The 71,919-nt window shown below is 44.9% G+C and overlaps 1 protein-coding gene across 3 annotated transcripts; it reads left to right on the plus strand.

Moving 5' to 3' along the window:
• The first annotated feature begins 21,694 nt into the window (after positions 1 to 21,694).
• SLC25A37 (solute carrier family 25 member 37) lies at positions 21,695 to 49,421 on the plus strand. 3 transcript variants are annotated; one of them, XM_065398530.1, is made up of 5 exons: positions 21,695 to 21,889; positions 26,532 to 26,604; positions 39,194 to 39,422; positions 41,974 to 42,030; positions 44,105 to 49,421. In XM_065398530.1, exons 1-5 carry the CDS (start codon positions 21,714 to 21,716, stop codon positions 44,623 to 44,625), a joined length of 1,056 nt encoding a protein of 351 aa, XP_065254602.1. In that variant the 5' UTR covers positions 21,695 to 21,713; the 3' UTR covers positions 44,626 to 49,421. The 3 variants fall into 3 exon arrangements, with proteins under 3 accessions (XP_065254602.1, XP_065254600.1, XP_065254601.1); XM_065398528.1 differs by lacking the exon at positions 26,532 to 26,604 and having other exon boundaries at positions 21,696 to 21,887; XM_065398529.1 differs by lacking the exons at positions 21,695 to 21,889; positions 26,532 to 26,604 and adding an exon at positions 22,482 to 22,777.
• The last annotated feature ends 22,498 nt before the right edge of the window (positions 49,422 to 71,919 follow it).

Here is a 71,919-nt window from a genome sequence, read left to right on the forward strand (position 1 = left end):
TCTCCATCCGAGAGGTCTTCCGCGAGGCCTCTCCGAGCTGCCGGTCTTCTACCAGGACCTCCTCCGGACCTGGAAACTGTTTTCAGTGACCAGGTCCGTGGCGGCCACCGTGGGGGCAGATCTCCTCGCGGAGCCCCTGCTACACAACCCCCAGCTTCGTGTGCAGGTGGCGGAGTCCCCCATGGTGCGCCAGAGGTTGGTCCTGGCAGAAGTCACCAAAGTCGGAGACCTCCTGGACTACGACCGGGGAGACTGGCTGGATCCCCTGACGCTCGCTCAGCGCATGGGGCTCTCCAGACCTCGTACTCCCCGGCGCGTACTTCAGGAGGTGAGGGCCGCTTTGCCGCCCGCTGCTCGGGACTATCTCGACCGGGTCCTGCGAGAGGGCACGCCCCGCCCACCCTCCACTCCGAGCCCTCCAGACTTTTTCATCGGGCCCCTACCCCGTGGACCCAACCAGCCCCCTCCCCGTCCATTTACCATGAGCCGGCTGCACCATCTGCACCCGGTTCTGTTCCGGACCGCGCCAAGGAAACATCTATACACGCTCGTGCTCCATGTTCTTCATGTCCTCACCCTCGCGTCCCGCCCCGATACGAAGTGGCGGGACCTTCTGCCACCTCTGGAGGGTGAGGAGCCCCGGTGGGCCAGCCTTTATTCTGCTCTGATCCCGAAGCCCACCGGGGACATCAGTTGGCGGCTCCTTCATGGAGCCGTGAGCACTGACGTGTACTTGGCGCGGTTTACCCCTATCCCAGACACCTGCCCCTTTTGCGGCGTGAGGGAGACCCTGGCGCATGTTTACCTGGAGTGCGCCAGGCTGCAGCCCCTATTCCGGCTCCTCACGGATATTTTGTTAAGATTTTGGTTGCACTTTTCTCCTCACCTTTTTATTTATGCACTCCCTATCCGTCGCCCACAAAGTCGCGGGACCTCCTGGTCAACCTCCTTCTGGCCCTAGCGAAACTGGCCATCTATAAAACCAGAGTGAGGAGGTTGGCCGATGGAGTTTCCTGTGACTGTGGGGCGTATTTCAGGTCCTCCGTTCTTTCACGTATCCGGGCAGAGTTCCTCTGGGCGGCGTCCACTGGCTCCCTTGACGCCTTTGAGGAGCAGTGGGCGCTGTCCGGGGTTCTCTGCTCGGTGTCCCCGTCTGGTTCGCTTCGTTTGACCCTTTGACCTCACTCCTGTCCCTGTTCTTTTATTAGTTGTCCCCTGTAATTTTTTGGTCTCCAGGTCCTGTGGACCCCCCCTTAGGTTGGGGGGGATCCTTTAGCAGTGGGCGGGCTTTGCCCGCCCACTTCCTGGATCCCAATAGGTCTGGTCACTCAGGGAACAGAAAACTACTCATCCAGTGACCAGTAGATTTGCCCTCTACCAGACTCCTGTACCCCACTGGTCTGGGTCTGTCACAATACACACACACACACAGTCTCGCTCTCTGTATCTCTCTCATACACACTTTGGCTGTGTCTTCTCTGCTAAGAAAAGGGGTGTTTTTACTATGATGTAACTAACGCACATTAGCTATCCCACAGTAACAACACACTGGTGAGAAGTCACGTTAGATTCACCACGAGGGAAACTAGGCGAGGCCGGCACCGTACCTCCTGCCTGGGGTGACCTCACCTAGTTTACCTTGCAGTAAAACTAAAGTCCCTTATCTTCACTAGCTAATTCGTGCTAACTACCCCATGGTAAAAACACACCTTTTCTCAGCAGCACAGACAAAGCCTCTACCTACCACTCTGTCTTACACAGACATCCACCAATTGCCAGCCACAGAAACTCCTTTCGTTTTATGCTAGTGACTAAGGAAGCCTGTTTGTTGGTTAAGTAACATGTGTTTACTAATTACTTTCTAATGTAATATCCTTCAGAAATGCCAAGTGTGCTGTTCCCAAGGCTGCGACCAGAGGCAGCTGGTAGAACCACTTTATCTAAGGGCTTGTCTATACTTACGCGCTGGTTCGGCGGCAGGCAATCGAACTTCTGGGTTCGATTTATCGCGTCTTGTCTGGACGCGATAAATCGAACCCAGAAGTGCTCGCCATCGACTCCGGTAATCCTGCTCGGCGCGAGGAGTACGCGGAGTCAACGGGGGAGCCTGCCTGCTGCGTCTGGACCGCGGTAAGTTCGAACTAAGGTACGTCGACTTCAGCTACGTTATTCACGTAGCTGAAGTTGCGTACCTTAGTTCGAATTGGGGGGTTAGTGTAGACCAGGCCTTAGGAGGTATGTCTTCACTGCAGAGTTAACTTGGGTAATCAGCACTGGGACTGAGCGCTCAGGCTGGCCTAGCTGGGGCATGAGTGGCCACATTGCAAAGCCCTACTTGAGTGAGTGTGTCTTCATGGGTGCAGCACTCACCTTAATTTACATGCCGCCGGAGAGAGAGATGGATGAATACCTTTTGTCTGGCAGAAAACGTGATTGTCAGTTCTGCCTTGATACAGACTTTAGGAACATATTTGCAGTATGCATACATAACTCCTCACTAGTATCTGTACATACAGTGCACCATGATATAAGCGTAGCCCTCGTTTTCATTTAAGACCGCACCTGATATTTGGTGAACCAGACTGGACATACCAGGATCAGGATATTCTTGTAACCCCTGGCTAGTTGGCATTGAGGAGTTTATGGAAGTTTCTTTTTCAGTGGAAGCCATTTTCTCCTAAAGCTATTGGACCTTTGCATGGAATTGCAGCATCTCAGTCTGCAATTAACCCACAGCTATGGGGATTTCTAGGACAGAAAGAATTACTTCCCAGGGAAAACCAGACTGCAGACTCTTTTGGTTTAATGCTGATGAAAGGTGCTGCAATGAGCGCTGGGTATCCTGACTTCTTCTGTTTCTGCCCAGCATGGCCGCACAGGCAGTGTCAGTACCAACTTTCCTCCACCCCTGTACTGTCTCTGCCGGTGCACCTCAGGCCTTCCAGCTGGGCTGGATCCAAAGCCCAATGAAGTCAATGGAAAGAGTCCCATTGTTAATAGGGTTGATAGATGAGCTCATCTCCATAGCCTCTTCATTTCTTGTCTTTCTGTTAGGACTGTTATGAAGGAGGCCAGTTGTTTTCTTATCTTCAGCAGAAGGGTGGGCCTGGAACCAGCCCTCAGAGCCTCCTGTTGGCACAGATAAAGAATCATGTGCTAACAGGGGTGGAATTCATCCAAGGCGAATATGGCGAGCAGAGATCTTAGCAGCTGAGTAAGAAAGTGGGTACTTTTGGATGAGAAATACTGGCAGGACACTGAAAGAACTTCATGGGAGACTGGAGCTAGTACACTTGTCCTTGCTTTTCCAGGACACGAAACCTTTAGCGCAGCAGCGGTTGCTTTCTGCTGTGATGGCTCATTGGCTCAACAGATGTGAGCAAACGTATAGATGGGCTGCATCTCACAGTCTTAAAAGGCATGATCAGCATGTGATCCTCTTGAAAGCATAAGGACCATGGTTCCATTCAGTCATCTGATAATGATGTCAAACAGCTATGCTAGATTTAGATGGCTATAGATACAGTAGCTAGCTGTGCCGCTATAACTAACATAAACCTTATTTCCTCTCCTACAATATTGCACTTACTCGTGTCCGTACAGGAATTTTAGCCACTAGTGTAGCTGCATCAGTTTGTATCACTGCAGTGTGATGTGAACCTTGTTGCATGTACTGCTGCACTGGTGGAAACCATTACAAAAAGGTTTTTTTTCTCCTGCTGGTAATAGCTCACCTTAATTGATCACTCTCGTTAGAGTGTATGGTAACACCCATTGTTTCATGTTCTCTGTGTATATATCTATCTTCCTGCTGTATTTTCCACTGCATGCATCCGATGAAGTGGGTTTTAGCCCACGAAAGCTTATGCTCAAATAAATTTGTTAGTCTCTAAGGTGCCACAAGTACTCCTGTTCTTTGTGTATACTGAGTGTAAACCAGCATTAAGAGATCTCTTCTGCCAAGACTCTTTTACTAAGGTGAGCTCTCTGGTCCCTTTTGTTTGTTGTTCTCCCCTTCTTATTTTTTTTTTTTCACACAGCAAATCCAGTTGCCTTCAACAAACTGCTCAGAGACAAGGCTTCTGTATATCTCAGAGCAGAGGCACAGTCCACAAAATTGGGACCCAGATCCACATGCAAATGGGCTGAAAATAGGTATTTCTAGGATTCATAATTCCAGCCTGGGCCTGTTATAGGATGGGTCTGAAATGTGAAGTTCAGGATCAATCTGAACTTTGGGAAAGTTTATCTTTCTGCAGAAAAGTCCTGTGGAATTGAATTGAGAATGCACTCCTTTCTGTAGGTTTTCTCAGCCATCCTATAGAATATTCCTGCTGTAAAGTTCTATAGAATGGTTAAAACAACCCATTCAAAGAATCTCGTCCTGTATTTAAATTCTATAGGTTTTTCAGAGTAATTACTGTAGAAACACGCTGGTTCCATCCCTATTAAATTCTATAGGACATATCAGGAAGGAAGAGGAAGTGCTGGCCTGGATTCCTGGTTCAGGCCCATCTCTGTAGTGTATATGGCAAAGGGGGGATGGTTATTTGCCTTTTGCAGACTGAACAGAGATGAGGCAGAGGTGCACAGATTTGTGTGAAACTGGCAGCTGGCTGCAGTGGGGGTGGGACTGGTGGCTACAATGTGTGGCTGGCAGTGGGGATGGGATTGGGGGCTGAAATATGCGTGGGTGGCAGATGCCACATGAAGGAAGCAATTTGAGAGTCACCAACAATCCCAGAGGCCACACATCGTGCAGCCCTCTACTCATGTCTGCTTTGCTGCTGACTCCTAACTCAGCCTGACAGGAAGGCAGTTACCGGAACCATTAACTCTCTGGGGAAAAGCTTACAGGAGCTCATTCCCTTGACGCTCACTTCCCGTACAGAGACTAGAGGACTAGCGAGAGTGTGTGTTAACAACAGCTAAGGCAGTGTGGGGAAAAAATGGAGTCACCATCAAACCAGTCAAAGATAAAAACCCTCCTTTGGGCCTGTTTGTTGGAAAACCGAAGTGAAGCTTTTACTTTGTCAGCAAATCTTGGCCAGAGTTCGAATTGGGCCTGTTTGTTGCAGCTTGGTGAGCGGCTGTAGGAGCTCCTCTGGAATCTAAACTTTCATTTAATAAAATAGGGTCTCCTGCCCTTACAGTTGTGGAGCAAACTTTTAAAACCTGGCCTGAGTGTAACCGGTGCGGCCATATCTGCCTGAATCTGCAGACAGCCTGAAGCATTAGTGGGTAAGAGACACAGACAAATTATTTTTATGGTGGTTCTCCAGATGTGCTAAGTGCTTTCCAGGCACAGCGGGAGATATAGTCTCTGCCATTAAGGAGCATATAGTCTTTATTTGTTGGCATATTTTCAATTATTATTTATATTACGGTAGCACCTGGGGGAGTCAAACAGAGATTAGGCTAAGCACAAACATATACTGAGATATGGTCCCTCTCCTGATGAGTTTGCAATCTAACTAGACAAGACAGATGAAAGGTGGGAGAAGAGGAGTATTATTATCACCATTTCATAGTTGGGAAACTGGATCACAAGATGAAGTGACTTGCCTGAGGTCACACAGGGAGTCTGTAGCAGAGCTCTCAGATCTCCTAAGTCCCAGTCTAGTGCACGAACCACAAGGCTATCCGTCCTCTAACATTTACAGTTACAAATCCATTATATTTAAATGTCACATTTATTCCAAGGCTTTTTAAGTCTGAATCCTAATGACGACAATTTAAATGTAAATTTTAAATTCCTGATCATAGCATCCAAAAAAGGAGACCGGCCATCCTATTGTGAAGATCTGCACCATCTGCTGAGTAGCGTCTCATTTTGGCAGCATGACTGGGAGGAGTTTGGGTTATGGGCGGAGCTTAGGAGAGCCACCATCACTTATTTTTCCTTTCTGACTCCTGTTTAAGACCTCACCCATCTCGTCTCTAATATCCTGGGACCGACATGGCTACAAAGTACACTGCATAAGACAAAGTTGTAAGGCATTGTTCCCAGCCTCTCATCTTAGCAAACAGGGATAATATGCCATGTACGTAAGAGAAAGATAAACAGACATTGATGCAATCGGCCAAGTGATTATTTGTCACATTATTGACTCTGCTCATTACTTCTGTGGGGTGGGTTACTAAAGTGGACACCTGAAGGTTAAGGAAGAGCAATAGTAGAAAAACAGGAAATAGAACGTAGAGGAGCAGAGGCTGATAAAGGCCTGATTCTCCATTGCCCACACTTTGTGCAGTCATTTATGTCAATGCAAACTGAGTGTAAAGCCAGCCATTCTGATATACGAGCATGTGGCGCTCCTTTTGCACTGGGGTAAAATACTGCACAAGATGCAGAGTACCAGCATTGCAGGCCCAGAAAGAGGTTAGAAAAGAGGAGAATGGATAAGTAGAGAGGTGATGTAGGTGATATTTACGGCCTATGGTATGATCTAGCTTGAAGAGAACAAAGAATTTGCCCAGGTTATCGTTCCTGGAGAGGGTAATTTTTGAGAAGTCCTGAGAAAAATCCTATTTCCATTTTCAAGCTGTGAAATGCTGTTTGCGGTGGTAAAACCACTCTGGCAGAAATGGGATCAGCTGAGCTCCCACGGTCAGATCTTCAGTTGGTGTAAATCAACATCACTCCATTGAAGTCAAAGCAGTAATGCTGATATACACCAACTGAGGATCTGACAGTAGGTACCAAATTCTGTTCTCAGTTCTGCCTGTATAACTAAAGGCAGTGGAGTTACTCTAAATTTGCACCGGTGTAACCAAGACTGGAATTTGGCCCTAAGGGTCCAAACTTGTGGTCCTCACACAGGCTGTTAGTGATATTACAATAACTGTGACTGCCCCAAATGCACTCCCCTACCTTGGGGCTAGCATGATAGCATCTTGGCCCATGACTAAGGCTCCTAGGTGCTAAAGTAATACAAATAAATAAATAATTAAATAAATAATAGGGCTTGCTGTCAATGACTTCAATAGGCTTTGGATCAGCCGCTATTGCAGAAAAGGAGTGGACCTCATAGCATCTCCTCTCCCCCCCCCCCCCCCCGCAGAGTAAGGAAATCAATATTGTCCAAAAGCGAGCAGGTTCTAGCTAGGGTTGTGATGCTTGAACACTACAAACCACAATGCAGACAGTTTATTCCATGGCCACATACTGTGCACCTGTTTGGGGAAGAAGCTTGCACACGGACTTCAGCAATACCCAGCTAAACGTGGCAAGGAGACTTGTAACTGGCACCTTGAAGTCCGCCCCACTGCCTTGGCTTCCAGTCCTTGCAAACTTCTTTCCTCCAACCATCTGTCAAGAGATGGCTACGTTGCGCGAGTACAAGAAAACTCTTGCTAACCAAAAGCTCTTGCTTCACCTGCCTCGTGCTCATCTTAAACCCCACTGACCATTCTGAGTGTCCAGAGAAGCTCTTTTTTTCATCCAGCTTCAACTCAGAAGACACCTGGTGAATGCAGTGGGCCGGGTCTGACGTAAACAGCAAGCACCTCGTAGATTATCTCATGTTGAACCTCCTGGTTTCTTGCTTTGCCGAAGACAGTGGATGACCGTCAATCATATTAGGATGTTACATGGAAGATGCATGCACCTGATGCATGAATGGAGAACCAAGGATTCGCCACAGTGTGAATGGGGAGACCTCCAAGCCACTGAACCCATTGTGGACAAGTGTCCCATCTTTCCATCACCAGGAGTTCTAGCAAAAGTGCACTCTGCATCTCCTGAAGCTCTCAAATGGGTTTCGGACCTTTCTATTAACTTGTAAATGTTGCTAGTTCCATATGAAAGAAGAAAAGTAAGGAAAGAGAAGAAGAAAGACTTGGACCCAGAGTTAGGCACTCCATTGACTTCAGTGGGAGTCAGGCACCTAAATACCTTTGAGGATCTGGGTCTTGGGGTCTGGTTTTCCAGTGTAGTTACTGCTGATTTCTACCACAATAAAGGTGAGGAGAATCAGGTCTCAGGCATTCACTTAATCTGTGCCATTCTTCTGGATCCCTGTCCCCTGTTCAGCGCAGCCCACGTTGAACAGAACAGCCCTCCACTTTCTATTTTAAAGCAGAAGCTGCATCTACAAAACAACCTTGTTAATATTGTCCCTTGAGGAGGCTGATGGGAGAGACAAGGTGTGTTCAGAATGGGTGGGCTCCTATCTCTTTGTAACATATCTGTGGCTAATCCACTATCCTGCCAGCACCAGCCCGAATATCTAGTTGCTGCCTGAACAGTAGCCGGGAGATACAAGCTGAGGACTGGAAACACACAGCTGTGTGTGTGGGTGCCCTTTCTGATCAATCTAAAGTCACCATTTACCAGTCACTTGAGTCAGACTGGAGTTAGAGGGAAACTTGCGGAGGAGGAGGCAGCATATGGAGGACAGTGTACAGCGGTGGAGGCGGAGCATTGGTTTTATCCTCTCTGCCTGCATTTTTATGCATTGTTCTTAATCTCCCTTGTGCTCTGGTTCCAAAACCAGATGGGAACCTCCACAGACTAGCTTGCCCCTGCAGCCTGGCATTCTTTGCTTAATATAGATTGTAAACCCAGAAGGGACCATTATGACTCTTCCAAACCTGTTGGGTTGTAGGTGTTCTATGAATTAAGATACTTGCATGGTCCTGATTACTGTAATGATAATTCAGGCACCTCCCACTCACTAATGACCGTACCCCTTGTGAAGAAAGTCTGTTTTATTACCCCCCCCCTTTTTACAGATAGGGAACTGAGTCACAGAGAGATGAAGTGACTTGCCCAAGGGCACACAGCAGGTCTGTGGCAGTCCCAGATTTGAACCCAGATTTTCTGAATACTAATACAGTGCCTAAAACACAAGATCATTCTTTTCCCTCCTCATTCCAGCCCACTGATTTCTATGGATTTAAGTCTGCTGACACTTGTAAACAGAACTAAATTGAGGACCGCGGCACAAAGAAACCAACAAAATGTAAATTCATTCCAGAGAAGTCACTTCTACATGCATTCCCTGTCCTGGCAATATGCCTTGGAATCACTGGCACCACTTCAGACAGCTGCATCTTCCCCAATGTTTCCTGTGGGCTTCAAACCAGAAAGGCAAGGTGATGAAGGGGTTTGGTTAAGGGAGAAATACAAAAGTGGGCATAATTACCCAGTTCTATATAACCTCTCTGTGTTATATTAATCCATTGTGGTAAATGATGACAAATTAATTCAGATTATGTGCAGTGGGACTTCAGGAACAATGCCCATTAGTCAATTTTTAGCCTCAGTTACATATGTGAAGTCATTGGGGGCTACATGAGTATAGAATCTAGCTGCATAGCTTTAATGGAGCTGCATTGTGTAGATTCTCTCTTTGGTTTCTACTCATGGTGGGGCCATATTCTGATTTTAGTTACATGGTGTGACGCAGTAAGGAGCGGGGTGGATTGACCTGGGAATGTCATCTAGTTTTAATGGGACTGTCTGCATTGGAGATGGAATAGCAGGGGATGACTTTATTTGAGGGACGATACCTGAGCCTATAACCTGAGCCAGGAGGGGGTTGGGGCCAGGTGACACTTTTTTGCCTGGGAAACTGGACAAAGGGAGAGGAGGAGCCGGGGAGAGTGAGTTGGCTGGAGGGGGTTTTTCGGTTTGGGGCTGGTTGGGAAGAGGCAGGGACCCCAAGTCTGGGGTCTAAGCTCCTTGCCCCCAGAGGTACCTGGCTGAGGGGTCCTGGTTGTACCTACAAGCCCTGCTTGGGACTGTGTTCCTGTCGTCTAATAAACCTTCATTTTACTGGCTGGCTGAGAGTCACGGTGAATCGCAGGAAGGGAGGGTGCAGGGCCCTGACTCCCCCACACTCCGTGACACATGGGTATAAATGTGGAGTATCTCTACAGCAGTCAGGAACGCTTGATTCCCTCTGAGTTACTTCAGTTTTATGCTGGTGTAACTTTTCAGCTTGGAAAAGAGGAGACTAAGGGGGATATGATAGAGGTATATAAAATCATGAGTGGTGTGGAAAAAGTGAATAAGAAAAAGTTATTTACTTGTTCCCATAATATAAGAACTAGGGGCCACCAAATGAAATTAATGGGCAGCAGGTTTAAAACAAATAAAAGGAAGTTCTTCTTCACACAGCGCACAGTCAACCTGTGGAACTCCTTGCCTGAGGAGGTTGTGAAGGCTAGGACTATAACAGGGTTTAAAAGAGAACTAGATAAATTCATGGAGGTTAAGTCCATTAATGGCTATTAGCCAGGAAGGGTAAGGAATGGTGTCCCTAGCCTCTGTTTGTCAGAGGGTGGAGATGGATGGCAGGAGAGAGATCACTTGATCATTACCTGTTAGGTTCACTTCCTCTGGGACACCTGGTATTGGTCACTGTCAGTAGACAGGATACTGGGCTGGATGGACCTTTGGTCTGACCCAGTATGGCCGTTCTTATGTTCATTGATTTCAAAGACATGGCATTCTGGTGTAAATCTATTACTCTGTAATAGACCTACTACCTAGGTGATGAACTTTTTATAGGCTATAAACCTATTCTTGTGGTATAAATCTGCAGTAATGCAGTGGTCAATCAAGCCAACAAAGTTACTCCAGATTTATAGTAACTGAGTTCAGAATCTGGATCATGACCTGGGAATCACATGATTGACAAAACTCTATTTTTCTCTGCAGCAGTTATGTCTTTGTAGAGAACTAATGTTTTGCATTGCTGTTTTTCTGTTATGAATTTTAAGTTGGGGAACGCAGGAAAGAGAAGTGTTACAAGCACAATGGTGTCTTACGCTGCTATTTGAGTTAGTGGATTAAGCTGTGCTGAAGAAAGAGAAGATGCCTTTGTTTGTTTTTATGGCATTTGTCAACATTATGAAACAGAAATAGGGCACAGACTGTACAAGTGAACTTTTCTCCCCTGCTGATTTTTCTTCTCCAGTTAATCAGCCATCATAGTTAAATTTGTCTCAGATGGCCCTGGCCTAAGGCCTGATCCTGCAAGATTTATCCAAATGAGTATGCCTTGCTCCCGGGAGCAGACTCATGAAAATCAAGGGAAAGTGGTAGCTTGAGCAAGGAGTGATTGCATAAGTAAGGCTCGCAAGATCTGGCCTAGAATCTTTCTTCTTCTGTAATTGCCTGTTTGTTATTTACCTTGCCAACTGTGTCAGATGCTGCATGCGGAGGACTTTGGTTAGAATCAAAGGTAGATGAAGGTATTAAGTTCAGTATTGGAAAAAAAGAGGACACCAGAGAAGGGATTCAAAGAAGAGAGCTGAGGTGGGAAGGGCCAGATGGAGCATTTTGGGAAGGGGAGATGCAGTGGGCTCAGAGAAGAGGAAGCCATAGTAGTCATGGCACAGACAGAAGAGTTGTAATGTAGAGGAAGGAGCAGGATTTAACAAGAACCTAGATGTGTCGGGGGAGAAGGAGAGAGTCTACAGTGTACCTCAGACTTGGCTGTTAGCAAATGCAAGTTCATTGATCTCAGTGAGTTGCACTTGGCAGCACCAAATCTTATGAGTCTGTATTACTTGGGAGCGGGAGATTCTTTGCACCAGGAGAATAAATAACTGGCTGGTAACTTTCCTTCTTTCCTGATAGATGAAGTACCAGAGACTACAGAGGCTATGGGGTTGTACCTTATGAACACTACTCCATATGACCCTGGAAATGTTCAGCTGCCTCCCATGTTTTTTAATCTAAATGAAGAGAGAAGCACTTCTTGGAAAGCTGTCCAGCTCCCATTGAAGTCTCTTAGGCCCAGATCCTCAAAGGTATTCAGGTGTCTAAATCCCTTGGGAGCTAGGCACCTAAGTGTCTTTGAAGATCTGGGCCCAATTGACCTCATTGGAAGAGGAGACCTATTGGGCAGATAATAATTAGTCATTAGCAGAGGCAGGTAGAATGTTCCCAGCTCAGCTTCCAACTGGGTGAATCACAGCTAGCTTTGTGTTCCATTACTAACTGAAAGCCTAACACAGCCTTGTCAAAAGCATCTCAGAGGGAAGCCTGAGCCCAGTTTAAAGGGAGCATAGGGAGGATTTAATGTAGGAACCAACCCGAACTTGCAATCTTTGTGCAATTTAAACCAGGTGATGCTTAATGGCTTCTGATGAGCTTCACATTTGGGGTTTGGTCCAGACCTGCAGTTCAAACAAAGAGGGTATGAACCTTTATTAGGTGAAACTGAAGAAAAGGCTCACGTGACTGCTTGGAAATGTCACCAGTCACCTTTCACCCAGACCTGGTAAAAAGAGGCTGAATACATCTCTGGTGTAACTCAGTGGGGGCTGTCAATATATTTTGTTCCCTAACACAGCTGGGGCCTGATCCTGTGAGGTACTGAATTCCAACAGGAGCCCTTGAGTGAAAACCCTTAGAACGTATGAACGGCTATACTGGGTCAGACCAAAGGTCCATCCAGCCCAGTATTCTGTCTACCGACCTTGCTTCTTAATGGTCTGAACCTGGGACAAGGCTGGCAAGAAGAGGCTTTGGGGATCAGAATCAGACACAAAGCTCAGCTTCACTGCTTTATATAATTACCTAAGATTTCAAAGGTATTATAGCCTAAATGCAGGGTTGCCAATTTTGGTTGGACATACTCCTGGAGGTTTCATCACATGATGTAATCTTTAATTAAAGATGAATCCTGGAGACTCGGGACCATACCTAAACTGCACGCAGTGTATTCATTTGAATCCACCGTTTGAAGCGAATGCCTCAATACGATACTCAGTGCTTCTGTGGGTGTCTTTCACTTATTGACATGTAATATAATTATCTTCTATAAAACATATACACACAAAGGATGTGTCCTGTAACTTGCCATTAGATGATGTAACTCTTCTGAAGGCTAGATTGCCTTACAATTAGTCTCACGCCAATTAAACATAATGGTCCAAATCGTCTTCTCAGTTACGCCACACTGTCTGCTTCAATGAGGTTGTAACAATGCAACTGAGAGGAGAGTTTGGTTGTGAAAGTGGGGGAAAGCCTCCAGTATAGTGTGTTAGTGAATGGCTGGAGAGTACGTAGCTTACGAAGAAAAAAATCCTGCTGGATCTTGTAGATAACCAAGACTGTTTTCGGTTCTCAGAAGGGTGTCCTCCTGCCCTGCTCTAAGCCAGACGCTCCCACATTATCTTATTGTATGCACTGCCCTTAGCTGTCCCTGGCATCTCACACACCTCCTTTTCATAGAATATGACTTGCGATAAGCCTAACCTAGTCTCCGTAATCAGCTGAGAAGGGCTGAGCAGATGCCTTGGGATGCTGGAGGATGCATTACACCCTTCTTGGACAGAGGTTTCGTTCAAGACAGGAGAGGACTATTTAATTTTAAGTAGGTGGATGAAATGCAAGTAGGTGGAATAGAATTTATAAGGGCCAATATTATTGCCCTGATTCTCTACACTAAGGCTACATTACATCAGCATGGCAGTGTGTCACATTTACACCCATCTAAAGGCCTTATTTTACTGCCACGGTGGTGTAAAGTAGCCTTAGTATAAGTGACACTGCAGGCCCACGGGTCTGATTGATCACTGTCTTGCATGTTGTTTAGTCATTTGCACCAGTGCAATCCTCGTGCAAATCACTACTGTTCCGATTTGGTAATGTTTCATACCCACTTTGCACAGGTATAAATGACTGCATGACTGCATTAGATGCAGGGCAATGCTGAATCATGCTCTTTATGACATACTGCCAGAGCTATTTTCCTCCCCCGTTTTGATTGCATGACTTGCATCACCACGTCAAAGTTATTGGCTCTATATGAGCAACTAAATAACTTATTAAACCAAGGGAAGCGAAGGTACCTGGAAGAAGAAGTTCTTAAACATATTTCACACTCATAAGAAAAGGAGCAATTTGCTTGCTGAAATTGCATGAGATTCTATGTTATTTCAAGATGTTTTGTAAATATAGTCTAATTCCCCCTGGGGATTATATATACCTGCAAGTCATTATGCTAATTCATTCTTATGTTGTTAATAATTTTTAATCAGGCAACACAGATAATGTGGAATCCACTGAAAGACAATGGATTAAATGTCTTCCTACTAAGAATAGGACATGTCTGGTCTGACTAAACCACAGTATGGACAGATTCTTCAGTGGGATTGCAAAGATGTAAGTGAACATAAGAACAGCCATACAGGGTCAGACCAAAGGTCCATCTAGCCCAGTATCCTGTCTTCTGACAGTGGCCAATGCCAGGTACCCCAGAGGGAATGAATAGAACAGGTAATCACCAAGTGATCCATCCCCTGTAGCCCATTCCCAGCTTCTGGCAAACAGAGGCTAGGGACACCATCTGTGCCCATCCTGGCTAATAGCCATTGATGGACCTGTCCTACAGGAATTTAACTAGTTCTTTTTTTAACCCTATTATAGTCTTGGCCTTCACAACATCCTCTGGCAAGGAGTTCCACAGGTTGACTGTGTGTTGTGTGAAGAAATACTTCCTTTTGTTTTAAACCAGCTGCCTATTAATTTCATTCACAGACCCCTAGTTCTTGTGTTATGAGAAGGGGTAATTAACACTTCTATTTCTGTGTTTGTCAGCATCTAGCACAGTGAGGTCCTGGTCCCTGACTGGGGCTCCTAGACACTGCCACACTACAAATAAATACTAATAATGATTTGATCCCATGTGTATTTGGGCAGTTTCAGAATAGAGCCACGCTTCACAAGGGCACAAGCAATAGGACCACAGGAACAGAACTCATTTTCTCACCCTTAGATAAGGTCTGATAGTTTGGAATCACTTCAACCCGCGGGGTGGAGGGCAGCAGTCAGTGCATGCTACATTAATGGAGAAATTTTGGCAAAGAACATCAGGGAAAGCCCTATTAAAAATATCCTGATATCAGCTAGTAGCTGCACAGAATATGGGTTTTTAAGGTGTCATCCAGGAGACACCCTTACCTCATACAGTAAACAGCAGGAGACAGATTTTCAGCAGGTATAATTTGCTCTAGCTCCATTGAAGTCAATGGAGCTAGGTTGCTTTGTATCAACTGAGAGTCTGACCCCATTACTTCAGACAGATGAAGGGCTATGGCAACTGTGCTGGGATATGAGCATATGGTTCCAGGGAGCATAGGTATTTCAGACCTGATGTTTAGACCACTAAAATCCTATCTAAGGTTGCTAGACAAAGTCTTCTGTCCATTTATCATCATCCTTTGTATCTTTGTCTGGATGGACACCATCTTGTATACTGGCACCAATACACATTCCTGACAAAGCAGGCCCCATTGTGCTTGTGCAGCAAAAGAGATAGCAGGGCTGATCAACAGCAGAACAGACTCCTGCTGCGTCTACTGCTTGAGGTTAAATTATAACCAGCTTTTGCACAGAAAACACAATACATTTTGAATCGGTTCATGCAGCTACTCTTCCAGGAGCAAGGTGTAAGACTGAGAGAGAAAAGGCTCATTTAAGGTAAATGACACACTGTAATTTCTCCACCTTGTCATGCCAGGCCAAATAAATTGGAAAGAGATTAGTTATGATTGACTCTGTCATTTATAGAGTAGAAATTGAGATAAACTAATGGTAGCAATAAATGAAAGTGTTCTCCTTAAAGGAGTTTTAATTCAACAAGTTTTGTTCATTGACTAATTTTACCTTAAGAAAAGGATCTTATGCCTGTGTTTAACTTTGTGAAAATAAGAGGTTCTATTGACTTCATTTGGGACTACTTACGGGATGAAAAATAAGCACACACAGAGTTACTTGTAGGATCAGGGTCTTAAATGTTATTTGAGCCTTAGAAACTAAGTAAAATTGTCTGTACACAGCACCTATTTTGTTCAGCCTCATAGGAGAAAAATAATCTATTACAATCTCATGTTCCATGGTGGATTGTAATGCAGCAAAAAACTGATAGAAAGATAAAACAATTGCCAAGTTATTTTAGTTTTGTTTAAAGATTTTTTTTAAGTTATAGCCATTTCTCAGTGACATAGAAGTGTTAGGGGATTCATAATATCGAGAGAGAGCACCTTTGTTCTTCAAGCTTTCATCTGAAAGATTTGACACATAATAACCTTGATGGCTGGAAGGTCTAGGTTGAAGCTACTGAGATCTGCACATGTGGTTTAATAGGATCTAGCTATTCTAAACATGGGGGCAGTTTCTGCCAGTGTAGAAGAATAGGGGAGGCACAAAGGGGACCTATCAGAAAGCCAGTCAGACTCTCTGCCTGACCCCAGCCCTGGAACAGGTTAGAGCAACCTGGGGGTTGCTCTAACATGTGCCAACTGGTAATGGTCCCCAAGGGATTGTCTACTCTGACCATGACCCCGCCCTGTATCTGATGCCCCTCCACTCCCTGTGACAAAGGCCGCAAGGATGGTAGCTCTGTGCGTGTTGTGGCCTACTCCATGTCAGAGGAATCTCCAGCAGGGGAAATAGGATTAGATTCTATCTCCTCTGTGCTGTCACAGCGGTGCAAAGGAGATGGAGCAGGACAGAGAATCTGGCCTCTGGTGTTTGGATAGCTGAGACGTCACACATTTAGATCCTTTTAGCAAATAAATTCAACCTGGAGCAAAGTGGTCTGTGTTTCTGGAGCACCCAGGGTGAAATTATGGAGGCCCTGAAAGCCCCATAATGCAGCAGAACAAATTGGTTTATGGAGGTGCTGCACCAGCAATACTTTTTGCCTCATGGTGCCAAGCTATATACTGGCACAGAATGGGCATAGTGGCAGTGAGCTAGGGGCATAGCCAGTAAGTCCATGCCTCATAGACACGCGCACGGGGAGGGAAGTAAAAGCATGTTGCCAATACATTTTACTCATACCCTGCAATAACAGCTAAGCACCTAAATCCTCAGCCCACTTCCTAGTCACTTGGTCTGCAGACTCTTTTAAGGACTTCATCCTGTCCAAGGACTGCAGGGTTTGGCCCAGGAATGCTACTCCAGACCCTGAAAATCAGCTTAATTTTTCCCCTACTACTGAGCCTCTTATGTGGCACACATTATCTTGTTGTAATATATTCGGGTAATACCTAGAAGCCCCAGTCATGGACGACAATCTCATAGTACTAGGCGCTGTACGAACAAGGAACAAAACTATGATCCCTGACCCTGACTCAAAGAGCTTAAAGTCTAACCATAAACCTGTGATTTAACTCGGGCAAAGAGGTTAATAGTGGGGAGCGGAGGGTTGTGTGTATCTGGGTTTGGATGTTAGCAACACGGCTCAAATCCAGTTTTGCACAAGAAAAGACATTCCCTTCTGTGGTATTTCATAGCTTCCTCCTCTCCTGGTATCTCCACAACTCAGTGACTGACTTCTCTTAAATAGTTAGTTATGTAAACTTCCCTGAATGTGAAGTGATGACAGAAAATGCCTAGAATAATTTATGCTTCTCCGTTTCATTCTTTGAGACTCAAACTAACTCAACTGTAATTTGAACGTGGCTTGGTTTAGGCTTAAATTTTCAAGCATGGCCACTGGATGTGGGTGCCTAAAATATTTGGGGATCTAACTTGAGATACCTTGGGCCTGGTTTGCAGAGGCGCTGGGCACTCGCAGCTATCAGTTAAGTGGAGCAGTGGGTGCTCAGCACCTGTGAAAATCAGGTCCAGGGTGGGTCAAACTGGGCTCCCAAAATCAGCAGCCATTTTGGAGAACATTGGCCACCTTTATTTATTCTAATTCCAGTGGCAAAACTGAAAGCTGTTCCTTCTCCTTCTCTGTGATTTAGATCTCCATAAGCATGTTTTACAGGGATCCTTTGGTTCTTCACTCTCTGTGGCTGAAGAACACAGTAAAGACCTTTATAGGAGGGTGACAATGGCTTCCATGTATTGAAATTGTTTTGATATAAGTACACATCTAGCTGCATGACATACAGCAAGACACTGAATTATGTGTGACCCCACAAAAGAGGTCAGAGAAAGTCCCCCACTCCTGTACCGCTCCCAGACTACCCTAAGTAAGTCCTCTCCAGAGGTGTCAGACCAATGCTGGATTAAAAAAAAAAAAAAAAAAAAAAGTCAAAAGGAACACCTTTCACAACTGAGAACCTTTTGCCAAGCATTCTGCCTCCAGCTTTCAAGTGTGTAGCCAAGGGTTGTCAGCACATAGTCTCAGTGGGTTTGGATTGATTTTGTGGTGTTGCAAAGGGAGTATATGTAATTGAAATATGCATAGGAAAACAGGATTGTTGAGAGAGAGAGAGAGTGTGTGTGTGTGTGTGAGAGAGAGAGAACACACACTGCCTGATTCAACTTTCATTGACACTGCTGTAAATCAAGAGTAACTCCACAGAGCTCAATCGACTTACACCACAGTAAAAAGCACTGCAGAAAAAGGGAAGAGGCATGCAGAAAGAAGAATGCTACAATTTTCCAGTTGATGATGGGCACGGTAATTTCAACATTAAGGAGTTTACATAAGATTCTCAGCAAATCAGCAAGTCATGCTAAGTTTCCTTGCTAAGCCTAGGTGGGGCGGAGCATAAGACAAGTTCTAGTAATGTTCCCTCCTCGTGTTGTACTTCCTCTCTCCACAACCAGGAACACTGCAAACAGCGGAAAAACAGCTGCTGTTCTCTTCTGAAGTCTCTGGCTTGATCAGCTTTCCCTTCAAACTGCACTTGTAGATCCTCCACTCCCTAGGAATGCCCCAGTTGCTCCTGAGGTGCGTGGTCTGCTCTGTTCATACCCATCCAACCATTCCAAACTGAGTAGTTTATCTTTGCTTGGCCTAATGGATGGGGCACTGGGCAGGGAGTCAGAAGACCTGTGTTCCATCTGTGACATGCCTCTAGCTTGCTGCCTGAATTTCAGCAAGTCTGTTTCCCCTCCCACCTTTTGTCTTTTTAGAATGTAAACTCCGTGTGGCAGCGATTATCTCTTAGCCTAATGAGACATACTACGTAGGTGTATGTATAGCACCTAGCCTAATGGGGCCCTGATCTTAGTTGGCTGCCCTAGGCACTAGTGTAATACTCTATAAATAATAATCCAGTCCAGGTTGATTTACTGGTCTGGAATTATCAGCCCTCTCTAGCACTTGGAACAGGATCAAGCTGTGGAAGAGCTCAAAGGATTGAAAAAGAAGAGAGGGACAATGGATGGGCAAGAAATAGGAGAAAGAGAGAAGACATACAGCAGAAAAGTGGAAGAAGAGAACAAGGAATGGCTGGAAGAAGAAAAGAGAAAACTGGAATTGGCGCGTTTGCTTTTGGGTTTTTAAAACACAATATGGTATGGAAGAAGTGGTACTTAAATGAGTGGCTCGGCTTCTCCTCTTACTTACCCAGTTTTGCACCATAGTAACTCAGATTCCACTCTTGAGTTACAGAGTCAGCCCCACTCATTGGCCATTTGCACTCATTCCACGCTCAATATACAATTCCATGCTACAGATGCTGTAGATTTCAGTGTGATAAAGTACAGAGGTGGACTGGAAACTCTGTAGCAAAGTGGAACAGAAGTCATGAATGGTTTCAATACCCTACTAATATGCTAATTGCAGTTCTTGGTTACAATATAACCTCTGCTTAGAGGATGAAGCTCACACAAGCACAAAAGGGCCATGCACAACCAACTGAGCCACTTAATTCATATACTAAGGCCTTAAATGGTCTGGACAACCTGAGGTGGGCCCTCTGTATTGGGGTGAATTTTACCTGGAGTGAAAAGAAATCACTTCAGCTTGGGCCAAACGCTGCAGCTTCTCTTCAGAAAAACAACCCTTGAAATCAAATGGGTGTTTTGCCACTGTCAGGACTGTATAATTAGGCCCCCAAAGAGGTTTCAATATACACAAGAATGCTGCATTCATTAAAACCAAGGAAACTTTCATCCCAAGGCACTACGCGCAGCTGACATGCAGCCACTTCTGGGATGGAAGGTGACAGTCACCTGGCGCATTGCCCAGGAAAATTTTGGCCAAGCCATTATTCTTACCTTCAGCACCGTGGGCAACCTTCCTGTCAAGAAAACTGCGTGGAACTCAGATAAGCTGCTAGGTTAATGCTGCAGAGATTTGAAAGTGTGGCTCGGGCGGGGGTCCGGCCAGCCTGAATTCCAGACCACTAAATCATCCAGCTCCGTATTTGTATGTCAGGCATTTGTATTTATTTATATGAGTATTTATATTCTGCCCCATGGCTTAGGGAGGCCTTTAGAGGGTGAAATAATGTAAGATAGTGTTCTTGTGCATTTCAATTCCTGAATGCTATGAATGCCCTGAGAGTAGCAGATTACTTGTAACTTTGGCCCTATAAATGTTCCCCCGCTGCAGTGGGAAAGACTATAAAACCCACTATAAGACTATAAACCTGGCATTGGCTCCTGTTGAAAGAGAGGATACTGGGCTAGATGGACCTTTGGTCTGACCCGGTATGGCCATTCTTATATTATGTTAAGTAATTAGGCAAGACTCCATTGAAGTCAGTGGAAATGCTCCCATTTAGAATAGCAGAGAATTTGGCACAGATACTTAGTTTTGTTGAAGTTCAATGGAATACTGCTCTTTTTAGCTTTACGCAGGAGCCAAATGCATACATGTCAAGTGTACTTCTCCCTGCCTCTCCCCCCAGTCCCTTAGCATCTTTTTTTTAAAAGGAAATATTTATAGTTTTCACACGTTGTCCTTCCAGAAGGCTTCCCTTCCTAAGAAGTTTGTTTTGTGTTAAGTGTATCTCTGCTTTTCTCCTCAGTCCTGCGCCACAACACAAAATATATTAATGTCTTATATATTCAGGCCTCCTGCTGAGGCACTGAAGACTAGAATTGATTGGCAAATAGTTCCCCCTGCTCCTCACAGACTTTTTGGCAAAATATCGAAAACCAACATATTTTACCAAAATTTTCTACAGGAAGAAAAAGCACATACTTAAAAAAAACAAGGAGTCTGGTGGCACCTTAAAGACTAACTTCAGGTGCATGGAGTAAAAGTTACAGGTGCAGGCATTATATAATGACAAGAGAAAGGAGTACCTCACAAGTGGAGAACCAGAGAGGGAAAAACAATCCCTTGAAGGGGAAAACCCAATTTTCCATCATAAAAAACAACCACCCAAAACCCATTTCAATGGAAAAGTTTACAACCTGCCCTAGGGCAGACGCTTCTATTTCAGGCCCTTACTTATGCCCTGAAGTCTCTAAACATCTAGGTCTCTTGCAGGGAAGAGCCTGATCATGCATTACAGCTAGGGTGACCAGACAGCAAGAGTGAAAAATCAGGACAGGGGGTGGGGAGTAATAGAGCCTATATAAGAAAAAGACCCAAAAATCGGGACTGTGCCTATAAAATCAGGACATCTGGTCACCCTAACATGCAGGTCTCCTGCCTGTAGCCCACTCCTGTTCTTCAGCTCTTGCATGCAACTCTCCTGCTTTTAGCCCATCCCTGTCCTCCAGTTCTTGCCTTCACGCCCCTGCCTGTTGCTTCCCCACTGCCCGCTCCCAGGTCCTGCACCACAGACCCCGCCCCCTCCTCTGGGATTTGCAGCTGCGCCTCTGAGCCACCGCGGGCTCCTTGTGCCATTGCAGCCGGGAGTTGACATCAGAATGGAGGAGAGCGGCCCCTTCCAATCAGCGCCCAACCTAGCCTCTAAGCCGGCCCGCCATTGGCGGAAGGAGCTCGGGGGCGTGACCCACGCCAGGGGGCGGGGCTCTCTAAAAAGTGAGTGAACTTTCTCTTCCCTCTCCCCGCCCGCTCGCGCCTCACTTGTTTGCGCCAATGGAGCTGAGCTGCGGCCGGCCCACGGCGGCGCTGCCCGGGATGGAGGCCGAGAGCCCGGGCGAGGACTACGAGAGCCTGCCCACCAGCGCCTCCCTCTCCACCCACATGACGGCCGGGGCGGTTGCCGGCATCCTGGAGCACACGGTCATGTACCCTGTGGACTCGGTCAAGGTGCGCGGCGCTGCAGGGCGCGGGCTGGGGGTGCCCCTCACTGGCCTGGGGCCGCCCCTCGCTGGCCTGGGGCCACTTGCTGCTGTTCCCTGGTGCATGGGGGCACTTGCCGCTCCCCCGCTCTCATGTTGTGTCGCTTCCCTCGGCGTTATTGCAAACGTGGTGTGCGTGTGTCCGTGCAAACGTGCTTCTTTGCCCGTGTATTAGTGCAAGCATTGGGGTGAGTGTGTTCCCGTCTTTCGTGTGTGTGGGGGGGATTGCAGTTTCCTCTGTCTTGGTGTGAGTGCTCCCTTTCCCTGCCGGTTGTTACATCTATGGGGGAGTGAGTGTGCTTTCAACTTTCGAGTTGAAAATGCGCGGGGCTGCTGCTCTCCACCCCCAATCTCCCCTCTGCATGATGCTTCCTCTTATGTGCCCTTGCGTAAGGGGGGGGGGTACCCCCGCAGCCCCTTCTGTGTTGTAAATAGGTGGGCATCTGTTGTTTCTCCCTCTGTGTTATTGTGGGGTAAGGTAGAAGTTTCTCAGCCTCCCCCACCCCGCTTCCTTTCTGTCCTATCGCAAAACTGGCCCCTCGTGGTTCTGTGCCATAGAATCCCAAGTGGGCATGGGGCGTGACTGCAGCGTCTAGTAGTAAACTCAAGAAAGCTGTCAGCCTGCCTGGGAAGGGCTGTGTATCTTGGACTAATGCATGTGCTGCTCTGAACATGTGTGAGAGCTTCAGAAAAGAGCATGCAAGGCAGGGAGGGTTGCAGCTCCTGCACTGTGATCTGCAGCCTGAACCACAGTGCAAAGGGCTGTTGATCCTGCAACTGCGTTTTACTCTTCTCTTACTGACTTTGAAGGGGCCCAAATAATGGGGAGGATGTCGCAGTGCTGTGTCTGAGGAGCAGGTGAGTGCAGCTTGGCTCACTGGAGCGGTAAAAGTCCATATTGTGTCACGCTCCTGCTTCACTTGCATCAGGGAAGAGGTGGTTTGCCTTTAAGTGTCACATTAATAACTTGGGTTGTGTAACCAACAGTGAACCTGTCTGTGGAACCTGTTGGATCCCTTTTCAAGGGCGTTTTAACATGTTCTGCTTGCAGAGAAATCTTGTAAAGAAGGTGGTAGTACCAGCTGATGATATTGGTTTAGGAGTTCCGAGGAGTCTGTTTCTCCAGGATGCTTGACGTATGAGCCCAGGTTAGAGTGATCCAGGTGAGGGTCAAAAGTGGTGGGTCAACAGAAAGGAGCCAGAGCAGAATCCTTGTTTAAATGATGGGTGCGCTACCTGCAGCCGGTGGAGCATTAAATACAGCCTAGCAGCAACCCTCTTTGCCCAGCATGAGGGCAGAGTTTGATTAACTGATCTCAGTGGCCAAGTGCCATCTCGTCCCCTGTGGAGGAAGGTAAAACTATTAGCTAACACTGCGGTTGTATGCATTTAGTTCTGACTTGTACAAGCCTAGTATACATGTACATGTATGTGCCCGTCCAGGCTGGCTGCTGACTTCTGACAAGCTGCTAATAATACAGCAGAATTGCTAGGAAATAGACCCCTGTTTGTGCTCCGGTCTACTCCAGTGGAAGTTATCATGTATGTTAGGACACTGAGGTTATTATTAACACACCTATAAGAATGGAAGATTTGAAAGGTGTCTGAGGTTGTATGGATCTCGGAGTAATTATTTTGACTTCCAAAACTTGTTCTTGACTTCTGTTTAATTATATATCCATTCTCAAATAGACTGTAGCTTAAAATCAGCCAAAAAAAAAGGCTATAAAGACTGCAAACAGTGTGATTTGTAAATGACAAAGACCTTTTAAGAGGTGCGTCAACATTTTGACACAGTGGATTTAGTGAGCAGGCAGGCTTAAGAATAGGAACAAAACAGGGGTAATGAAAGCTGGCAGAATTCTCCTGGCCCCAGATTTCATTGCAAATCCCAGTTCGCTGAAGGTTTGCAAAGCTGGGCCAGTGTATGGCTTTTGAGTGGAAAAAAATGTGAAATTGATTAGCTTCATATGGTGTTTGTCTGAAACCAGACAGAACTCTGCAGTGACCTAGAACTCTGCAGTGAAATTAGTGGGTTGCAAATGGACACATCTAACACAGCTCTGTGCATGACATCAGCCAAGTCCAGTGCAAAAGTAAAAAACTTAATTGGGAGGCTCAACTTGCTTACAACAGAGGCCTGGGACTAACTGTCCTGAGAGAGAGGATGGCCTTGTGGTTAACTGGGCATTAGGATCCCTGGGTTCTATTTCTGGCTGTGCTGCAGGCATCTTCTGTGGCCTGGTGTAAGTGTCTTAAGGTAGGTCTACACGGCAAACAAAGCAAAAAACAGCCCACGGCAGTGGGTCTGAGAGCTTAGGTCAACTGACTCGGGTTTGCACTGTGGGGCAAAACATAGTAGTGTAGACGTTCCCTCCCCCCCTCCAGGCTGAGACCTGGCTCCAGGCTGAAGGCGAACACCTATACTGCTAATTTTGCCTCGTAGCATGAGTCCGAGTTAGTTGACCTGGGCTCTGAGTCTTACTGCTGTGTCTCTCTTGTGTTTTGTTTTCTGTTTTGCGGTCTATTTTCCCCATTAGTCACATGGGGATAATATCTACTTCGCATATGGCATGAGGCAAAGTTGTTAATATTGTAAATCTGTGAGGTCAATGCACAGAAGTAGCACTTATTGATCAGGGGTAAGAATATATTGTACAGAGTTGCTAGTCTTGACATCTAGTATGTCTTATGCCCCAGTATTCCTAAGTACATAGTTTGATAAACACCCCTATAATAGTAGGACATGTCACTGCTAAGAGGTGGATTGTTTCAAAATAGTCCACTAAGCTTTCTTTCCTTTGTCAAACAAATGATCCCTGCTTAGTCACTGTAGCTATCTAGAAGCACATTGTCCTAATCATAAGTTAGAGATGGCAAAGACCTATTAGGCCCTTTAGATTGTAGGCTCTCAATGTGAGAGTTGGGGTTGCCTGGCTTTTCCCATCTTGCCAAATGGGAGAGGGATCGCAAGTAAATTTTGATATGGAAAGGTTGGGAGCTGATACTCTAGTTTATTTCCTGTATGTGCAGGGCTGTTTGAAACCACAGTAGAAGGATGAGTTTGGAGGGAAAGGGAGGAAATTCCAGCATCAGACACTGTTAATGCGCAAGACACTTCCACGCTGACAGATAAATGTACAGAGAATATTCCTATGCCCGTTCGTTCTCCTCTTATTTCTGACTTCAATTCTAGTAGGAGTATCTCATGATGAGCCAGTTGCTTTTGGTTCTTTCGTGCAACCTTTTGAGGTCACTGAATTGTGCTGGATTAAAAATGCTGAAGCATGCTTTTTCTAACAGTCTGCAGAACCGTGTTAATCATGGGGCATCACTTTTCTTATATGGCTTATATTAACGATGTAAATAGTGTTAACCCCAAGCCACCTCCATATTCATGCCAATAGGCAGGTATAATGAGCTTACTGTATTTTGCCAAATCATGGTTAGAGTTGCACATCACCACTCAGGACTTTCCAGTGTTATTCAAGAGGGCATTTCCTCTACTGGGAAATTGGTAGGGAGAGGGAGTAAATGGAAGTAATGTCTGTTTTCTTTTAAGCAGAGCTTCTCTGTAGCAAGGTTAAATACACTGAGATCTGTGTCATGGTCAGGTGGAGTGACAGTCCTAAATTGCTTCACAGTCTGATTACTAAGAGTGTAAAGTTTTCTCTGATGGGTGGGGTGACAACTTGATTGTAATACTTCACGCTTCTATGGCACGCTCCATCAGAAGATCTCAAAGCACTTTAAGGTAGGTAAGGTAGATACTGAAACTGAGGCACAGAACATAAGCAAATAGCCCAAAGTCTCTCAGTGGCACAGCTGGGAATAGAATTCAGACTTTCAGATTCCTGTGCTCTGCTTACAGTGGAAGGCAGTATTATCTAGTATCTCATCTCTCAAATCCTGGTGTGTTAAGAATGAAAGCTGACAACAATGAATTGCCCAAAAAAACCCTTTTTCTCTAGCAAAATTTTTTTTACTTTAAGCGATTTGATTTCTCTCTTAATCACATACTCCTAATTCTATTTGCATGTTCCCTTTTCATTGTCAGACATTGCCAATCTGTTACGTTGCAAATTATATACATGTAGGGGTCACTTGCCCACCACTGAAGTGCAGCCACTTGTGGAGCGTAATGCAACAAACTGTGATCCTCACCCTCGTGCAGCACTGTTGGAAGCTGCAGTTGCTCATATAGCTAGAAAATAGGTAGGCCTTACCACCTACATGGCCAAATTCTGCCTTCATTTATCCCATTGGGATTGCATAGGTGTAATGGCAAAACTCAGTCTCTGTAGGCTGCTCTTAGACAGTGTTGCCCAGTGGCTAGAACACTGGACTGGCAGTCAGGAGACATGGGTTCTATTCCTGGCTCTGCTGAGTGACCCTGGGCTGCTTTCCCATTTGTGCCTCAGTTTCCCCATCTAAAATGGGGATAATGATCCTTACCTCCCTTTATAAAGTGCTTACCTCCCTTTATAAAGTGCTTTGAGAGCTACTCTTGAAAAGCTCTACATAAGAGCTAGATATTATGTTGAGCCACCATGCTTGCTTGAACAACAGAATTTGGAAGTTCAAGATGCTGTCTACAGTTTCTCTCCTAAAGGTTTGATGCCACAAGGAAACTGCAGGGCACTTCGTGGGAGTTTATTGGTGTCTCATTGCTGCTCCTGTGCCAGGTAAAGCCAAGTACCTGGGAAAGTGAAAGGAGGGGAGCCCATTTCAGCAACAGTATATGAAGAAATGATAGAAGTGATGATGCCAAGGACTTTCCCTGCCATCTATTTCCTGGAACTTCCCAGCTGCTATGAACTCTTGTTACATCTCTGATTGTAATTTTCATTGCTAAGGGTGTCATTTTTAATAGCTTAATTCAAAGCTTCCTCTCGTAAAGTTTGTTTCAGGTAGCCAGGTGTTCTGTGCTGACTTCAGTAGCAACAGCTGCGCTACAGCAAACTGCAAAAAATGAAAAGTGCTCTGTAGGAGCTGGGTGGTAAAATATTGCTTCCATCCGTAGTTCTCAGAGCTTTTTACAAAGGAGGAGGCCTGTATCATTACAAAGAGGGGAAGTAACTTGCCCAAGGACACCCAGCAGACTGGTGGCAGAGCCAGGAGTAAAAATGGGTCTCTTGAGTCCTGGTTCAGTGCTCTATCCACTAGACGACTGTCTCTGTTCTATCGTTCCGCATCTGACCCCACAAACCGGCCACACTTCTGTCCAGTGCTATACTTAGCACCAAATGGAAGGGTGATTCTGTGGTTAAGGCAATGTACTGGGACTTCAGAGACCTGAGTTTAATCCCTGACTCTGCCACAAACTCCCTGTGTGCCCTTGGACAAGTCACTTTGTTGGTGTCTGTTTCCCAGTCTATAAAGTGAGGATGATAATCCTTCTCTTGTGTACTTTGATCATAAACTCTTTAAGGTGGGGAGTGTTAGGTGCCATGTGTTTGTATGTGGCCTAACACAATGGATTTTGGGTCTCAACTGGGGCCTCTAGGTAATACTATATTACTAATAAAGCACTTGGAATCTGACTTTACAAGTGCACTGGGTAAGCATTATCCCTTTCTCTCCGATAACGAAACTGACACAGAGTTTGATTGGCTTGCCAAAGGCCTCAAAGCAAGTCTGTCAGAGCTAGCATTAGAAATCAGGAGTTTGTGTCTCAGTACTGTGGTCTGATACAGTTTGGGAAAGTTCATGTTTTACAGGGTAAGCCAAAGCTTTCATCTTCTTCTGAGAACCTCTTCCTTTAGTACTGATTATGTTGGGTGATCTTCTTGTCCCCTGCAGTGACATTGAAACTAGTATATTAATACAGTTGCCTGTTAAAAGCAAGAGGTTTCCAAGTACATATAGTCATTTTATACCAAGGAAGTTGCATGGCTGGAATTCATAGGTTACATTAAGAGCATTTGACACTTAGGGCTACAGTCTGGCTGAGTGTGTATTCCATTTTTTGGACTGTTGAAAAACACTTCTAGTGATTTTCTGTTGGTAATAGAAATGGTCAGTATCACAGCAATAATCTTAGACGCAAATGTTCCAGCAGATCACTTGTAATAAAATGTGTTGGTCGTGACGCTAAATTTCCAACTTCTAAAAAAATTCACTCAACATTTCTTACAAGACTGAATTTCTGTTTATACTTACGTAATGCTAGTGGTGAAATATAGGGATTAATTTTGTGCAACTTCCAGGAAAGCACCTTATAAACTAACTAAATGTCCGGATGGTATTTTTTTTGGAGTTCTGTTATTAACTATTAAGAGGTCCTTAATCTGACATGCAATTTATTGAAGTAAATTAAGCTCTAATTCTTCTGTGTCAATATTCTCTTTAGGTAGAAAATTAAATACTTGTTTGGATTTTTATTGCTCTAAAAAGTGTCTGTCAATGTTCTTGGTGCCCTTGAAAATCTTTTTAAAAAATACACTAACAAATAAACAGAAGCATTACTTACCCCAGCTCAGGTCAAATAACCCAGGGACAAGATAGCGCAGAGCAACCACCCCACAGCATCCCTCCACCACTGCTACCTAGTCCTGGCCAGCACCTCTCTCCTCCATCTGCTAAAGTAAATCTGATTTCCCACAGATCTCACAATGACTTTAGAGTTTCTCAGTAGCAGCCGTGTTAGTCTGTATCCTCAAAAATAACAGGAGTACTTGTGGCACCTTAGAGACTAACAAATTTATTAGAGCATAAGCTTTCGTGGGCTACAACCCACTTCTTCGGATATGCATCCGAAGAAGTGGGTTGTAGCCCACGAAAGCTTATGCTCTAATAAATTTGTTAGTCTCTAAGGTGCCACAAGTACTCCTGTTATTTTAGAGTTTCTCAAACTTTTTGTCGTGTTAACCTCGCCTCTTTCCACTGGTGCCTGAACAGTATTCCAGTGGCAGGTATAACAATTGTTTTCATGAACATGTTTTAGGAGGATAATGTATCTTTAACTCTCTTTTAATGCAGTTTCTCAACTGGAAATGAGGGGGCAACTTGTGACCCATCTGCTCTCTGTGGACCATGTGCAAAGTGCTCTGCAGACCACACTAGGGAATCCACTGCTCAAAAGCCACTACTGTAATGTATCCCCTGCTGGGTGAAATGCACCTGCTTAAACTGCTGTGCTGCTTTAATCAGCACATGGCAATGGCGTACATCAATTGAGGACTGCAGTGAAGAAATTGGTGTATCATGGGGGTTTCTCAAACCTTCTAGTATCCTGATCCTCCTGTCTGCTACCCTTCCCAAGCCTGATTCTGTACCTTCCTGTCATTGAGGAGCATTTGCAACACAGCTTCAGAACCACTGCTCTATTCCTATATTCAGTTAAAAGGGCAGCAATGGAAGCTCTGAGCTAGGGAGTAAGAATCTTGTGAAGGGGCTAGTAAGTAGAACGTCAATACTGAACTATCCTCAAAGTAAAACTTGGGGGTTAAACTGGTGTACGCAGCATTGAATCACCTTTTTTTTTTTTTTTTTTTTTGCTTTAATAGAATAGTCACTATGGCTCTGCTTTGCAGCTTTTCATAAGTATCAGAAAGGGTTAGATAAAATATACATTGCAGATGAAAGCTTCCTCCTTTGTTTGAAGGCCTGGGTCATGAAGCAGGAACTGAACTAATGCAATGCTTAGGGCAGGATTAATCCAGAATGTGGGAGGAAGTCTAGTAGCCAACTCTCTTGTACTAGCCACATGCTGACTAACAGCACTAGGGAGGTCATGTCTGGCTCAAAGGAGAACTTCAAAATTCTTTTTTAAATGGTTAAAGATCTTATATGATTAGCAATGTCTAGAATTTCTTGGGGGGGGGGGGGGGGGGTTAAGATAAAATTTGAATTTTTCTTCTTTCACTTGCCTGCCCAGACCAAACAAATAATTGTGGGTACCACTGTATAGTGTTGCCTAAGAGATTTATCTGACTCCCATTGACTTCAGTGGACTTCGGATCAGGCATCAAACGGATATATAATGAGTCCTTATAACAGGTTGAATGTATCCTGGTACATGAAGGGTGTTAGATAATCCAGCCAGTCATGTACATTGTTCGTGTCCTTTCTGCAAGGAGTTCAATGGCTTGTTTTCAGCATTGCATCCGTTAGGTAAACTGAAACCAGCTTAACTGGATAACCTTAATTATTCTATAGGTTTTTGCTGCTTATGCAATGAGGATTATTTTAAGTGGCCAGGGGTAAAACTCTTTCTTGATCACTTAAGTAATAAGGATGTGAGGTTTTTAAAGAATCTTTTGCTGACTTCACACAGGCATCTGAAAAGGTGGACCAGCCAACCTCAGTACCGAGTTGCAGTGTCTGAGGCTGTCTCTATGCTACAGACTTCTGCTGGCATAGCTGCTGTGTTGGCAGGGGTATGAAGAGCTGTGGTCCCTGACCGACACAGCTGTGCTTGGAAAAGCCCCTGGTGTTAGACACAGTTCTACTGGTATAGCTTGTTTGACTTGGGGGAAGTGTGTGCATGCGTAGGGTGTGTGGGGGGGGGGTGGGAGTGTGTGTGGAGGGTGTGTGAGACATGAGCTATACTTGTGAAAGTGCAGCTTTGCTGGTATAGCAAACTGTTACGCCTAGTTCCTGGTGTAGACGTGGCCTTAGATGTAAATTGCAGCTTATGGTAGTTTCCACATATCTGACTTGAGAGGTTCTGAATGCATAAGATAACTGCTGCACAATTCCTGTCTCTTGAGGTACGGCTAGTTTAGCTACTGCACACTTCGGATGGATCAGATCACTGTAATACAAGGAATTAATATTGCAAGAAATCATGACAGGTGCAAAAATACAAAAAGGAACATTGAAACATCTTGGCTAGGGAAACATACACCTGTTAGTCTCCTCCCCCACCTCCCCACTCCCCGTGTCCTAACCTCATGACTGAGATGTACGTTAGTAGGCAACTATATAGCCACTACTGCAGCTTTCTAAATGTAGATGTTCAGGTGTATCTTAGCGCTTACAGGAAGGCTCAGTGCAGAAGAATGTACAGCAAACTGTTTTCCACACAGCTCTGCAGAGTTGGTGTCAAAACAATAATTACTTACCCAGTGCTGCAAGTGTGAAATCCAATATGGCCCCTGCTCTCTGAAGAATTTCAGGTCTAAAAGTCTTGATTGTAGACATCTGGTTCTTGGGGTGAGAAGGGGACAAGAGGAGAGAGGGGGGGAAAGGGTTATAGTTACCAGGGCACAAGGTTGCTTTGACAGTTCAGTACATGTCTTGCTCTCTTGAATCCTGGGCTCACATCCCTGGCTTTGTTATAAGCTTCCTCTGTGACCTTTGGCAAGTTGCTTAGATTACATGGACACAGCAAAGGGAGGGGGAAAAACCCTGTGCAGCAGTGGGTTTCAGAGCTTGGGCCAACTGACTTGGGCTTGTAACTGCAGAGCTAAAGATAGCGGTGCAGACTTTTTCCGCTTGGGCTGGAGCCTGGGTCGAAAAAAGACTCTTCCCACGCCAGCTTTTAGAACTCTGGTTCCAGCCCGAGCGGGAGCATCTACACGCCTATTTTTTATGCCCTGCAGCATGAGCCTTTGTCTCTTGACCCAGGCTCTGAGACTCTCAGCTGCACAGCTGTTTTTGCTGTGTGGACGTACCCTAAGTCACTTGCGTGCGGTCACAGAAGAAGCCCTGCAATGTGAGCCTGAATCAGTTGACTTAAGCTCTTAGACTCACTGCTGTGGGTCTCTTTTTGCTATGTAGACACCCCCTTAATCTCATTGTAACTCAGTTTACACATCTGTAAAATGGGAATGCTACTGCTGTTCTCTCGTTCCTTGTCTCGTCTCTTCAGATTATAAGGAAACTCCTGCACAGAGAAGCTTACTGTATGTACAGCACCTAGCACAGTTGGTTCCTGAACTTGATTGGGGACTTCAGCTGTTACTGTAAATCAAATAATAAACTGAGTGAATTAACGTGCCAGTCCTCTTTGCTCCAAAACAGTGAAGGATACTTTCTGTGGGGTGGGGAAACTTAACTCCTTTCAAATAAAAGAAGACTTATCAGGTATGTGCCTGCACGTAGACTTCCAAGTTTATGTGACACTTAAAGAGAAAATAACTGTTTAGGTTCACTGCAATTAAGACTTCATTAATAACAATATCTAGCTCTTGCATAGCTCTTTGTAAGGTGCTTTGAGATCTTATGAAGAGCTATGTAAGGAGATCAGTATCATTCTCCTCATATTGCAAATGGGGAAACCGAGGCACAGAGGCAAGTGACTTGCCCATGGTCACCCAATAGGTCAGTGGCAGAGCTGAGAATAGAACCCAGGTCTCCAGAGTCCTAGTCCAGTGCACTATCCGTCATATGTATCTTATTCCTGGGTGCTCTTAGCATAAACCAATCAGAAGGCAGTAAGGTGCTTGGCATCTCACAGGGTCAAGCTCTGTTTTAACAATACACTTTTTTTGCATTGTTTGACACTTGCTGCTTTGGACAGGATAGGACACACAGAGCATCACCAATAACATTGTTTCTTTCATCAGTAAACATTAATTCCTTTTTAAATTCTGGATTGGACGAAGAATGTGTTCTAGCCTGTGCAAAAAGGGCGGACAGGAGCTGCATGCTTGTGAACCTGTGTGACTACAGAGGGTGTGGCACAGAAGTATTTCAAAATTCTTTTAGTACTTTGCGTGCAGTCACATGTTTTCATTAGTGCCGATGATTGGTTGCCTTTGAAAACTGAGCTGTCTTTTCATGCTTTTGTTTGGCATGTGGGTTTAACTAATCAGGCTTCCCTGGTTTTCAGACAAGATGTACTGTTTGAGTGGTCTAAAATTATAAAACAAATCTGGCCCAGTGAATATCAAAACAATTGAGCCTGGATGTCAGTAATAGCTGTGGTCTAAGGCCCAGATCCAGCAAAGTTTGTGTGCATACTTCACTTTAAATATGTGATTACTCCCATTGACTTCATTGAGGGCATGTCTAAATGGGGAAATTGACCAGAAGTGTTGTTGTGGAATAAACTATTGCAGAATAAATATTCCAAAATAGCTCCCCTAAATGAACTTTTATTCTGGAATAATTGACTCACTCACAAAGCAGAATAGTTGTTCTGGAATAAAGTCACTTTGGTTCTGGAATAGTGTCTACATGGGGAAACTATTCTGGAATAGTTTATTCTGCATTAGGTGTTCTGGTCGGTTTTCCCAAGTAGGCAACCATCAGGACTGCATGTGAGGCCTAGTCTGCACTAGAAAAGGTTTGCTGGTGTTGCTGTTCCTGTTCTGGCAAAACCTATGTGTAGATGCAGTTTATATGCTATACCTGCAAAAGAACTCTTGCTGGCATCAGTTCCTGGAACAAAATAAGCTGGAAAAGTGCTTTTTTCCCCCCCTGGTATAAGTTGCTGCACTAGGGCTTTGTTGCTATAAAAGTGTCACAAAAATCACACTCCTAACAGACATTACTGCTGAAATTTAAGCCTAGACCTACCCTGAGTCAAGCTAAGCACGTGTGTTTGCAGGATCTGGGACCTCAAATGGCATTTGTATGCATTGACAATCATAGCAATTAAAACTCTGAGATGGACCAGGGGCAGGGTAAAGCCATTGGAGGTTTTGAATAAATTACTGTGCCTATTAAGTCCCTAGTTGTTAAAACTAATTTTTTTAAAGAGTCTCATCAACTTGGCTTCTGACTTTCCTTTTGAACTTGCTTGGATGCTGAAGAAATGACAGGAACAGAGAGTGAAAATGTGTCATCATATTACATGGATAGTGGCAGTAATATGCTAGCCCAATGGAGCAATGTTTGGGTTGCATAACCTTCAGGGAAAGTTTTTTTATTTTTTTATTTTATTTTTTAATCATTTGATTATTTTTAAAGTGTCTATAAATACAAGATTAGATTCTGTGAATTTTCTCTTGGAACATAGTTATTACTTGTATTTAAATAACTCTCAAAGCACTTTACAAAGGCAACTAAACATATTTTAAGATGGGTATTTGAAAACTGAGGCACAGGGAAGGGAAAACTGCTTTCCCAAGGTTGTTCGTTGAGCTTGGGAGCATAACCCAGGAGTCTTGAGCCCAGTCCTGCATTTACAATTAGAGCAACTGCCACCTAGTGTCCCTTACATAGATGGCCCTTTGTGACTTGTCAGGACAGATGTTTCTAAAATCAACTAACATGATTCCAAAATAGACTGGAGGGTGGCTATTCCTAATGTCAAGTCAATGGTGGCGTGAAGCCTCTTTGACAGAAATCATGATTTCCCCTCCTCCCCGCACCTGGTAACACACTGGTTAATTTACTTTACTTTCCCCGTTATATCTTTAGGTCGTCTTTGATTTTTTTTTCAGTGGTAGCCATGTTAATCTGTATCAGCAAAAAGAAGGAGTACTTGTGACACCTTAGAGACTAACAAATTTATGCTCAAATAAATTTGTTAGTCTCTGAAGTGCCACAAGTACTCTCCGTTCTTTTTTAATTTTTTGTTGATTTTTCTCTTCCCCCTCCCCCCCACCCCCTTTAAAAAAAAAAAAAGCGCATTTTTCAATTAGAGCAGTGAATACGGTTTGGTATGGGGTTGTTAAAGGAACTTGATTAAACTTCAGAAACAGTCTGGGGAGGGGAAACTTGTGCAACGCTTACTGTGCTTTGGTTCATGATCCTGCATCTGAGTCATAAATTACCACCTATGGGTGGTGGTAGGTTTTTTTTTTTTTTTTTTTTTTTTTTTTGGACTTTAGCCAAACTTCCTCTGTTTTTTGGCGTTCATTCAGGAATTCAGGTTTTCCACTTGATAGAATTAGCACCCTCCTGTGCCCAGCGAGTCTTAGAGAGGGTCAAAGTAACCATTGTTTTATAACAGGTGAAGGGCTAGCTGAATTCTAGATGCTTTTGCAGTAAGCAGGGGAAGTTCTGACATGCTTTGTAACTAGATGCTTAAGCCCTTTTTTCTTTACCTTTGGATTCGACTGAGCATGGTGCAAAGTGTTGGCTTATATAATAGAGGCATGTTTTATGGTATCATTAATAATAAAAAAAAAAAAAATTAGGCAATAAGCCTTTAATTAGGTAGTCGGTTCCCAGTTTGACTGCTTTAGAGCATATGACGACAAATGGCCAGGGAGGAAGCATAGTCTTGTGGTTAAGGCACTTGAGAGATCTGGATTTAATTCCTGGCTCTGCTGCGGACTCCCGGCCTGGCCTTGCGCAAGGTATTTAGTTTTTTCCTGCTCTGGTTCCCTATCAGTAAAATGGGGCTGACACTTCCCTGTCTCCTGAGGTGATGAGGACAAACACTTCAATGATTATGAGACATTTGGATTCTGCAGCAGTAGGGGCTATAGATATACTTAGATACACCCATCTTCTCTATGGTGTGCAGAAAGGAGAACGTTATGGAAGGACAATGACTAAAACCGCAAGCTGTAAATTAGCCTCTGTCCATTAACAAATGTATGTTGTGGTGGTGGGTTTTTTAGGGGGGGTTGCTGCAAATAAAACAACATGGAGGGAACTAGCTTCCTGTGCCTTGTACCTTTCTTTAATCGGTAGTTCTGTCTAAGTGGGGTTTACTGTACAGGGTTGGCAAAAAACAGATTTACAGCCTGCAATTCTATTTGGGTATTATATGGGTAAGCAGGGACATGGGTGGCTCATGCAGTCTAACACTTAGCACCTAGATGTAATGGCAGGCCAGGAGATTCATTTAAATTGCTACATAACCCCTGATACTGCTCTTGATGGCCCTGGCCAGTAGAATTGAAGGAGTGTTCTTTAGTGGTTAGAGCAGGGGACTGAGAATTGGGATGCCTGGGTTTTCCTCCCCACTCAGTTGCTTTGACAGCATGGACAATTTACATTGTGTCATCTGTGAGGTAGGTAAACGGATGAGGTTGGTAAACGGATGTTCTCAGGTATTAGTAATAGTGTGTAAAGCATTCACGTCCAGGAGTAAAACGTGGCAAAGGAGTGCTTAGTGGCTGAAAATGTCTACGCTAATAGCTGCTTTTTCTGGATGTAATGGATACAATAGATGGAAGCTTTTTTAATAATCATTTTCTGCTTATCACTGGCTTCTAGGCTGTTAATACCTATGCATTTTGAGCAGGAAAGCTTTGACCTCTTGATTTGCAGTGCTGTGAGCATCTTGTAAGTACACTTTCAATGCATTCTGCTTTAGGTACAATAGAAACCCTTCTACTTTCAGACTAATACTACAACTTCGTCTTTACTCTGACCTTATGAACCATTCCCTGACAATGAGTGCAGCTCTTAGGCCTCAGTTTAGTCTCGCCTGTAAAACAGCTGTGTTTTAAAACAGTGAATTCAAAGATGGATGCAATATTGTTACACTTCTGTGTCAGTCATAGATATTGTCTTGGTACTGTAAAGTACCAGTATCCTATTTCTTAAAGCAGGTATTCTCCAAGGCCCTGAGCTTGCAAACACGCATATGAGGTAGGCTGTGTCTATACTGCCAGCGCTACAACACAGCTAAGCTGCTGTAGTGTAGGTGATTGCTACAGTGACTGAGGGGGTTTTTCCATCACTATAGTCAATCTGCCCCCTCGAGAAGCAGTAGCTAGGTTGATAGAAGAATTCTTCCGTCTATCGACCTAGAAGTATCTATTCTGGGGCTTAGGATGGCTTTACTATGTCTCTTGAGGGTGAATTTTTCATGCCCCTGACCTACATAGTTGGCTGACCTGAGTTTTAGGTGCAGATCAGGCCCAGCTTTGTGCAAGTGAGCTGTTCCATATTTGGAGGGAGGTTAAAATGAGTACAGCAGTGCCCACATCAGGGTATGTCTTATGCAGTCTTTGTAAAACAGAAGATGTAGTATTAGTCTGTGACGGTTCTGTGCGGTCTGATTGTGTCTCATGCAGAATGCACTAAAATACTTTTCAGATCCTTACATCTACCAAAGAAAGTTATAAACTTACTTGGTATTATAGTGGAGGCTGTTAACCATTAAAAGGTCAGAAAAGGGCTATCTTCTGTGTCTGAGAGCTGAGCTGGACAAAGGTCGGGTAATATAAAAGGGATTAATTTTGTAACACCTTTTCAAAGTTTTATTCATAGTTACTCGGGCTTTGTCTACACTACACAGCTTTTAGCGACACGGCCATGTCGCTAAAAGTCGGGCAGTGTAAACGCTGTTTGTTGGCACTTTTGCCAACAAAATACTTCCACCCCCTGTGAGCGGGGTTTGCGTTGTCCACAGGAGAGCGCTCCTACCAACAATGAGCCTTTTACACTGCCACTTGCCACGACAAAACTTTTGTCTTTCAGGGGGCGGGGGGAGAGCTTTTTTAAACACCCATGAACGACAGTGTCGTTCAATTGGCAGTGTAGACAAAGCCTCCGATACTAAAGCGTTTGCAGAGCTGAGGCCCTAAAGTCTTGGGGATGTGTGAGAGAAGGTGTTCTGTTTTTTTTTTTTTTTTTTTTCCCCAATAGCTTAAATAATGACTTCATTGAGTTGCCAAGCACGTACCCTATAGCTATAATACTTTCCATGGAGTGTTCTGAATCAAAGGCATTCAACATCCAGATCCCGTGTCCTCTGGTCAAAACAGACACTGGTATCTTGTCCTATTAAACCGTCTGTCAGGGGAAAGCAGCAGCACTGGAAAACTCTGCTAGTGAGATTAAGGAGATATGAAGTCTGCTGTCTAATGTTAGAAATGTGGGTAAACTTCCCATTGAACTTCTGTGGAACCTTCTTAAGTGGTCAAAATATGGATCCTGTAGGACCACAGTTCTGTCTTCTGGCGGGGCTGTGTAGCACTGCTTACCAGTCACTTCTCATCTAGATAAACTAGGCTTCTCTAGAGATCTGCTTTTCTTGTTTACAAAATGGAAAGCCTCTTTGCTCTTCTTCCATGTGGCCTCACCTTTTGACAACATTCTCAAATTACATTTTTGGGGGGGCTGACAAAAATGTGGCTGTGTTTTAGAGGCATGGAATGTTACAGACTTGTCACTAATTACAAAGCGCTCTGCGCTGCTGTAGGTGGCAGTTGAGGTTGAAATAATTCTGTGAGCATTTCTGTACGAGAGTCCTCACCTTGCAGAAGAGGAGAGAAAATATGGAAGTTTTTGCAGATTCTGGTAAGCAGGCAATACGATATGTTAACACACCCACTAATAGATTGCTTAAAGAGTTGCACAAACTCTGCACGTTCTCCCTGTTTTCCCCCACCCTGTTGGAGAATTTACTTTTCAGTAATTTCTGCTACACGTGACTCTCTAGATCAGTTTTAATTGCCTTGATAAACAGCATCTGCCAGGAAATGACCAAATAATCACTAAAACCAGGCTGAGAAGTGGAATGAGGAAATGGTGTATGGGTTATAACAGGAACAAATTAAAGGCTCAATCCTTCATGCCTTGCTCAACCCGAACTCCCTTAGTGAGGAAATTGGCAAACTTGCTGTCTCCTAACTCACCCCATTTGTATGTTCATGCTTTGAATATATGACCACTGAATTATAACCTCCCGAACTAGTCATGCTGAGCATATTTTAAACACTTGATTGTCACTATGGAGTCTTGGACGTAATGCAATATAGTCTAGCTGGCCTAATAGCGTTAATATGTTCCATTGTCCTAGAACTTCGGAAGAGACTGGTTCCTGGGCTCTGTGCCAATGGAGGTGCACTTTTCTTTTGTAAAAGAGCCCCAAGGGCTTAGGCTCTAGCAGCCCCTGCTGGCACGATGCTGGAATGTCTGCAGCATTGGTATGCATTGCACAAACTATTTCTTGGGTGCCCTTCATCAGAAGAAATCTGCTGCCTGCTTGAGTTCCCTACCACACAGGGAAGGAAAGGTGGAGATGGGGAAGCTGTGTGTCTGTTACCCTTGGGGATTGCAGTTCTTTAACAAGCTGTAGCTGCTAAGGACTTAACAGAGAAGTCCTTGTCTGGAGGTTAGCATAAGCAAAGGCATCATGGTGTTTTCTGGAATTTTTAAATGTCTGTGATGGATTGTGTGATGCAAACTGGAGCGTGTGCTTCTGAGTTTCTAAACTGGGCTTCACAGCTTCAGTACGGCACCGAGCACATCTTTGGCACTTGCTGAATGTTTTAGATTTTTTCCGTACTGCAGGCTAAGGCTTAATATGGCACAATCTGGAGATGTCAGAGCTCCGCAGAACAGAATTATTCACGTCTCTAACCAGGGAAGTGCACATTGGCTCACAGGGGCTTTGCAGTGCTTTAGCACGATTGGCACACCTTGTTCTTTTGAAGACCGCTAATTAAAGTCCTCTTCCTCTTCTTACAGACCCGAATGCAGAGTTTGCAGCCAGATCCCAAAGCCCAGTACAAGAGCGTGTATCAGGCCCTGAAGAAGATTATTCACACTGAAGGCTTCTGGAGGCCTTTACGAGGAATTAACGTCACCATGGTGGGGGCTGGCCCTGCCCATGCAATGTATTTTGCCTGCTATGAAAAAATGAAAAGGACTTTAAGTGACATTATTCACCATGGAGGAAATAGCCACCTGGCCAATGGTATTTTGCAACTGTTTGCAATTAATAGCCTGTCTCTTGCCTGCTTCCTGCTTTTACAGTGGCCTGGCATCCTTGTGTCTACTCTGGTGCTTTGGGAAGAACTTGACACTGGCTTTGATTTGTTGCATTCAGCCTGGTCTCGCACAGACACTTGAAGTGTACATGTATTTGGGGGCGGTGGAGAAATATGAGATGCAAAACCTACTTCCAAGTTTCCAAGTGCTCAGCAGCCAGCAGGTTCCATTAGGACACTTACAGCCAGGCATCCAAAAGTGCTCTGCATCCACCGTGCCAAGCTCTTCTCGAAAAGCTGGCCCCTTCCTTTGGTGCTTTATGTAGTCACTGGCCTGCTCAGAAAATCCAGCCTCTAGAGAACGTTAACTGGCACTGCGGGACTTCGCTGTGTTAGGGCTCACCAAACATAATGCTCAAGAATTGCAACATAGGGTATATCTGCACAGCAGCTGGAAGGTGCGATTCCCAGCTCAGGTAGACATTACACATGCTAACTCTGATTGAGCTAGTGCGCCAAAAATAGTAGTGTGGTAGCAGTGGCATGGACGGCGACTCAGGCTAGCCACCTGAATAGAACCCGGTCCAAGGCTCTAGTGCCTACTTGCTCGGCTAGCCCCAATCGCCACCTGTGCCATCACAGCCCTACACAATTTGTAGTGCGCTAGCTGGAGCGGCACCGGCACGTCTATGTATACCTGAGCTCGGAATTACATCTCCCAGCTGTTTAGATGTTCCCATAGAGAACAGATTGGCTTTGAAACAAGTTTTCCTGTTGTAGGCTTCCACTCTGAGTGGGTTTCATCTTTCTCCTACTGGGTAGGAGAATCAGAAATAGCTTATTAGAAGTTCTATGGGGAGCGGCTTCTTAAAAGGGGATGCTGGTAGATATAGATGGTTTTTTAAAATACATTTTATATATATACATACACACGCACACAGCCCAGTTGCACTATTCAGAACATAATAGTTTCCCTTTTTAATGCACAGCAGCTTACTTGGTCAGACAGTGTCTCTGGCAGAGGTACTGCTGGCCACCAGAATGTCGTCTTCCTTCTACCAAAAATAATTTCTGCCACACTGCAAACCATGGGAAGAATGCTCTGTCTCAATCAGAAGTTACAGACTGGATGCAGGAATCCCTTGGTGAAACCCTGTGGCCTGTTACGCGGGTCAGACTAGAGGACCACGATAGTCCCTCCTGGCCTTAACCTGTGAGAGATTGAGTCCCAACCTATTGTCCTAGCATGTAATTAATTTTGAGATGGTCTTAAAACTGAACACTATATCGAACGTTCTATTTCCAGGTGGACCAAGGTTCACTGATGACGGATGCTTCTAACACTTAAATATCCAATACAGTAGCAGCATGGTGAATGCCTTTGCATTTTAAAAAAATCAGGGCTTTATTCTTACTGTGCTGACGTAGGGTTTCTTGGATTTCCATGCAGTATTCAAAGCAGTGATTGATTGCCAGTTGCATCTGTCTGTCATTTCTGTTTAAACTTCATGCAGTAGAGCAGATCTACACTAGATCTTTTATTAAATTGCTTGATAAAAGGCCTTCTCTAAACAGAGGGTTTTGCCAATTTAGCTATATTAACAAAACCATCTAGTTTGGACACTTAGTAGTATAAAAATGCTTATACCAGAATAGCTTATGCAGGTTCCTGTGACCATCATAAACTGTACTGGTATAGCTGTGTCCACACTAGAGGGTTCTATTGGCATACCTATGTTCATTAGGAGTGTTGTTTTTTTCCCCACACCCTTAAGACATTACTATGCCATTAACACTTAAGTATAGGCCAGGACTTAATGTTTTTTGCTTAACTACTCCTTTAAAGTCATGTGCTCTTATTTCCTACATTTATTTGCCAAAACTGTACAAGTTTTCAGTAGCAACAGTGGAAATTTAAGTTAAATATTGAGGACAAGGAGAACTGACTAGAAAAGCCATTCAGGCAATGGAGGAATTTGTCTCGGGGAGGCTCTGGAAATCTAGCTAGGCTTGAAGTGAAGCTCATCTACCAGTGCTAATTAAGGAATCTGTAAGGCCTTAAATACACTAGAGATTACATTAAACTAAGTTAACTTTAAAAATCAATCTAGGTAAGTTGATGCAAACTCCCGGTTAAAAACACATTTAAACCAGTGTTAACCTTGCTTATATCAGTGTAGCTTGGATATTTTTACACTGCTCTAGTTAAACTGGTGCAGTTTGGTAGCATAGGCGAAGCCTGCATCCATTCTGTCATAGGGAAACAGGATCGACTACGTGACTTATCATATTGACCCAACTCCAGTGGCCTGCACATTAAGTTGTAGCGGATGTCCTTTCCAGCCCATTCTACGGATGGATTTTCTCACACTTCCATGAAGAGCTCAGGACTGTTAATTTGAGAATATACTGTGGGAGCTGAGGCTGTTGCATAACTTTATACACTGCCTGTCTAGAATTGTGACTTAACACTGGTCTAGGTTAACCTACAGAAGCTGTCCAGAATTGTATTGTGAAGGGAACTCTTCTGTTTTGCAGGGATAGCCGGGAGCATGGCCACATTGCTCCATGATGCAGTAATGAATCCGGCTGAAGGTAATGTCCTTTACTGTATGTGGAAATGGAGTTGAATTGGGGGAAGAAAGTAAGTTGCTTGGAAACGCACCAGTTAAGTAGTGTGTAACAACTACTTTTTTTTCCACTGGCTGTGGGCTAAGGGCCACGGTAAGCTTGTGCAAAGAAAGCAAGAAATCCATCAATTTCAACTGAAGTGAACTTCTCAGTTGTGTGGATTCTTTTTCTCTTAACTTATACTGAGGAATAAAATAAATCCTCCATTTGACTGACATTTTTATCCGCTTCTCTAAGCCAACTATTGAAGAGCAAAACATTCTGAATGCCCTTTTGGCTCTTGGTGGTGGTGGTGGTGGTGGTTTTTTTTTTTTTTTTTTTTTTAAGCCTCCCTAAATCTATAGCCTCTTATTTATTTAAAAAACCAACTGTGTAGCCAGAGATCAGAAAAATAAAAACCAATGTGTCCTGCAAATATGTCATCCAGGCTTAGGTGGAAATTCTGCCCTTGAGCAGCATTCATTGGGTTAGCTGGGTTGGTACCATTCTGAAGGCAGAATATCATCTTGGGGAAATTCTAAGGAAGTTATTGGTAATTATTCATTCTGTAAGCATGGTACTTGATATTTAAAGCCCTCATGCTATGGTGCTGAGCGCGCACACACACACACACACACACACACACACACTTGGGTAGAACGCCTGTTAGTTTCTGCATGGTGTTCCTCGCTGTGCATCCTTTTTAAACTGATGGGAAGACTTCTGGGGTGAAATTGGAGTCAGTGGGGCAATGATGTCATTCCAGAGTCTTCTGAGTGTCTCACCTGCACAATAGATCACTTGCAGAGTAACTACTGGCTTGCAGTGTTGCACGCAAAATGCACTCTTGGATTTGCACAGACATTATCCACCTAAAGTATCCCAGCACTTCTTATTTCACTCTGTGTGGCTTAACATTCACTACTGCATGTTTATCAGCATACTGCTGCTGAAGTGTATGTTCTTGATATGCTGTGGCCTTCATGTGTTAGATATCTAAGTGCTTTGTGGAAAATGATGGGAGGGTTCTTAATGTACACTTTAAGGAAAACTTTTCCTTAAGGGAAAAATATTTATAGTATCAGATTTCACTATATTTATTGTAACTGTCTGGAGAAGTGTTGTGGTTTTTTTTCAGAGTAGCAGCCGTGTTAGTCTGTATCCGCAAAAAGAACAGGAGTACTTGTGGCACCTTAGAGACTAACAAATTTTCATGAAGTTGATGGATTTCCACTCCATACGGCTAAATGCAGTGCCTTGCATAATGACAGGTTTCAGAGTAGCAGCCGTGTGAGTCTGTATCCGCAATTTGTTAGTCTCTAAGGTGCCACAAGTACTCCTGTTCTTTTTGTGTGTTTTTTTTTTTTTGGTTTTTTTGGTTTTTTGGTTTTTGGCAAAAACTCACAAATTTTCTTTTTTTCTTTCCCTCAAAATAGAAATGTTTGGAAATTTCTAGTTTTCAATCTGCTTTGTTGTCGGTTAAAAACATTCTTTGAAGAGGCAACATCATAGTGGCTAATTAGAGCATGGGACCACAAGCCAAGCACTTGTGAGTTGCGCTCCTAGCTCTGCCACTGAGTCTCTACAGCCTTGGACCAAGTCACTTAACACAGTTGTGCTTCCATGGCTGTTACAGAGGTGGTGCTGTGGTGAGTTTTGCAACTGACTTCTAAAGAAGCAGGATCAGCCTCTTAATTTATCTCCGTCATCTCTAAAATTATCTTTGCCTTACTGAGGAATTGAGAGTTCTATCCAGTGTGGGAAAGCTCTATGAAAGGGTGAAGTGTGTAGCTATATTTTTGTTTAAAGACTTGACTAGGATGATTATCACTTAGAAGCATCTGTTGTATCTTCTTGTATCTGCAGCATTATCCACTTAGGGTGCTCCCCACTGGTGTAGGGAAGGTTTGCAGTGTATGTGAATTGGGAGTATAGCTCAAGGTTGGGATGATGTTAATTACAAAAGAACTTGTGTCTAATTTGTTTATCTTTTATCCCATTGGCTGCCTATCCATCCCATCTGGTGCCACGTGACCTCCCGTGGCTGCTACTGAATCAGTGGTGAAGCAGCGGATGCAGATGTACAACTCCCCCTACAAAACAGTCTTGGAGTGCATACGAACAGTGCATAGGACTGAAGGACTGGGTGCCTTCTACCGGAGTTATACCACGCAACTCACCATGAACGTCCCCTTCCAAGCCATTCACTTCATCACATACGAGTTCATGCAGGAGCAAATCAACCCACGCCGGGAATACAACCCCCGCTCGCACATCCTCTCTGGTGCCATCGCGGGAGCCGTGGCTGCCGCTGCCACCACACCCCTTGACGTCTGCAAGACGTTGCTCAATACTCAGGAAAACGTGGCCTTGAGTTCGGTGAACATCAGTGGGCACCTCTCAGGAATGGCCAATGCTTTCAGGACAGTTTATCAGCTGGGCGGTATCCCCGGGTATTTCCGAGGGGTGCAGGCTCGTGTCATTTACCAGATGCCTTCAACTGCCATCGCGTGGTCAGTGTATGAATTCTTTAAGTACTTCCTCACGAAGCACAAGCTGGAAAAAAGAGCTCCTTATTGAAAGACTTGACTAGAGCGAGCCTAAGGTTCAGATGACATTTGTATAAACTCTGAGGGATTCGCTCGTGTTGTGAAACATGCAAGATTTCTTGTGGATTCACAATTGAATTTCACTTTTCTGTCGTTGGGGGCGAGGGGAATTAAGTGGTCATTGGAGAAATTTGGCACTCTCTTTGCTAGAATCTGAAGACTTTTTTTTAATAATATATTTATAGCTTTGGAGAAGTGAAATTACTAACTGATATTTTTTTCCCCTCTGGATAAGCTCTAAGATGTAGTGTTACCACTTCTCCAGAAAACTTAGACTGCACCGGGGGGGGGGGAATGGTATTGAGATATTCTACAGCAAAGAAATTTAAATATCCTGTCACTGAACAAACTTTTATATATGACATAATATAAAATAGATGGATAATGTTTATCCTTTATTTTTCTATGTAGGAATTTTGTTTTAATACTATTACAGCTGGAAGTTGAGCTGTTTTTAAAAAAAAAAAAAAAAATTGAATTCTTCCATCCTGACATGTAAGAACCAAAGCATTTTTTTTTTTTTAAATAGCCAGAATGGCTTTAATCTTAGCATTTAACCCAAAACAGTGGCCAGGATTTTCATTTGTACGTAGGTAAGCTGCCTCCAGTTTTATGGCGTCCACTTGACACCTTAAAGGGGCCCGACTTTTAGAAAGTGCTGAGCATATTCTCTCTGAAAATGGTCTGTTTAAGGGGTCTCAAGTTGGGCAGTGAAAATCACTGGTTGCTCTTGAAAAACCTTAGTTTAATTGTTACTCCCATAGCTGACTTATGATTGTACTTGAAAGATGAGCATTTTTGGCAAACTTATTTTAAAGGTACATTTTGTGGCGTTTTAATAGAGAATAGGTTTCATTCCTCTTATTTATTCATAATCTTATTTTCCACCAACGCCTCGCTCCTGCTGACACATGAGTAACTGTGCAGGACTCGTGCTCGCTTACATGCAGCACGTTACTCTTGTGCATAAAAGTGTGCAGGAGCAGAGTATCAGTTTACAGTTCTGTAAGACAACTCCTCTTGAATTGTAAGAGTTGCATACTGACCACAAGGAAACTGTCAATCACCGTGCAAAATAAGCCCTTGGAAAGTGAAACCTTAAACAGGAGAACAGCAGAATCAAAACCTTTTTGTAAAGCAAAGCCAACAAACAGCAGCTGTTTGTTGTCCGATTGGTATGTATAAATGAAGTGTCCTAAAACCTAAAGTTGAGTGGATTTTAGTCCTTTGGGGACTTTGTTTGCTGCTATGAAATCCTATGCTTTATTTCGTGCTTCTGTAGAAAAGAACTCCGTGCATTAAAAAAAGCACATCTGACCTTCAGTTCTTTTTTTTTTTTTTTTTTTTTTTTTTTTTTTTTTTGCAAGCTAGGTTTGTAGATGGCTCCGCTTAGCCTCTATACCTCATCGTCTTACAATGTGATGTTGAATCCAATGTTTACCAAGTATAGATCCTGCGCTTGAGGCTAGGAAAACCATTGACTGCTCTCCCCAAATTAAACCGACCACTGTTGCAAATATAGGGTCTGAATTTTAAATGTCTAATATTTGGTCCGAGTTATCTAATTTAGGTGCAGTAATATTGTAGAAGATGAACAGTTTTTGCTGGTCTAAAGAGCAAAAGCTGAACTTGTTGCTGAACTATAGATGCAGAATTTATTAACTAATAGCCAGTTGGCTACCTAGTTGGGACTAGGTGGCTAACATTACAATCAACGAAAAACCTAGCAGGATTTTTCTGGTTTTAGAAATGTAACTGAATAGTAACCCCCTCCCCCCCCCCCCTTGAAGGGACATCAGTGTGAAAAGGTTGATTGTACCTGTAAACTGACCACCTACTAGTGAAACAACAAACATTTAAACATTCCTAAAACTGATACTGCAGCAGACAGTATTTCTGTATTTGCTTCTTTTTTCCATTTGACAACTTTGTACAAGATTGTTTTTGCTGTTTCTCCTGTATTTTGTTTGTATGGGTTTTTCACATAGCAATGTAGAAGAACCCTTTTTAAAGGAAAATTATGATCCAAAAGCTGGCTGAGGGCCTGGGAGAACATATAGGACCTGAAGCTACTTTTTCAAGTTGACTAGATTTGAAGTTGGCATTCCTCTAACCCCAAATTAAGCCTTGATTGTGCACCTTGTACCAATGACTTACATTTTTCTGCTCACCTGAATGAGGTGAAAAAGCTTTACCATGTCTAACATTTGCATTTAATTTTTTAACATGGAGTTTTTCATTTAAAGTACAGCTTAGTCTGTATCTATCTAATAATGAAAAATCACCATCAAATTGGGGGATTTCACTAAGGCCTGAGTGAGACCAACTGGCAGTCAGGTCCTTCTCTGTATGGTGGCTTTCATGTGATCTTACTCTGGCATTACACTAAGTTTGGCTAATTACTTTGGTTGACCAATATTTATTTGGGGAAGGTAAATCACTACAGGAAATACTTCTCTAGTGAATGTACATGCAACCTGTGTAAATTTTTCTTTACAAATGATAAGGAATTGTGAAACATTATTTTCATGTCTCTTGCTATCCCTTACATTCAATTAACTTTTCCTTTTTTTTTTTTTTTTTTTTAACAAGCTTAGTTTTTATTTAGCTTTTCAAAGTGCAGATTTGTAACCTCAGCCTATTGTAAGCATGGTATTGACACTAGAAAGCATTCATGCTCATCTTTGTACCATGAGCTTGGTGTGAAAGCAGATGCAAGCTTGGCAGGGTTTTTAGCCTGAGGTTTTCAAAGGATTTGGAAGCCTGTTTAGATGACTTTGAAAAAATCTCATCCCTAACTTTTAATGAAAAATGAATGGAGCTGGGGACATGCTCAGTGTATGGAAGAATCTTGTTAAGAATATGCTGAATACAAATCAAGTATGGGTTGGACACAAATCAGCCAAAATACAGGTGAGGTAAACTTTCTGAAAGGTAGGCCTCAGTCTTCCGTGAAGGCTTTCAAGCTTGGTTAGATCAGACTTCAATGAGAAGACTTTTTGTCTGCTTTAATTTTTGATAGGTGACCGTTTAATGGGCAAGCAACATTCAAGAAGTATTCCTCAGTTCTTAGCACTTGAAAGTAATTGGTGAATGTGTTTGGTATTTAGAAACTAATAAACATTTAGATTGCAGTATTTCAATGATGGTTTAATAAGTAAACTTTATAGTCCAAGGACCTTCCTCTCCATATCATCCAGCTGCAAAAAAAATAATCCCTGTAGTGAGGTGAATGTTGATGGTGCTTGGGTGTCCAGATTCAAATGAAGGTGGATAGTTCACTTGTTTAGGCCCCTTTAAAAACTCCAAGTATCACCACCTTGTTCAACAGAATAAGGGTAGATTTGCACTTATTCAGTCATTTGGTAAAACTTTCACTACTGTTACTGCAGAGAGAGGATACAGTGATGTGAGAGTGAGCTGGGATTTGCTCCTGGCTCATGTATCGCAACCTTTTGTGCTGATGAAGCAAGCCAGAGCCCAGCTTCACATTCACATTCACAGTCCTGGGGGAGGTTGTAGAGCTGGTAGCTAGAAAGAAAACCCTCTAATATTGCAGTGCAAAATTCCTCTGGAAAATCATGTAGAGCTCCCGCTGTCTCAAATGCCTTGTTTAGACCCTTCTTGGAGCATGACTTTTTTTATAATTCATTGTGACTCGGGTTTGATGCTAATTGAACGAAGTTTCTTGCCTTAGAATAAGACCAGCTAGAACAGCCTGTTTCCAGCATGAACTTTCTTTAGCGTGTAGAAGTCAACCTCTTAACCTCTGTAGCAACCTGCATGAATTCTTGCAAACGTTTCCTTTTTATTGACTTCTCAGCTTTACCGCTTTTGATAACTTCACCCTGGCCAACCTGCAGATAGAGCCTGATTCTATGTCCTTGGAGGCCACTGGAAAGCTTTTATTGTCCTCAGGGGTGCAAGATCAGATACGAAGGGCCAGATTTGCAAAGGGCTCAGTGCCTAAAGTTGGTCCCAACTCTTTCAGAAGAGTTGAGTTTCTGTTTTGGTACCAATAGAAGAAGCAAGGTTTTCTGTTTTTCTTTTCTTTTTCTTTTCTTCTCTTCTAGCTTGCACAGCAAGTGCTGATCTCTGCTGAAAATCAAACTGTTCTAGTGGGATCTCCCATTTGCTGAGTGCTTACAAGAATCTGGCCACTTACTTAGAAACTTACATAGGACTTAAGTTATTTGGAAAATGTGGGTGGTGAGCATTTGAAAACCTAGCCCCTTAACCCTGGGCAATATTCTGCATTATGTAATCAAACTTGGACCAATAACTTTAACTTGGAATGGAGACCTCTTGGAACCTTGTCCAGTTTCTCTTCTTGCAGGACTTCATTAAAATTTAACTCTTGTTTATCAACTCCAATATTTACCTGCTGAATCTCCAATTTAAAGGATCCCCACCAAAGCCATGTTAGGCTGCATCTCATGTAGGTTGCAATAAACGCACATTCAATATTTTCTATTCTGCCAATAACATTCTGTTGACATTTTAAAACACACTTTGTATGTGAAACAGATGTACTGCTTTGTGGCTGCAACAAACGCACATGTTTTTTAAGGGAGAGGATGAGTGTTAAGATTTTTTTTTTAAGTTGATGTTTTAAAATTGCAGTTCTTGCTTTTTTAAATTTGACATTGTACATTTTTTGAAGAGAACACATACATATTTAATGCAGAAAGTTTGGCTTCTGAAATGCTGCTACATTTATAACACTGGAGCTCGAGGAAATAAAAAGTGTTTGATCTTTGTCCTTCAGACTCGTGCTTGATTTGTTTTAATTTAACTTTTATATGGTGGTCGCCCCTGGAAGCCTCAACACCCTGTTGTGCTAGGCATTAGGCAAACACTGTAAATGGCAGTTCTTTCCCTGAGCATGGAAAGATGCTCCAGTGGCTAGGGGTGCTGGCCTATCATTTGGGAGAACCAGGTTCATTTCCCTTCTCTGCCACAGACTTCCTTTGTGACCCTTGGGAAAGTCATTTAGCTTCTCTGTGCCTCTATTCCATATCTGTAAAATAGTCACAGTGGCCCTTCACTACCTCACCCGAATGAGGATAAATATATCCAAGATTATAAGGATATCAGATACTAAGGTCATAGAAGTCAGAAAAATACCATAGACAGGGCCTGCAGTCCAAAACATGACATCACACCCACATGGGCTGGAGCAGAGAAGTAATTGACATAGGATGACTTGGCACAGATCAGCTGGTGAGTAAAAATTGTCCCTATTAGTAGCAATCTTGCAGTTCTTATGGAAGAAGACATTTGTGGAACGTGTTATAGTAACCCTTAGGTAGCCAATGCCTTAAGGATTTACTGGGCCTCAGGGGTCTTTGGGAAAAGGGGTGGATGGAGTGGGGTTGGCTACTGAAAGATGAGGACAGCACAGAATGCTTGAGCCAGTCCCAACATGCACTACCTGTATGGATCACTGATCTACAAGTGCCCCCATAACTTGTCCTGGTCGGGAACCAGCGGAAACACGGTAGTGACAGACTGTGGGTCATAGTGAAATGAAGAAACCTCATCCTGGCATGTCAGCAGAGCAGGAAGCTGAGATGGGCAAGTAGCATTAGGGTTCTTTGTTCCTTGGAGGGATGGTGCCTTCTAGCACTTGTTGGGATGGGATACCTAGAGAAGAGGGTTGGAAGGGTCTCAGTGGAAGGAGGTGCAGGGCTGGGAGGGAAAGATTGAGATTTCACTTGGCTGTCATCCCTTCCCCATTAAACCTCAAGGTAAAAATACTTTGTCATGGTATTTAAAAGTTGAGTTACAATCAGTTGTAGACCTCTACTGCAAATCCAGGACTACCATTTCAGTGGCTACAATTCCTAGTCCAGGAGGCATTTGTTGAAGCATTCCTGCTAGGAATGGGTTAGCTTGGGAGATTCACAAGTCCAAAAGCTCCGGAATTTTTGGCTGGCTTGTTCCTGTAGCAAAACTTGTTTTTTCTTCCCAAAGTGGAATTTAAAATCCTTCGCTAGCTAAAAGGAAGCCTGTTCTAGACAGAGCTTCCCAGAGAACACACATTCTATTTTATGGAAGATTCTTCTGATTAGGAATGAAAACTCCAAAACTTGGTTGATTTAAACAATCTGGAATATGAGTCAAAATTAGCAATTAACAATTTTAGAAATAAAGTTTTTTGCTTTCTACTTTCAAAATGACATTTCATTCTGAAAATGTTGAAATGGAATGTTGGAACTTCCCCCTTTTCTCCAAAATAAAACTGACAAAACTGCTAGTTTGATTGGGCAACATTGTACAGCCAGCTTGCCTTGGAAGAAATTACTTCACAAGATGCAGGACAGCAATGAATCAGGTGCACAGATTATCTTTTGCCAGGAGAATTGCTACCCAGGTCTACCTTCTTGTTCATGCACCATTCCTTCATGGGATTTCCTCTACTGCCCCTTCTCAAAGTAACACCAGTAATACTTGGAGTTAAACTCCTAAACCAGGTTGATTTTAGCCAACTTGAAATTATGTGGAACAGGGTTCTGTCCCTAATGTGTACATTCAGAATTAGCAAATCCTCTTGTCCTGGTATTATAGTAAATTTCAAACTATACAATGCCAGTGGAAATTATTCCTGTTTGATCTTTATTTTGGAAGTAAAATCGGTATTGCGAGCTGCCGCTGCCCAAGAATGATGAGTCTAGAGTCCTAAAAGCAAGGGGGCTTCTTAAATAACATACATCTTGGGGGGTTTGTCTTCTGGTTTCTGAGCAAGCTTTTCTTTGCCACTCTGAGGGCTAGAAACTTCCTTTTGAAATGAAAGCTGGGATTTTCTTATAGTCGCATCCGTTCAAGAGGTGCATCTTTTAGGAAAAAAACCCACCAATTATTACCAGGCTCCCACACCCTAAAATTAAGGTTATTAAATCTACAGTGTAACTTGCTGTTCCGCTAGATAAGAGACAGGAGTTTTTAAGCTCCTATTGCTTGCCACAAGGTGGCATCTTGCTGTCATTCTTGGTTTCAAGTTGCTTATGTGTCTAAAGAGAGCAGCTCAGTCTCAAACTTTCTTAGAGATGTAAGGTGGGTGAGGTAATATCTTTTATTGGACCAACTTCTGTTGGTGAAAGAGACAATCTTTTGAGCTACACAGAGCTAACGTGTTTAGAGCTAGTATGCTACACTGTTCTGTGGGTGCCCTTCAACTTCCTCAGAGCTCTGAGATGAAAATCTCCTTTGGTCCTGCAGATTTTTGCATCTAAACTGGAATCACAGCTGAGCACATTTTTGCATGTGCAGGGAAACCTTCAGATTTCTGGTTGGCAGTGAGTCTGGGACAGAGCTAGGAATTGATCCCTGATATTAAGTCCTTGGCCCTCTCCACAACCATCCTTCCTCCTTAGGCCAAGGCTGTCTGGGCAGGTAGGCAAACCTGGCTTTCTTTGCCCTCCTCCGCAAATAAGCTTTGAAATCATTCTTGTTCCTAGAGATCTTTCAAGCGACGTGTGCACAGTGTATCCTGGCTGACTCTTGTCATGTGAGCCTATCCCAACCAACCAAAGTACCACAGGCAATGATTTTTGGCTTATACCTTGCTTCCAGGACTGTTGGAAGGCAGAATGACTTTAAGTACCCGAGGACTGCACTAATCCTTAGAAATGCACTGACTGCAGAGTGACACTACTATTATGAAATAGAAATTACAAATAAACTGGGATACAAAATCCCTTTGGACACAAATGCAGCTTTGTCTTTGGCCCTGAAGCTATTTCAGAATCCATTGGAAATGCATGCAAGATGGCTGCTTCACAGGCAGAACTCCTATTGTCATAGACTTGTGTATATAAAGATCAAGGATAATCTGTAACTCTAAGAATGTATGACTAGGGTTTAGCGTTCTGACTGATTGTATCATTTCATCAGATTGTGCAAAACTAACTAGGCTGGTAGCAGAACGTAAGAATGGCCATACTGGATCAAACATAGCTCAGTGGTTTGAGCATTGGCCTACTAAACCCAGGGTTGTGAGTTCAATCCTTGAGGGGGCCACTTAGGGATCTGGGGCAAAATCAGTACTTGGTCCTGCTAGTGAAGGGAGGGGGCTGCGCTCGATGACCTTTCAGCGTCCCTTCCAGTTCTAGGGGATAGGTATATCTCCATATATTATATTATAAACCACAGTCCAGCATCCTATCTCTGACAGTGACCAACGAGTTGTACAAATTGGGCACTGTGTGAACAAGTGCTCCATTTCAGTGGTTTTGAATTTGCCCCTCATTCCATTTTAATGGCATGAGTCAGTACTTGGATGGGAGACTTCCAAGGCACACAGCAAAGAGGGTGTTGGTAGATCAGTAAGGGGATGCTGTATCCTCTGATTCAGTGTTGAAATGATGACCACTTATGGTGCCTGTCTGGTCTGCTGGAGGAACTGTCTTCAAATGAGACCTAAACCCAAGGTCTTGGCACTACAGGCAAGAAAGGAGCCCATGTCAGGTTTTGCAAAAGTAACCCTCATGGCCTGTCCAAATTGTGTCTCTGGTTCTGATGACCTACATTCTTCCTGCATTGTCAGTGGCACCTGTTCTCCTGCCCATCTTCTCTAGCAAAGTCCAGCTTGGCAGGGTTGCATAGTCCAAATGTAGGAAGACAAATAAGTTAACTAGACTTACTTTGAGATACATTTTAAACACACCCATCCTTCTTCCCAGCGGGGACTGTGCATCCTTTAGTGTAAGCCCAAACTCCAGCCTGCAGAGCTACAGCTTAGCTTCTCTGAGGGATTCACCTGGGAACCATCTCGTATAATTCTGACAAGGAGATCAAGGGTAATTTGTTTGCTTTCAGTTTTGTCTAGAATATGGCAGGTTTGAAATGGATGCTAATCCTGATGGTATGCATATTCCAGCGATACAAGATGTGAATTTCACGGTGCACTGGGCTGCAATTAGGAGATATACCCAAGACCTAAAGATTAATTTTTTATTGTCACATGTAGAGTTCTTTGAAAGACACTAATTCTCTCCTACCCACCAAATGTGTCAAGTTTGTAATGCTAAAAAAAAAAAGAAGCTAGTCAATGTCTGACTTCAGTTTTGATGTACATGGTTGAAAATACACCGGGTATACTATGTGAAGATTACTGCTATCTTTTGGCCTGTCATGAAGTCTTCTATGCATTTAGCTATTGATTTTATATTGAAGGCACTCAGATAGTGTGGCAATGAGCTGCAGTATAAACCACTAAGAAAGACAGATCAATCGTCAGCAAGCATCAGCAACCTCACCAGCTTGTGCACAGGGAAGCGAGTGTCCAGAACACTGGCAAATGTAGACTCATAGGACACATCTACACTGGGGCTGGGAGGTGCGATTCCCAGCCAGGCTAGACTGGCTTGGGCTAGTTCAGTTTGAGCTAGTGTGCTTCAAAACGGCAGCATGAATGTTGCGGCACAGAGACCAGCCTGAGCTGTCACCAGTGCCTCGACGGACACGCTACTGTTTTGAGTGTGCTTGCTCAAGCTGAGCTAGCACGAGTCTGTCTACACAGGCTGGAAATCGCACTGCTCAGCTGCAGTGTAGATGTACCCATAGAAATTAGTGATGGAAAAGCTTTCTAGACCCATTTCCCTAGGGGTCACTGCAGCCTTGTGCCCTACACCAGCGGTTCTCAACCGGGGGTCTGCGGCCCCTTGGGGTCCACGAGCCCTTTCAGGGGGGTTACAGAACCCTGCTGCTGAAACCCAGTGCCCCGAGTCCCAGCGCACCCCCCACCCCCACGGGGCTGAAGCCAGGAGTGGTGTGGGACAGAAGCCCCAAGCCCTGCCCCTCTCCCCCACAGGGCTGAAGCCGGGAGCAGTGTGGGTCTGAAACCCCGAGCCCCCCTCCCCTCCATCTGGGAGCAGTGCAGGGCTAAAACCCCAAGCTCCCCCCTCCCCCTGAAGCCGGGAGCAGTGCGGGGCTGAAATCCCGAGCTCCCCCTGAAGCCAGGAGCACCGGGGCTTCACTGGCAGAAACCTTGAGCCCATGGACAGAATTGAGGGGGCACAAGGGTGTTTCCCCCCCCCCCCAAACTGCAGTGCCTTACCCAGAGTCAGGCAGTCATGGGGGCAGCCCCACCCTCTGGCTAGAGCCTAGGCAGGAAGACAGAGCCAGGCAGTGCTGGGCAACTGCTCCTCCAGCTGGTGGTGCCATGGAGTGGGCAGCCGTGGCATTCAAGGGTGGCAGGTTGTAGAAATTTTGGTGGTGCCCAGAACCCGCCCAAACTCTGCCCCCCCACCTGCCCAAGGCTCTGGGAGGGAGTTTGGGTGGGGAAGGAGGTCTGGGGTGCAGGCCCTAGGCTGGCGCAGGGGATTAGGGTGCAGGCTCTGGGTGGGAGTTTGGGGATGGAAGGGGGTGCGGAGGGAGGGGGTGCAGGCTCTGGGAGGGAGTTTGGGGATGGGGGGGTGCAGGGGTGATGGGTGTGGGGTGAGGGCTGCTCCTCAGCTCCCAGCCCCCTTTGACTGCTCACGCAGCCAGTCAGAGCTTCCCAGGCCTCTCTGGGCCCAGCAGAGCCCTTGGGGAGTAGCCACCAGCACATAGCCCCAGACAGGTGGGTGGCCTGATGAGGTTAGTCAAGGGGTAGAGGTGGCGCTCCCGCCCTGCACCCCGCTGTGCAGAGCTGGCCAGAGCCCTGCCAGCCCTTGCCCCTCCCCCTGAATAGAAGTCAAACTACACCTATGCCCCAGGGTCATCCCACCCCCCACCCCCCGCCCCGGCCCGGAGCTCCACCTCCCCGCAGGGTCCCGGAGTTTTTCTAGCATGTTAAGGGGGGCCTCAGAAAGAAAAAGGTTGAGAACTCCTGCCCTACACCACTATTTTGTCTTGTGTTCTTGTAAGTGGCTCCTATAAAAAGGTTTCCATCATTTCCTGTGGGACACTATTCCTCAGCCCAATAAATCTCATGGTTAAAACGATGATTTCTCTGGTATTTGGCCTTCCTTTTTCTTTTCTGATTTCTCTCCCTTTGGCCATGCTTCCCCATGATGCGTACTGGAATGAGAGCTGCATGAGTGCTGAAAAACATTTGCTGGTGATGTTTGGCCAGTTTTTTTAACTAATTTGCTTCAGTTGTGTTTGCACCCCTGGTTGTGTTTGGTTTTGTGATTATTATTGGCAAGCGAGTTCAACTGGCAAGAATTTTTTTCTTGTTGTTACTTAATGTTAAATGTGTTAGGAACTCAATGCCACTGGATATGGTGCGTTAGCAAACATTCAAGGTTTGATGGCTATCAGGAGAAGAATTAAGTGTCAATTACTGCAGGATCAAACTTGTTTGCAGGCTGTGACTGAATATAATCATCTGGGGTTAGATTTATAATGTGAAATCAGTACACAAGCACATGGAAATTAACATCCACCCACAATCGACTACCCTTGGTCTATATCCCTGTCATTTCTCAGTGCTAACTCTGTACTGCACACAATAGAATTAGTAACATTGCATAACTTCTCCACCGCAGGAATCATGGGGGAAATTCTGTGGCCTGTGTTTTGCAGGAAGTCAGAATAGATGATTTTTAATGATCTCTTCTGGCCTTAAAATCTGTGGGCCAAAGTCTTATTTACACTAAAGCCCCTTTGTGCTGCTCTGGTAATGGAAAGGGGCCTTCACGTGGGAATAAATATCAGAGCACTGTAAAGGGGCGTTCATGTAAATGAGAATCATTCCTGGGAAATATACAATAATAGCTGCAAAAACAACGAGGCGTCCACAGGGTTTTAGCCCACGAAAGCTTATGCCCAAATAAATTTGTTAATCTCTAAGGTGCCACAAGGACTCCTCTTTGTTTTTGGCTGATACAGACTAACATGACTACCACTCTGAAACCTGTCACAATAATATCTAGCTCTCTCTGTCAGTAGCTCTCAAAGCACTTTTCAGAGGAGGTCAGTATCATTGTCCTCATTTTACAGAGGGGGACACTGAGGCATAGAGAGGGGCAGTGACTTGCCCAAGGTTACCTAGCAGGCCAGGGGCAGAGTTGGGACTAGAACCCAGGTGTCCTAAGGCCCAGATAAGTACTCTGTCCACTAGGCAACCCAAATGGGGTGACATTTACCTACCTGAGGCTCCACTCCTAAAGCTAGCAACAGGAAGGGTTAGTGGGGAGCCATAATAATCATAGAGAATTTTTCATCAGGAGCTCTCCAAGCAGTTTACAAAGGAGGTCAGTATCTGCCCATTTTACAGATAGGGAAACTGAGGCAGGGAGAAGGGAAGTGACTTGTCCTAAGTCACATAGCAGGCTAAGGATAGAACCAGGAATAGAACCTGGGTCTCCTGAGTCCTAAGCCAGGACTCTATCCACTAGGAAACACTGCCTCAATGGCTAGGCCTCTGTGTGAGTGTGAGACATTGATTTAAATCATGTCCATCAATAGCAATGTGAGGCCTCAATTCAGGACAGCACTTATACGCAGGTTCAAATCCCTCCCTATTCACAATAGCACATACACACTTTAAGCTTATTTCCCCCCGCTCACATACCAGTTAAATATGGATTGATCCCCAATTATTACAAAAAAAGCAACAAAAATAGTGTCGCTAAAAATAGGGGTAGCAAATATGAAGAACAAGAAAGAGGAATGGTCAACAAGGCCTCAGGAGATTTGTTGGATCAAATCCTGGCCCAATTGAAGTCAATTGTAATAATCCCATGGACTTCAATAGGGTCGGGACGTCACCCATAGATTTTAAGGCCAGAAAGACCTATGACCACCTAGCTTGACCTCTTGCAGGGTTCAGCACTGGTTCTCCTACAGACTCGTATGGGAACTGAAACAAATGTCATGACCCCTCTTGTGCTTCCTTTTCCACATCTGTAAATCAGGGATAAAACATTTCCCTAACTCCCAGAGGGGTGGCGAGTCTAAATGCATTAGTGTTGGGAAGGCACTTGGATACTACGATGAGGGGGCCATGGAAGTAGGCACCTAGCCCTGCCAAAGAAAACAAGACTCATCACGCCCTAAAACCAACCCGCAGCCTCCTCCCAGAAAGTGTCCCATGGCTGAGGATCCCTGAGGAAGTCTTGCCCCCAGCGTTCTTGGGAATGACAACAGACCTGCCCAAGCTGATCACAAGCACTGGTCCGGCTGTAGAGTGAAAGGTATTTAGTTACCAAGTATTCATTATTACTATTTATTATTAGTAATGTATTTGTTCTGTGGTAGAGCCTAGGAGCCCCATCCATGGACCCAGACTCCATTGTGCTAGGCGCTGTACAAACCCAGAACAAATATATGGCCCTTGCCCCAATACAGTCTAAACTCACCCTGTGCAGAGGGCCAGCTCAAGGATTGTGTACTTCTTAAGCCTTCCAAATAGGGGTTATATAGTGCATAGGACTCATGCTTGTCCTGATGGGTTCAGTGCGTATGGCCGGCTCTGATATTTTAAGTGGTGTACAACGTTTTTTGCTGGCCCCTGTGTACTAGGGGTGAATTTCACCTTTAGTGAAAAGCCAAGAAGATGCGCCAGCGCCCGGGTGTTCTGAGATCTAGAAGAGACCGGTTTGTTTGACTGATGTGTTTACCAAAAGGAGATTGAATGACAAAGTTATTATTTATGTTCCGTAAAATGTTCTGAACAAGTTTCTATATCAGTTTTCATCAGAGAATAAATATTTAATCTTTGCCCCCTTCCGCCCCCTTGTAGCAAATGTGTGCGCAGTTCTGAAAGGGGAGACACATATTGGACAGCAACGTGGATTGTTTATCTATAGATCTGTGGGTGGAGAGAGTCTGAATTTCCCGATACTGACGGTCATTGGAGTGGGCTCCGTTTTTTAGGTATCAAACACATTTAACACCTGCATATTTTAATACAAAATAATATTTTCATCTATCACCATACACCCTATCTATCTATCTATCTATCTCACATAGGGGGAGCGGGAAATGACCCCTACATTTAAGTTACTTAACACTTTCCATAAGAAGAGTCTTGCAACTCTAACACCTCCACGGTTTGCAACAGACCTCTGAAATTCAATAGGAAGAAAGAGAAGTGCCTTTTCTCTAATAGATATATATTTATGAATACATATAAATATATTATGTTAATAGACATATGCATAAACTCCCCTCTAATTAATATCTATCTATTTATCTGTCTATATATTAGAGGAGAGTTTTGTGTTCTGTTGGCTGTATAATTTTATTTGGTTTTGGAATTAATAACCGTGGTGCTTGGAGCCTTGGTTAGAAACCCCCTTTTTAACTTAGTATCAATCTAAATATATATGACAGAGAGCAAGAGCTGTTTTATTCATTTCTGTTTTTAAAATGTGCATCTCCATTTGCTCTAGAGCAGGGGTGGGCAAAATACGGCCTGTGGTCTGGATCTGGCCCATCTAACATTTCTGTCCGGCCCGCCAGGCTCTTTGGCTGCCTCCTCGCGATCTCTGGGCTGCTAAAAGTCCCACGGCGCAGTGGGGCGCTCAGGCAGGCTGCCTGCCTGTGGTGGCCCCACACCACTCCCAGAAGCGGCCGGCTGCTGCTGGCATGTCTCTGCGCGCCCCTGGCAAGGCGGGGAGCAGCTACCCCTGCTGCCCCTGCCCCCAGCAACGTCCTCACAGCCAATGGGAGCTGCGGGGGTGGTGCTTGCAAGCACAGGCAGTGCACGGAGACCCGCTGCCCCTCTCCCCCCAAGGGGCCCGCAGAGATGTGCCAGCAGCAACTGGCTGCAGCCACTTCCGGGAGCGGTGTGGGGCCACGGCAGGCAGGCAGCCTGCCTGAACCCTGCTGAGCCACTGGCTGGGAGCCGCCTGTGGTAAGCGCCTCCTGGCCAGAGCCTGCACCTCATATCCCCTCCTACACCCCCACACTCTGCACCAGCCCAGAGCTCCCTCCTGCACCCAAACTCCCTCCCAGATCCCACACCCCCTCCTGAACCCCAAGCCCCTGCCCCAGTCCGGAGCCCCCTCCTGCACCAAACTCCCTCCCAGAGCCCACACCCCTCACCTTCTCCTGCACCCCAGCCCTCTGCACCAGTCCGGAGCTCCCTCCTGCACCTAAACTCCCTCCCGGACTCCGCACCCCCTCCATTAATATAATAGAAATGTGCAGCCCAGGATGACATACCAAAATTCGTGGAGTGGCCCCCCTGCTCAAGTTATTGCCCACCCCTGCTCTAGAGTCTAGATGCATGCATGCTAAAACGACCCTGCAAAACACAATTACAAATGGTCAGTAATTGCATTGCTGATGTCAGTAGATCTGATTTACAGCAGCCTACAACAGAATGCCTCTTGATAGACACAGCTGTAGCTGATAACCTAATCAGGCCCAAAGGAACTATGCGTGGGTGAAATTCACCCCAGGGCAGGGCCTATGTGCCAATTAAGACTTATTTTGTGAGTTTAAATGACTCTAAAGTGTGCAAATAGGGGTAAATTTCACCTAGAAAGAGCAATGATATATATGGTAGTAATTGTGTGTAGGTTTGGTCCCTAGCTCAATACGAAGTATTTAGCTTTTTTGCCTAGATCTACAAACCCTCTTCTACCCCTCTCCTTTCTCAAAAGCCTCAATAGGGCTTGCAGTATGTTAACTGACTCTAGGCCTAATCTCACTCACACCTATGCAACCCAGGAATAACTCCACGCTAATGAGTAGAGTTACCCCAGTGTAAAACTGGCATGAGAAGAGATTCAAGCTCATTGCAAGGCAGCCTTTGGCAGAGGTCTTTCCCAGCATGTTTTTCTGGTAGCTACTCCTTTACATTGAGGAGAAAGAAGTGGCTGTAGCCCTAAAATAGCCATTTTGCATCTGGATGCGGCAGAGTGCATTAGCTTTCCTTCTAGCTGGTGAGTGATTTTGATTTCTGTTATGTTTTTCCCTTTCTCTCCTTCCTGTGACGGTGGAATGTCTTTGAGTTTTGATGGCACAGAGCAAACCAAAGAGCTAGTCTCACTGTCAGTAGTGGCTTTAGAGTAACACACAGAAGACAGACCATAAATGCCCTTCTTTTAAAAATGTTGCTGTAGAGCTCCTGAAGATTGTTGTGTGGCTAATCCTGCAGGTCAAAGCCTTCTGTCTAGCCACACAGGAGAGCTAAATTGAAACACTGTGAGTTTCAACATCCTGAGAAATTGATGCTTTTGCTCTTAACATTAGAAAGTGTGTTTTGTTTTGTTTTGTTTTTTATTTAAAAAACAAGGGGGAAATGTTGAGGTGTTTCTTTTCCTGCACAATTCATGCAATTTCATCCAACAATGGTGCATGTGGAGAGGAGAATTTCATTGCTCTAGTGTGGCATTCAAGTTGAATTTATCTTTTTTTCTGCCAGCGCAACACAACCCCAATGCTCTACTTACATCCTGTTTGTAAGACTTACGTGGGGCACAGGCCTATGCTGGCCCTCTGCATATGGGTGCATTTTATCCCTGGAATGTTGTCAGTCAATATTTGCCAGGGGATATTTGCCAGTCAGCTAGTGAAAAAACTCCCCCAGTATTAGCATTCTGTATTAGCCTGAAAACAAAGATTCAGGGCTTGTCCACACTAACATTTAGTTTGTGGCAAGCTGGGGTGTCAATCAACCCCACATTAGCCTGCTACGCACTAACTGTTTGCATGGACCGTGCTGACTTGCACTAACAGTTCCTTAGTGTGCTTTGATCTCACCTGTTTTGAAGTGGGAGTAGGATCAAAGAGAGTAAGTCAGCAGGATCCACATGGATTAGTGCATGGCAGGCTTATGCAGGGTAGATTCCCATGTCAGCTTGCTGCCAACACAATGTTTGTGTAGACAAGCCCTGAGTCATAAAATTGCAGGACTTGCGATACAAAATATTGCTTAAGTCATCTGATCCGTTCTGCTGTGCAAGAATCTGTGCAAGATTGCTTCATATAGTACGTTTTCTCTAGTGCTTTTCCTAGCTCAGTTTTAAAGGGCCTGTGTGAATAGCACGGATACACTGGGGATGTGTAATTGTTGCTCATAAAATCTTTCGAATGTGTCTAATGAGCAGGCGCTCTGTCTGTGACCAGAAGTCACTAATTTTTAGTCTTGCTAAAGAGAGACTTAGACAATCCTGAAAAATGTCACATTTTCCTGGCATCAACCTGGATTGTTAATCAGACATTTATGTGTAGATGGTAAATTCCTCCAGATGGTAGCATTGCTATACTGGATCCTGATAAATAGGATTAGACCGCTATATAGATCATAAGAATATCCAGAGTTATAATAGTAAACATTAAAAAAAGTAAACAAAGGTACCAGTGGAGATAGAAATCCTCATGCTGAACATAAGAACGGCCATACTGGGTCAGACCAAAGGTCCATCTAGCCCAGTATCCTGTCTACCGACAGTGGCCAATGCCAGGTGCCCCAGAGGGAGTGAACCTAAGAGGTAATGATCAAGTGATCTCTCTCCTGCCATCCATCTCCACCCTCTGACAAACAGAGGCTAGGGACACCATTCCTTACCCTTCCTGGCTAATAGCCATTAATGGACTTAACCTCCATGAATTTAACCAGTTCTCTTTTAAACGCTGTTATAGTCCTAGCCTTCACAACCTCCTCAAGGCAAGGAGTTCCACAGGTTGACTGTGCGCTGTGTGAAGAACGTCCTTTTATTTGTTTTAAACCTGCTGCCCATTAATTTCATTTGGTGACCCCTAGTTCTTGTATTAAGGAAAAGTTATTTACTTATTCCCATATCTACTTTCTCCACATCACTCATGATTTTATATACCTCTATCATATCCCCCCTTAGTCTCCTCTTTTCCAGGCTGAAAAGTCCTAGCCTCTTTAAAGGCTTCAGGGCTTAAACCAACTTCTAACTATTGGGAGTGAGGAAGAAACTTTCCTTAGAGGCAGGATATCCCATAAATGCCTATTCCAGGGCTTCTTGGTGCATTGAACCCTCTATTACACGTCCGTCTCTGTACTTGGTCCGCAGAGACTATAAATGTTACAGCTCCCACATCTGTTAGCTCAAGTTGTAGAGGTTCCCCGGCAGTCCCCAGTTCAATCCCTGTTTGTGACCAAAGATTGCAGTCATCACACACACGTCTGGTGCTGTTCCTCTGCACAGGGCTGAAAATCAGCTCATTTTACCAGTCATTCTTTTTTTGGGGGGAAGAAGGGAGCATGTGAAGAAAATAATTTATAAATAAAAATAACACACTCTCCCGGAGGTGCTGTATCAAGTTCTTTATCTGACAAGTGCTACGATCTACAGTCAAAATGCACACCAGGGCCTTTATGAGCAAATTCTTTTTTCCCTCCTTGCGAAGACTGTATGTTCCAAAAACATTTATTTACCTAATGACACTAATGGCTCCTTTGGAACCATTACAGATTATTGTGTAAATATCTTTCTAGGGTATTTTAAAATGCATCTGATTTACCCAATAGACCGTAGCAGCTCTTTCAGTGACAAGGATCTCTTTTAGTAAAAAAAAAAAAAAAATCGGTAGGGCGTTGGGTTAATACCTTCTCTGTTTAGTGTTCTCTCATTGTAAAGAAGTCTTGGGCTGTTACCGGAAAATAAACTCCCTTCCACGGTGCCATGCACGTACAGTAAGCTTCCTGGTTGGTATGTTTCCCATTGGGCTGAAGTCCACACCACCACTGAAATTAGCAGTATTTGGCCTCCTTGCTGGCAGCCTCAGCAGAGAGGACTTGGATTGGATTGGGGGAAGTGGAATGAGCTCCTCTTTCCTGCTGAGAGGTGGCCCCAGCAGGACAGGGTGGGGGCATGTTGGCAGAGCAGTATGGGGGAAGTGTGTATTTGCTACTGTCCGTACTGTACTTGTTCTGTCGATTAAACCAAGATTGTCTAGCTGGTGGCTCAGCATTCTGGGTGGAGCACTGTATCTGGCCGTAGTTCTATGTATGATCATCCCTCTTCTGCCCATCAGTGCTACGCTGAGACTGTTCAGTGAAGACCTACTTCAGTTGCAGAAGGCCCTCACCTGGAACCACCTGGGGTACTAGAGCAACTGCAACGTTTCCTATGGAGCAGCTGTTCCATTCAATGAATAACTGTGAATGGTGCCTAGAACTGTTGACGCTGTGTTAATTTTGCTTAGGTTTTATTTTCCTCTGGGTCTCAGATGCCCTAAAGACAGAGCTGCACTGGTGCCAGTCACCAGGGCTGTCTGTGTGGCCTGTCTACCAGCACAGAATTCACATAGAAAATGCATGAAGGATGATCTAGTGGTTAGGGCACTAGCCAAGGTTCAATTCCCTGCTCTGCCACAGATTTGCAGTGTGACCTTGGACAAGTCACTTATACCCAGATCTTCAAAGGTATTTCGGTGCCTAACTTCCATTGATTTTTAATGGGAGTTAAGAGCCTAAATACCTTTGAGGATCTGGGGCTTAGTCTTTCTGTGCTCCAGTTCCCTATCTGAAAACTGGGGATAATATCACTGCCCTACTGCATAGGGCAGGGGTCGGCAACCTTTCAGAAGTGGTGTGCCGAGTCTTCATTTATTCACTCTAATTTAAGGTTTTGCATGCCAGTAATACATTTTAACATTTTTAGACGGTCTCTTTCTATAAGTCTATAATATATAACTAAACTATTGTTGTATGTAAAATAAATAAGGTTTTTAAAATGTTTAAGAAGCTTCATTTAAAATTAAATTAAAATGCAGAACCCCCCCGGACCGGTGGCCAGGACCCGGGCAGTGTGAGTGCCACTGAAAATCAGCTTGCGTGCCGCCTTCGGCACGCGTGCCATAGATTGCCTACCCTTGGCATAGGGGGTTGTGAGGGTAAATACATTAAAGACTGTGAGGCACTCAGGTAGATACAACAGAGGTGGATGCCTTATCAGTACCTTTGGCCTTGGCTACGCTTGCGAGTTACAGCGCTGTAAAGCCGCCCCCAGCGCTGTAACTCACTCCCCGTCCACACTGGCAAGGCATTTGCAGCGCTGTATCTCCGTGGTTGCAGTGCTGCATGTACTCCACGTTCCCGAGAGGAATAGCGTGTATTGCGCTGCTGCTGCAGCGCTGCGGTGCCAGTGTGGCCGCCCAATGCGCTGTGAATGGCCTCCAGAAGTATTCGGCAGTATCACACAATGCCTGTTCTAGCCACTTTGGTCATCAGTTCAAACTCTACTGCCCTGGCCTCAGGTAACCAACCACGTGACCCACCCTTTACATTCCCCGGGAATTTTAAAAATCCCCTTCCTGTTTGCTCAGCCCAGCGTGGTGTGGAGTGCTGTCAGCGAATCTTTCCAGGTGACCATGCCTCCACGCGCCAAGCGAGCCCCAGCATGGAGCAATGGCGAGTTGCTGGACCTCATCAGTGTTTGGGGGGAGGAAGCTGTCCAGTCCCAGCTGCGCTCCAGCCGTAGGAATTACGATACCTTCGGGAAGGTATCAAAGGACATGATGGAAAGGGGCCATGACCGGGACGCCCTGCAGTGCAGGATTAAAGTGAAGGAGCTGCGGAGTGCCTACCGCAAAGCCCGCGACGTAAACGGCCGCTCGGGTGCTCCCCCCGCGACCTGCCGATTCTACAAAGAGCTGGATGCGATACTTGGGATTAACCCCACCTCCACTCCGAGCACCACCATGGACACTTCAGAGCCGGTGTGGGGGGGGGAGGAGGGGGAGGAGGAGGAGGAAAACGGGAGTGAGGGTGGTGGGCCGGATGGAGACACCCCGGAATCCCTGGAGCCATGCAGCCAGGAGCTCTTCTCGAGCCAGGAGGAAGGTAGCCAGTCGCAGCAGCCGGTACTTGGTGGAGGACAAACAGAAGAGCAGGTTTCTGGTTTTTCTTTTCCGGGAAGGAATTTTTTCGGTGCGGGCTCTTTGGGAGAGGAGGGTTAGGCATGCATGCCTAGATGCGGAATAGTGCATAGATGTGGTTTATCACATCGCGGTAATCGGCCTCGGTAATCTCTTCGAATGTCTCATCCAGAACGTGTGCAATGCGCTTGCGCAGGTTTATCGGGAGAGCCACCGTGGTCCTGGTCCCAGCCAGGCTAACGTGTCCGCGCCACTGTGCCATGAGGGGCGGGGGGATCATTGCTACACACAGACAAGCTGCATATCGGCCAGGGCGGAAGCCGCATTGCAGTAGAAGACCCTCCCTTGCTTCCCAGGTCACCCTCAGCAGCGAGATATCATCCAGGACGAACTCCTGTGGAAAATGTTGGGACAGTGTTCAGTGTAGGTGCCCCCTGAAGCTGTTGGCTCTCCCCAAGGCACAGAAACCCAGAGGACAGTGCAGCCCTGAAACAATCAGTCCCCCTTACTCACCATTTTGAGGCTCCCGTGGGATATGTGTGCTCTGTTTCGGACGGGAAAATTATGCTATTGTGTAGACCCTGTGTGTTTTCTACACCTTAAGTGCGGGGGGAATCTTTACTCTGTCTGGTATAAACAATGCTGTCTCTGTTAAATGTTGCATTTTGCCTATACAGCAGCATCAACCTTGAGACCTCAGCCGTCCCTCTTATCGCCTGCTCAGAGACTGCAAAGACTCAGGAAGAGACCGCGAAAAACCAAAGAAGACATGCTGCAAGAAGTGATGTGGCAATCTATTAAAGAGAATGAGAAAGCACAGAACTGGAGGGAAAGAGAAAGCACGATCCGCCAGGAAAACGCAGTGCACCGGCAGCAAAGCACGGATCGGCTCATAAGCATCCTGGAGCTCCAAGCAGACGCTATCCAGGAGCTCGTAGCCATGCAGAAGGAGCAATACCGCAAACGCCGCCCCCGCCCCCTACAGCCTTTGTCTCAAAACTCTTTCCCTTGTGCCCCACTGTCACCTCCAACCCACTTTCCCCAACTTCCGTGTTCTTCACGCCACCCGCTGCCTCCAACACCAGTATCTTCACCACCCAGCCCTGAAAACCACGACCCTTACCCTCTGCACTCAACCCCCATCACCATGCAGTATAGCTATCCTGAAGTGCAGCACTCACCGCACAGCACACCAGACAGGACATACACGAATCTGTGATTGCACCGTTCCCCACTCCACCCCCTTGTTTCTTTTCAATAAATAATTTTTTTTTCTTTTTAATAAATGGATTTTTTGACTTTGAAAACATTCTTTATTATTGCATAACGTAAAAGACTCCTTAGACCAGGAAATAAACAGGCACTGCAAGTCTGCTTGTCTGCTTAGCAAACACTGATTCCTAAAGATTGGAACTACCACACTTCACTCCTGGGCACGGGCACCAGATATCACTACTGGTGTTCAGCCTCAAATTGCTCCCTCAAGGCATCCCTAATCCTTGCATCCCCGGGCTGGGCCCCTATAATAGCCCTGCTCTCTGGCTGTGCAAATTCAGCCTCCAGGTGTTCAACCTCAGAGGTCCATGCTTGAGTGAAGCTTTCACCCTTCCCTTCACAAATATTATGGAGGACACAGCACGCGGATATAACCACAGGGATGCTGTTTTCAGCCAAGTCCAGCTTCCCATACAGAGATCGCCAGCGGGCCTTTAAACGGCCAAAGGCACACTCCACAGTCATTCGGCACCGGCTCAGCCTGTAGTTGAACCGTTCCTTGCTGCTGTCAAGGCTCCCTGTGTAGAGTTTCATGAGCCACGGCATTAACGGGTAAGCGGGATCTCCAAGGATCACAATGGGCATTTCAACTTCCCCTACCGTGATCTTCCGCTCTGGGAAAAAAGTCCCGGCCTGCAGCTTCCTGAACAGCCAAGTGTTCCGAAAGATGCGTGCGTCATGCACCTTTCCGGGCCAGCCTGTGTTAATGTCAATGAAATGCCCACGGTGATCCACAAGTGCCTGGAGAACGATAGAGTAATACCCCTTCCGATTAACGTACTCGGATGCTAGGTGGGGTGGTGCCAGAATAGGAACGTCCGTCCCATCTATCGCCCCTCCACAGTTAGGGAACCCCATTTGTGCAAAGCCATCCACTATGTCCTGCACGTTACCCAGAGTCACGGTTCTTCTGAGTAGGATGTGATTAATGGCCCTGCACACTTGCATCAACACGATTCCAACGGTCGACTTTCCCACTCCAAACTGGTTTGCGACCGACCGGTAGCTGTCTGGAGTTGTCAGCTTCCAGATTGCAATAGCCACTCGCTTCTCCACTGGCAGGGCAGCTCTCAATCTCGTGTCCTTGCACCGCAGGGTGGGGGTGAGCTCCTCACACAGTCCCATGAAAGTGGCTTTTCTCATCTGAAAGTTCTGCAGCCACTGCTCGTCATCCCAGACTTACATGAGGATGTGATCCCACCACTCGGTGCTTGTTTCCCGAGCCCAAAAGCGGCGTTCCACGGTGCTGAGCATGTCCGTGAATGCCACAAGCAATTTTGTGTCGTACGCGTTACGCGGCTCGATAGCATCGTCGGACTCCTCACTCTCACTGTCACTTTGGATCTTAAGGAATAGTTCGACAGCCAAACGTGACGTGCTGGCGAGACTCGTCAGCATACGCCTCAGCAGTTCGGGCTCCATTTCCCGCAGACAGATCGCGCTGCACAGAAACCGTTGAAAGATGGTGCCAAAGGTGGACGGAAACAAAGGGATTTCTGGGATGCGAAGCGATGCATCACGGGGCGTTGGGACAGGACCCAGAATGCCCCGCACCCACGCCCCCTTCCTACAACTGAAGAGGTGCTCTGTGGGATAGCTGCCCATAATGCACCGCTCTCAATGGTGCAGCAAATGCTGCAAATGTGGCCACGACAGTGCGCTGGGCAGCTGTCAGTGTGGACAGACTGCAGCGCTTTCCCTACTCAGCTGTACGAAGTCAGGTTTAACTCACAGCGCTGTACATCTGCAAGTGTAGCCAAGGGCTAAGATAGATAGGAGGAAGGAGTTTAAAGAGTAAAACAAATTATTACCAACAGCTCAAAGCCCACAAGTCCAATACAATCCGCTTGCACAAGTGAAGGGTGAAATAACTGTCCCACAGCTGGCAAAACTGGATGATGATGTGGTCAGAGCACTTAAGTCCCTTTGTGGATCTGGGTTTAACTTTTTTTTCACACTTTTGCTGTGTTCCTTTTCCATTTCTAGGGATGGTGCTACATATCAGGTGCTGGTTTAGGGGTCCTGGGCCATGCACCAGATCCTGCTGGCTTCCTTCCCTAAGCGAGGGAGGGTTTGGGAGAGTTAAAAGGGGCTTGGTTAGGCAGCTCTCTAATTGTGCATGTGGGGAAAAGTGTTGTTGTGTGATTAGTTAACATTTAGGTTTACAGATATCCCTTTCCTTTAACAAGACTCTTTGCACATGTTTAGAAACAGTTCTCTCAGTTTAGCTTTTCGAGTACGTTTTGTTGCAGTTCTTTGACATTTCTGGGGATGGCACTACTTATCAGACACTGGTTCAGGGGCTCAGGGCCATCAAAACCTTTCATTTTGATAATTTTGAAACATTTCATTTAGATTTTGACTTTTTAAAATGTTTTTTACCTTTTGAAATATAAATTTGGAACCACGAAACTCAACTTTCCATTTTGAAAATGTCAATTTATTTTTTGGAAATTGTTTGTTTGAATCAGGAGATTTGTTGAAACTGGCCCTTTCCCACAAACTGTTTTGGTTTCGATAAGCCAGCATTTTCCAAAGAAAAAAAAACATTGTCTGAAAATTCCTGACGAAGCTGTAGTTACACCCAGGCAATGTACGTGTAAAATGCTACCATTCTAATTTGCTAATTTCAAACCCACTTTGCACAGGGAAATTAAGACACAAGGTGCAGGGCAATGGAGCATCATCTTGGGCTATAGAAATTCTCGGTGAAAGGTGTTCTATTATTAAAATTGATATGACCATAATGCCTAGGAAGCCTAGCCATGGACCAGTATCCCATTGTGCTAGGTGCTGTACAAACAGAACAAAAAGATGCTCCCTGCCCTCAAAGAACTTACAGTTGACGCCTATGACGAGGCAATACAGACGAAAGTACAAGGAAACACTGAGGCTATTGACATGGATGGTCTGTTTCTTAGTGCACTAGTGCAGAGTACATGTAAAATACAACCAGCCTGATTTGGTAGCATTTTACACAGACTTTGCACTACTGAAAAAGATTGTATAAGATGCAGGGCAAGAGAGAGTCAGGTATTATTGTCATTATTCTGTCCTTGCTAATAAGAGAATGCAACATGGAACTGAATAGAGCCATGATGCAAGGGAATTAAAAGATCCATATACCTTTGTTGCGAAAGAATTGTCATCCACCCATGACTGATCAGACATCTACGTCATGTGCTGTACCAGTTAATGGACATGTACAACCATTCCTGTCCCGGGCTGCCAACGTTCTATTAATTGGATTTTTATTACTGTATGTCATTTGATCAATCCAGGATCTGAGCAGTATTTGTTCACCGCATGTGATTATCATCTAGTTTGTTTCTCATCAAATATTATTCCGGCACTAAAGGGAATTGAACTTAAAGGCAAATATCTCACCTTCTTTCTCTCCTCCCCCCCCCCGCCCCCCTTGAAATTTCATTAAGCCATGTGTTTACCTTGGATGACAAGATACTGCGTGCAGAGTATGAGAAGCTTTCCAGCCACACCTGCAACCTGCTCTCATATCCTGTCATCAGGGAGAATGAAAACGTATTTGGCTATGCAGATTTCTGTTATTTACAAGACAAAGGGTCAGGCTGTAGAACAACAAAATGGCACAAAGGGCCAGATGCTGCTTCCAGTTAAACCGGAGTAACTCCACTGTGCGTCTGAAACATTGAGTAGACTGACCGGCGATGTGTTACAGTTTTGAAGGTAACCTTGAAAACATGGACTGATGTGATGATGCGGACCTGAATTTGTAGGCAGCCTGAAACAATAACCTTTACATGCCCCATTCATCCCAACACAGTGTTGACACAGATGCTTAATGAGGATCATTTAAATGTACGGCCTCTATTTATCTCCCCAGCCTTGCTGATGTCCCCAATACTTGCTTAATTTCCCCAATACTAATTTCTCCCTACTGTTACTCACACCTTCTTGTCAACTGTCTGTAATGGGTCACTCTCTAACCACTTCAAAAGTTATTTTTCCTCCTTTGGTATCCTGCTGTTAATTGATTTATCTTGTTAGCCTGACCTCGCACTTGGTATAGCAACCCCCATCCTTTCATGTATTTATACCTGCTCCTGTGTTTTTCACTTCATGCATCCGATGAAGTGGGTGCTAGCCCACGAAAGCTTATGCCCAAACAAATTTGTTAGTGTCTAAGGTGCCCCAAGGACTCCTCGTTGGTTTTTTGTGTTTGTTCAGATAGCACTTTAAATACATTTACGATGATGAGATCAGAATCTGGCCCTATGTCTCTCTCTCTAATGGGTCTGAGAGGAGACGATGGAAATGTCAGATTCATCCCTAGTTTAAAACCATTGATTTCGGTCTACGATAGCCTAGAATCCATTGAGGGAGTGCCTCTTGGCATGTCCTCACAGCAAAAGCTGGGCATAACCTACCCAAGCTAGCCTGAATCTAGCTAGTGCAGGTAACAATAGCAGCAAAGATAGCGTAGCATGGGATTCAAGCCTGGCATGGACCCTTGTTATGTGCTTGGCTAACTAGCCCACCCAGGCTGTGCTGTCTTCATTGCTATCGCTACCTAAGCTAGCTGGATTCAAGCTAGCTCGGGTAGGCTAGCCTAAGAGGCATTTGTATGCGGGGCCAATGTTTTGCCCCGGTGTTTACTTTTGCTTTTCATAGTTTGCTGGCAGCTGTGAGCCTTCTAGCAGTCTGGAGGAAACTGATCAAGCAGAGAAATGCTCAGAGGTCCTGTCCTTCCTCTTAGGCCTTGGCTACACTTGCGAGTTGCAGCGCTGTAAAGCCGCCCCCAGCGCTGTAACTCACTCCCCGTCCACACTGGCAAGGCATTTGCAGCGCTGTATCTCCGTGGTTGCAGCGCTGCATGTACTCCACGTCCCCGAGAGGAATAGTGAGTATTGCGCTGCCGCTGCAGCGCTACAGCGCCAGTGTGGCCGCCCAATGCGCTGTGAATGGCCTCCACAATTATTCGGCAGTATCCCACAATGCCGGTTCTAGCCACTCTGGTCATCAGTTCAAACTCTACTGCCCTGGCCTCAGGTAACCAACCATGTGACCCACCCTTTACATTCCCCGGGAATTTTAAAAATCCCCTTCCTGTTTGCTCAGCCCAGCGTGGTGTGGAGTGCTATCAGCGAATCTTTCCAGGTGACCATGCCTCCACGCGCCAAGTGAGCCCCAGCATGGAGCAATGGCGAGTTGCTGGACCTCATCAGTGTTTGGGAGGAGGAAGCTGTCCAGTCCCAGCTGCGCTCCAGCCGTAGGA

Source organism: Emys orbicularis, chromosome 2 (genome assembly GCF_028017835.1).
Source record: "Emys orbicularis isolate rEmyOrb1 chromosome 2, rEmyOrb1.hap1, whole genome shotgun sequence".
In the NCBI taxonomy this organism is placed as follows: domain Eukaryota; kingdom Metazoa; phylum Chordata; order Testudines; family Emydidae; genus Emys; species Emys orbicularis.

Bases quoted from the DNA above. Each gene is read 5' to 3' on its own strand.
- SLC25A37 (XM_065398530.1), top strand. From the start codon at position 21,714: ATGGAGCTGAGCTGCGGCCGGCCCACGGCGGCGCTGCCCGGGATGGAG. The intron at 26,605-39,193 runs GTAAAGCCAAGT...CTCTTCTTACAG, and splicing joins CATTGCTGCTCCTGTGCCAG to ACCCGAATGCAGAGTTTGCA. The intron at 39,423-41,973 runs GTATTTTGCAAC...TCTGTTTTGCAG, and splicing joins AAATAGCCACCTGGCCAATG to GGATAGCCGGGAGCATGGCC.